The sequence below is a fragment of the Ammospiza caudacuta genome, chromosome 5 (genome assembly GCF_027887145.1).
Source record: "Ammospiza caudacuta isolate bAmmCau1 chromosome 5, bAmmCau1.pri, whole genome shotgun sequence".
Classification (NCBI taxonomy): domain Eukaryota; kingdom Metazoa; phylum Chordata; class Aves; order Passeriformes; family Passerellidae; genus Ammospiza; species Ammospiza caudacuta.
The window spans coordinates 52,836,016-52,908,104 of NC_080597.1; the positions used below are offsets into that span (position 1 = coordinate 52,836,016).

Sequence of the window (72,089 nt, forward strand, 5' to 3'; positions counted from 1 at the left end):
GCTGAAACTACCCTCAGCCAGGCCATGTGATGTGCTTTGCCCTAAGCAGGACAAAGCTTGAGCTGAATTCATCTTCATGCAACTCCTTGAACTTCATTGGAGTTACATCAGAAAAAAATTAATCTCGGTGAATCTTCTTTGCTTGACTTAATAATTCAATTTTAATGAAATCTTTACCACCTTTGTTAGACAATATTTTACAGAAACTATTTCTTATACTACTATATTTCTTATACTTAGTCTAAACAGAAAAACAAAATGGAGAAAAATACCTTGAGCTGTCAGAAATCATTAAACCTCATACTCCCTTTCTCCCCACTATAGAGTCCATCCCGTGGCAGAAAAACATCAAACTTGGATAAGGATTCTTTATCACAGGAAAACATCTTGCCCCCAGGTACAGCCTTACTGGAACAAGATGCTCCTCTAAAAGATAATGCATATCTTTATTTCAGTTCTGGTTACAGAAGGAGTTAAATCTGCATGTCTCTAGTTTCATTTCAGACATCGACTGTTTATTTGTTTCTGTTAGTGCTCTTTGGAGTAGATTTCCTTGGCCTAAAAGGGGGCAGTTGCCCTGCTAGGACCAGCTGGTGTCTAAGGCACCATCAATCCCACAGCACTTCATGCTTTATGAAGTACAAATCCTCATCTACAACACAGCTGCAACCAGCTTTGCCCTGGCACCTGACAATTTACATGGCTTTTTAAAGGATGCTTTGCAGAAGGGTAATACAAAAGCTAGGTCACGAACTCCAGGAACCAAAAGTACTCCAAAACAAGCACAATAGTGATCTTCAAGTTCTCTTTTACTGTCCTTTTATGCATATATTGTGGGTATTTCTGCTTTTAATATATATTTTAAAAAATACTTAAAAAAATTTATAAGCTTCAATTGTAATTATGTTATTTTACAATATAATTTGGTTTTAATTCCAAGTTTTTTTATTTAGCCCTTGTAAGTATAACTGTCTTTCCATTTCAGCACTGCTCCACTATAAAATATTTAGGACAGAGATCCTGCCATGATCCTAATACTGAAAAAACTGGTGAAGTTTAGAATAATACACACATGTTAAAATTACATATTACAATGTTGAAAATCATGTTCTCAGGCATAGCAGAAGAATAACTTGAACTCACAAGTACCGAGGTACAAGCAATCAATCACAAAAAGATTCAATAATATTATTGCCCATTATTCAGAACTATTTAAGGGTGTTAAAAGGGAAGCAAAATGTCTTCGGTTCCTCCTGACAGAAGGAAATGAGCATCAGTTAAAGAACAGCCTTGGGGAAGGAAAGGGTAGTGTTAGGATGGAGGGAAAATTTGAGTACCTAGACCTTCATTGATCCCTAAGTAATTGTTATTGACCACATTTTTTATCTGAAGAGTTATGTACAATTTTCCTACAGCATTTCTGAGATGGGCGTCTCTGCCACCCGCTACTTCCTCCAACACAAACTATTTAAAATCCAAAAACCCACAAACACTAAAAGTTTGCCTTGGAAAATTCAAACTCAAAATATAGCTTGAATTTTTAATAATGTGAGTAAACAACCTCTGCAGCTGTTTATTTTGGAATGTTGTGGGCTTACTTTAAATAAACAACTTGCATCTTTCTGGAACAATTTATTCTGTTCAGGGACAAGTCTATTTTGACTGCAGGTAATATCTTTTGTATGGATTGTGTTGGAGCTCAGTCTAGGAACAGTTGATTAACAATTTTGTTAACCATCCTGAAAACATGGGATTATATTGTACATTTAGTGCACTTTTAACAGAAGTGTATTTTAAAGAATCTTTATAATAGGGGAAGATACTTGGACTGTGTTTTCCATGGTGATGGTAGTGTGGGGGTTTTTTTTGCCAGGTGTGGTTTTGTGGTTTTTTTTTTTTTTTTTGTTTTTCTGGTGGTTTTTTTGTTTGTTTGTTTAGGTCAGGGTGTTTTTTTTGGTGGTTTTTTTTTTTCCTTTCATGAAATGTTAGCTTGCCTACAAACTATTTATTTTCTATTTACAAGGCTTTTGAATTTCTCTTTACATCAATCCTAAGATTTGCCATCAATTGTCTACAAGACCTGAATTTTATTGTTTAGTAATCAGACTATATCAGAATACATTTGTGCAACAGCCAGTAACTTGGTTGCTATAGTAAGATACAGTATACCTCAGATTTGTAGCCTGCTTGAAAGGCTGATGGTGTTAGGATCTGAACTGCCCACTTCCTGAGAATTGTCAACAATATTTTACAATGATATGTATTTTACAGGAAAGTAATCCAACAAATATTTGAGATTTGCTGTGCATTTGTTATAAGTACGCTGTACAGGAAGTACCAATGAGCTTTGCCTATCTGTGGTATCTCATTAACAGGAACCACATCTGGACCCATCTTCTTAAAATCACAGCCTTTGGTATGCAATGTGCTGCCTATTGCATAATATTTTTAATGTACAATTTCAGTGCATTGTGCTTTTTGTGTATTGAATTATCTTACCTTTTCTTAATCGGATTTTGTTTAAGACTGCCTCCGACTGCATCTGTTGTACTGTCTGCTGAAGATCCTGTAAATTCACTTAGTTAGAGCTTTAAACTCTACAACTGAACCTTGTCAGGGTGACCTCTACCCATCACCTTTTTAAAGAAGATAAACTGAACGTCATGGGAGTTTACCATGTGGGTTTCACAGATAAGGTTAAAAAAACCCACCGAAATACCAACCCTGGGTGGTATCAGCTCTCCATAGGCATTTATTATCCAATGAAATATTTTGGAAGCAGGGTGTGGTTGGCTAAATTATTGCTCGTCCCACAGCTCTCCTCTATGTTTCCAGTTTCAGAGAGAAAAACACAAGCTTGTATGTTGAGAGTGAGTCATAACCTTTCTTCTCCTACTGACTCTCTTGGGAGTTTGAGGTAAGTCATTCTACCTTATGTTTTGATCACTCTGCCCCCAGGACAGCAAGGAGGGGAATGTGGAAAGTTATGCAATGTTTGCATAGATGAAAAGTGTAGATATAGACACCAACATTATTATTACATAGTAAAATAATAGCTTTGTTGGCCCCAAATGAATTTTTTTCACACAGCTTCTTTTCTACATAAAACATCTTTTTTCTCCCCCATTCGTTATATAAATGTTTAAAGAAAAACTATGCTGCACCAAAAAAACACCTTAGGTTACTGAAATACTAAAAAATTATAGTATTTTTCAGAGGAAAGCATGTGCACCTTTCATCACACTTCTCTTCTGCACCAACAATGACAAAAATAAAGCTGTAGAGTGGTGCAAAATTACTGATGACTTCTGAAATAAGAGTTAGCTCTGAAGGGTGTGGAGTTCACATAGAACTGGCTCCTAGTCAGGTATTTACACTTCATCCCGGTTGTTTTGCAAGCATGTCAGGGAAAGGCTAAACTTTAAGAAGTTAACGTTTAAAAACTGAGCATATTGCTTAACATGTGTGATATCAAAATAAATATCTCTATCAGATATAGTCTCTCATGTTAGGATGCTGACAGTCTATAACTTGTATATTTTATATTCCTACTTTTGTTTCTTAAAAAATATATTTAGATATCTCACTGGCATGAGACATAACAGTAAACCTAGCATATTTACTAAACCATAATAAGATAATCTGCTTGTAAATTTTGAGGAAAATACATTTTAAACCTGGACACACTTGATTGAAAAAGGTGACATACTGTGTTCCCATAAGCAAGGCAAAGCATGTATAGACACCAGCACATGTGTGAGCAATAATCGCAGTACCCTAGGCTGTGGGCAAGAACAGGGCATAACACTGATGATCACATCACACTGTGGCATGGGAAAGAAGTGTTATTTCCCATATGGAGAAAATCCCGGTAATACTACTTGGCAGCCGGTAGCAGAGGAAGTAGTTTGCACTTAAGGGTTCTACTTTTGAAAACTGCTTGTTCTATTCCTCGTGTTGAGTATTTGTGTGTGCCCGCTGTGAAGCCCCTTCAATGGATATCTGTGCACGATGCCAGTCGGGGCAGGGGCAGAAGGGCGGTACGCGCAGCAGGGCCCGCCGGAGGCTGCGGGGCCCGCGGTGCCGCACGTGCCGCTCCGCGCTCCGAGGCGCAGCCGGTGGCGGGCGATCCGCGGCACGGCGGCCAGCCCGGGAACCAGCGCCGCTGCCAGCGCCGAGCTGCACGCCCTGCCCGGCCTCGAAAGCCTCCCTTTCACATTCTCCTGGGGCTTTTTTTCCCTTCTTGCCTACTTCTGTCTGACGGGTTACGGTCTCCTGGGGGAATTTCCATGGCTGGGGGCCCGGCCGGGGCCAGCGCGGCGCCCCGCGGCCGGCCGGCCCCGCTCAGCCCAGCCCAGCCCCCGGGCCCGTCGCTGGCGGCGGGCGGCGGGAGCTGCACAACCGCCGCCCCGAGCCGCAGCCGCCGCCAGCCGGAGCGGGCTGCTTCATTGTCCGGAAATGATGGAGAAGGAGTGACTGCGGCGGCGGTGGGACAGCGGGTGTGAGTGCCAGGCTGTGCGCGCCACTCACGGGGGAAGGCCCGCGGCCGCGGGGCGGGCGGCGCGGAGGAGGCGGCTGCCGGGCCGGGCCGGGCGGCGGCGGGGCGGGAGCGGCGCGGAGCTCCCGCGGCCGGGGCGCGGCGCAGGGCCGGGCGGAGCGGAGGAAATGCGGAGGTAGGCGCGCCGCGCTGCCGGCCGGCTCCGCCGCGGCCGCCGGGCCCCCCCCGGGCACCTTCAGGGCCGCTCCCGCCCCTGGCCCCGCGGGTGCTCGCTGCAGGGGGCGGGGGGCGCGCCCGCCGCCGCGCCGGAAAGTTCCCGCCGCTTCCCTACTGTCCCTCTTCGGTCCCTCGCCCCGAGCCGTGAGTTTTCTGCGTAAAATACATTAACGAGTCCTTTCATTTGCTTGTTCCTTCAGGGTCGCGTGTTAGTTTTGTTGGAGAGGGGTGCAGGCTCTCTGTTACTTGGCGAGAGAGCTGGCAGATGTCCCAAGTGAGAGAACCTCTTCCTCCGGGGCCTGGAGGGCCAGAGCAAGCTCCGACTGAAAACAGCTCTTTGATCTCTCTCCCTCGAGGTAAGTTGCTTTAAAGTTTCTCCGTAATTGTTGCGCGTTGTATTTGAATGATACATTTACTGATTTGACTAGTGGGTTTTAACCCCTCTTTTTTTGCCCCTCCCATATGTAGTGTATCTCTGGAGCACTTTCGCTTCACCATTTTAGTGTTTTAACCCAAAATTCCCAAGAAAAAATTAACCAAAAAAAAAAAAAAATTCCCATGAAAAAATTAACCAAAAAAAAAAAAAAAAGGAAAAAAATTGCTGCTCTCAGCCCTGATTTTCAGTACTTGAAAAACTGCAGTCATTCAGAGGCAGATATTGCTCCTTAAATATCGCTTTTGTTTTTCTCACCTTTGTGTTTGTGTTTAGAAATTCTTTCCCGTAAAGCTGGCCTTCCAGGTCTTGAAGTAAATTATGGAAGTTAGATCCAATAGTGAGAGCCTTGTTCAGGTTGGAAGTCACTTTGCTGTGTTTTTCTTAGATTACTCTGTGATGCTGCAGCTAAAATCAGTCTCTGAGAATATAACTTGTTTCATATCAGCTGTTCAAAAGGTTATTTAAAAGTATGTTCATCTTAAATTATTTATGTCTTATTTGCTTTTGAACAAATTACACTGATACTCTGATCATCTTGATGTAGAGAAGTTTGACAAAGTATATTTTAGGTTATCCTCAAAATTGGGAAGCATGCTTGCCTGTCAAGTCCTGGTCTGTGAAGATGAGACTTTTCTTTGTTTATTTATTTACAGCTACAATTTTCCAGAATTCTGACAGGAGTTTAAAAAGTCTCTGAAAAACAGACAAATAATCTTGTTCAAGAACTGTAACTTTATTCATAACTGGTTAACTGGAGCACAGCCTGGTAATACAGTTGTGCAACTGTGGATTAAAAGTGCAGTCTTTTTTTGTAACTAAGAAAATCAATAGCTATGTGTAATCAGAGCTGAAGACTTGTTTCAGAAACCAGAAAGTATCTGTAGCTAAGTGAAAAATGTTTTGCAAGGGGGCTTTGCAAGTTGGCTTATACTTATCTTATTGTTGGATGGGTTTTGGGTTTTTTTTTGTGCTAGAGAATGACTCATAACTTCTAAACAGTAAAAAATAATAATAAAAGAGATTAATTGTAGAAGATCAAGCATGCAGAACTGAACTTCTAGAATCACATTTTTGCCAGAAGCATCAGTACCTGTGATATATGTTTCTTTTCAATGTGTTGTTTTTATTTGCCATGTGGTCAACCAGCCACACTGGTCAAATTCTGCATGTAGGCCATACATCAAAGTTACTGAAGTGGTAAGTCAGTGAACTAACTAGCATGGAAGTGGTCTCATTCTCACAGTACCACTTCAAACATAGTGTTTACTGTGAAGTGAAAGTCCTATGTATGATTGTAAATACATGCTTTTTTAAATGAAAAGTAAGAGAACAAATACTGATCTGTCCCTGACAAGTAATGTGCAGAAAATCTAAATGACACAATTAAACCTCCCAGCTTTCTGAGGGATCAGTAAGGTACAAATAAGCATTATGATTATGGTTTGTTCACTGGCCACACCTATCGAGGCACATGCTCAATTTTAAAGCTTATGTAGAGTTCACATAAAGACAAAGCAGAATTCTGCATTCAAATACATTATTTTTATTCTAATGAACTTATATTTAAGGATAATATGGATTTTTAATGTGGATATTTGTTGCTTTTTTCTAGTCTAAGTTTGTTGGGGAAGTGGGGGTGGAAAGAGGAAAAGGTGAGTTCATAACATTTCCAGTCAATATTCCAGCATTTCTGTTGTCAGCTTTGTGGTGTGTGGTTACAGAGTAAGGTAATTCAGATATTCCAGGGCTGAAAAACTAAGATAGTATGTCTGGGACTTTCAACAGCCCCTGTCCTTCTATTCTGTCCCCAGGACATCCAAAATTACACTGACTTCTCTAGAATTTGGTGATAATTTTAAAAGCTTTGATTGAAATTCATATTATTGACCTATAAATTACTTCATATATTTACAGTGAGATATTTGAAATCTGGGTTGACTTAGAATTAAAGATTCCCTAATCAGGAAAAGATGGCTTATCTTGTATGTATAATAAAGTATTAAGTGCATTCTAATGAGAAGGAATTTCTCATTTGTAACAGCATACTTTAATGTGCTTTATATATGTTTAACTGATATAGACACCTTGTCCTGGGAACAAACTTTTCCTCTTGTGTAGTTCTGTGAGGTATCTTCAAGAAATCCAGATGTACAAAGGGTTCCTTTTGCTTGCTATCATATATACATTCAGATGGTGAAGAAAGGAAAAGAAACTTCAGTTGAATTTTGAATATTCAAAAATAGCTATCCCACAACATAATTAAGGACCAGGCAAACTTAATAAAGCTTAGGCAGTATGCAGGAATATTCATCAGTTGTGGACATGGTGAAAACTGGGTTGAGGTGCAATTTGGCCTACAGATGTGGTATGCTCTGGCTTTCACAATTTAAAAGAATTTTTCTGTGATAGTTTAACCATTATGCTCTCTCAACATATCCCCTGTCACTGTTCTTCCTTGTTAGTTCATTTTTCAATAAATGCATAAATATTGGTGAGACTCTGAATGCCACCCATCCACAATTAGTGGGCTGTGAGAGAGAGCAAATGAAATCATGGCATCTTCTTTTGTGGCAATGTCAAAATTCAACTTCAGTCCTTAAAACATTATCTATGTCAGTGTGGTCTGCTGCTCTAAGAGAGACTGTAGTGTGGAAGGTTTAATGTAATTTCTGCAAACATGTTAATTTCTGCCACATCCTTCCAAAAGTGTAGCTGTGCTTGTGCACCCTTGTTCAAGATCCTAGTGATGCCTTCTTTCTTCCCTTACTCATGGACCTTGGAACTAAATTATGATTGCATCTACTTGTGTGATGTAGTCAGTGAATAGTGCCATGTCTCTGATCAGACCACTTCAATTTGATTGTGATCAGGTATTTCTCAACTCATAGGTATCAAAATAATGTCCCTGAGGAAGGAATGTTGCAATTCATGACCATTGGACTCTATGTGTTAAGGAAAATGTTTCATATATTCAAAATTACGGTGTGATTATTGCCTGGACTATGGGTATGATTTTTTTTGTTTTTAATCCTCTGCATTTGAATAAACCATGAGAGAAATAAACAAGAGAGAAATTCAGGGCTATCATCTATAGATTATTTGGAATGCTTTTGTCTTTGCTTTTCGGTAACTATAAGCTAGAATAACGAAGGAATAATATTTAGCTTTCTCAATTAAAAAAGAAAATAAAACCAATAACTAACAACTTATTACAAACTTGAGACTGATAATTTCACTATAGTAAACCTTTAGATGATGGGAATTCACTAGAACTTTTTATTTTAATGGGGTGGGGAGGATGGAGAAATTGAGTAGAAATATCAAGAATTAGATTCTATAAGTGACTGTTCTCTCTGGTGCAAATCATCTCACTGTTGCTGGATGGAGATGCAGCTCTGATTTGGTATCTCAAGAAACCATATGCAGCAACTAATACTTCCATTTAGAATATGTACAAAGTACTCCTCTTCAAGAATGTGATTCTAATCTTCATGTTTTCAGTGCTTAACTGTTTTCATGATGAGGAACACGAAAGGAATCTGATGGCTACATGAGATTGGGTGACAAAAGACTTAATGCAGGGGATGTTTGGATGTTCTCGAGGCAACAGTGATTGCTATCACAACAATTATTCCACTTTACCAGCAATGCCTCAGTGTTATGAGTAATATATTTTTATTTTAACGGTTAACCAGTGTACTCAGATTGCTCAAACTTACCAACTATTTCCTCTATAATTTCACTCCCTCTTGCTATCTGACAAGAGCTGGGAGAATCTGTATTGATTTGTTTCATTGCTATGTGCCAGTACTGAGGCATTTATTTAATATTGCTGACTAAAATATCTAAAACTTTGGTAAATAGATGTCTGACTTTAGTTTGTCATGAAAGCATATGTCTGCTTTCAGTTTCACGTGCATACCGTTCCAGTCAAGTGATTCATGCCCTCATGGGTGTGATACACTTGTATTTCATAGAGTTGACTGTAAAGGCCTTGTATCAAGTTTGAAATATTTTTGTTCCATCTTACATCACAGGTTTATTTTATATCACAGTAATTCTCCTTAAATTCAGCTCTGGGCTCTCAGAAGTTAGATTTCTCTTTGCTTTAAACACTTCTTTGCTTTTCTTTTTTTTTTCTTTTTTTTTTTTTTCCCTAGTAAGTAACATTCAGCAATGAGTGTGTTATCCTACTTTTTTTTATTTGGATCAGCCATGCAGTTTTGAAGTAAATCTGTTCACCTCTACTTTGATTTGCATTGTGGAGTGATCCTAGGGAGTGACCTGGATGGGATTCCTTTTGCTCAAAATAATGTGAAAGCTGCAGGAATGTGCCTAATACACTCCAGCCACTAGTAAGCCTTGAATCTTTAAGATTATATCTGAGAACTAGTTCAAAGTAGAAAGCCCCTGGAACATGTATTACATGGAATATTCTTAAAGTTAACTCTTTCACTGTACAGGCCCAGTTTTATTGGCCATTGCTAGTACAGCCATAGCTGCCAAGTATTGCTTAGCACTTGCATGAAACTGGTTTTGTATACATGTGAAACTTCTTTGGATGAATGACACACGTGCATAACTGACTGTATAATTAGTATGATTATTTGTGAAAAGGCTTCACTTATATATCTGACCTTTTGAACACTTTAAAATAATGCAGAATACCTATTTGCACATTGCTGTCCATTTTTAATTTATCGTGACTCAAATTTGTTCATGGCTGTCAAACTTCTAGTGCTTTCATAGTTATTCCATAGTTTGCACCTGGAAAATCCTGTGTAAGAGTTTTCAAAAAAATTGCTCAGTTAAATTGCTCTAATTTTTGAGAAGCTATTTTTTTCTGTGGCACTTCTGGAGCCGTTGAAAGTTACAACGAGATACTTAAGTGAAAACCACTGAACTTAAATTAATGCGAATAAGTTTTTTCTTTTTAAGTTTTAAAACAAACATCTAATTGGAGGCTTCCAACTCCATAAGTCATGGATTATCAGTATTAGTTAGATGTCATTAATGAAATGAAATTGTTTCAGGTAAATGCTGGAATAGGTATTCTGTTACACCAACTATTGAATTTATTTGTTATATAAGATGCCTAAAAGTTTTAGGCATTTCATGAAGTAGATGGTAGATGTTACTGTTAATGATTACACTGTGAAATGTGATTTTATCAGGGTTTCTTTGTGCTATTGTTGTGAACAGTGGAACTTTCAGTAGGAAGTAGCATCCTTAGTGGTTCCTTGCCAGCAAGGTTATTAATGAACAAAGGAAGTGTTCAAAATGCAGTGTTTGCCACATGCTCTTCAATCCCTCCCAACAATTGTAGACAGAGAACTGATTGTTACATTTCCTTTTGGGAACATTCTTTGACTTTTTTTATTTCTCACAGATCTACTTATGTGTTTGTGTTTATGTTTTGTGGCAATTGATTTTCTTTTGTAATTGCTCTTTCCTTTGAAGGACAAAATTTCATTTGGGATAATTCGAACCTGGCACATTTATTTTTAAATCTGCATCTACTTGTTGTAGGAAACACTCAGGCCTTCTGATGGTTCATCCCAACAACTAGGTCAGCTTTAGGTGCCTAAGTAACTTTGTTAATAACTTTTAGGTGCCTAAGTAATTTTGCTTCCAAATCTTTCCTTCGCCCCCACAGAACAAAACTGTTGGACCACCATTTGTGATTGCATTTTTGGAGATCAGTGATCACTGGGCCAGTCCATTTTTCTTATTTCTCTCTCCTTGATGAGAATGATGCACTCAGGTTTCCAGAAACTTCTCCCAACAGTTGTTTTTTTCTTTACATGCTGTTTGGAGCAGTCCACCACCTTGCTGGTGAACAGAAAATGAATGTCATAGTGGCAAAGGCTTTGGTTGTTGCAGCAGTATTCATTAAATTCATTTTATATGCAAGCTCCTAAATTTTATAGACAAACTCTAAACCTGTTTCTCAAGTCCAGTTTGTCATTTTGCTGGTCATGCACTCTAATGATTCACATTCTTGGAAGAGATGGCTGAGTCAGTATATAAGGTTATGTGTCATCTAATGAACAGAAATCAGCTGCCAGTCAAACTCTGAGGACATGCACCTAATGGGGACACTTGTTTCCATTTTTGTTTTGTGTATGTTGTATGCTTCATGATACATGATAGCACATGTGTTAAATCACAGAGACCCATTTCTGAACAAGAAGATGTGATGTGGCTCTTGAGGGCAGCTGCTATGTGAATGTATCAATAGACAAACCCTTAAAAAAGAAAAGTTGGTTGTTTGCCAGACTTGAGCTTTTTGAGCTCTATCTTGCAAATACACATCCATTACCTATCTTTTTCTATCAGTTTTGTGTATTAATTTCATCTTCACTTAATATAATTTACAATGCAGAGCAAGATACACAAATGTAGCTCTGAAAAGAGAGATTATTCACTGGGATTGTCTAGGAATTTTTCAGGAATCAGTTTGACATATGTTCCAACAACTTTCCAAAGGCATAGGATGCAGAATTGGAAGGAATCCAGGGAGATTGCCCTATATACCTGTTTTGCCTAATATACATGGGTCTTTCTTGACAGCTGACTATTAATTAAGTTTACTTTTTGATGGGGGTGTTGTAATAGCAGTGTTGTTGCTAATCTAGACTACTGACATTATTCAGTTGGTGGAGTGTTGCAGAATGTATTTGTCATGTTGCAAAGGAGTGTGTGTAACCAGAGGCATTCTCCAAACTAGAACAAAAGTTAACAATCAATATTAAAGTAGTCTTAAAGGTGAAAACAGATTTCTATTCTATGGAATATGTGTATTTCTATGTAATTTAAAAAGAAATATAACAAAATTATGGTAAAATGAATGTATGTACTATAGAAATTATTTATATGTATTTAAGTAATTCCAGAGAGAAAAAGCAGTAATTCAGTTTATTCGCTTATTTAATGAGGCAGTAACTTTGAGATGTGATTAAAATTTTAATTTTTTTCATTAAGTGGCTTACCAGTTGTCTGTAACATAGGTATGATTTGGCTTTTAGCCATCTCAACTCTATACTTAGCGAGCATGTCATATCTCTTACTATTTAAATCTTCAACTTGCATTAGTCCCTGGGCAAGCAGAGTTTCTGCCCATGCTTACCTTCAGAATAAATCACAGGGTGTTCTGTGTGGGTGTCACTCTCTGGGGCTTTTGACTAGAAGCTTTTCAGCCCTGGCACTGCTGTTAGTTTAGGGGAAGTACAGAGCCACACAGGTTGCTGGTTTGGGGCTGAACTGTGGTAGGTAAGAAGTCTGTGTTGCTTTTGTGACATGACCTAGAGTAACTTACTGTGGTTTTGAAGAGAGATTGGATTTATACTTCAGCTCTGCCAGACTCAGAACATAATGAGTCTTTTCTTTCCATTTTTTGAACTGTTAAGAAGAGCATCTCTTTTTTTTCTTGGCTGTCAGTATTGGAGGTTAGCCACATGAGAGTGGAAGGGTGTGCTAAAGGAAGCAGAAACTAAAATACTAAGGAAGTCTTACAGAAAGAATTCTTAAGGGTAAACTTGATTGAAACAGAAAAGTGTTACAAACTTACTTGAAGATGCAGTGGAAAAAAAAGTCATGCTTTTCTATGACCAGATCCAGTCATTAGTATTTCTGTCAGAGTAAGGTCTTTGTGTTGATTCTTCATAAACTACTGTTGTGAAAATTCTTAGGTACCTAACATAAAAGTAATGGAATCGACAAAAGACAGGAATAGTCTTGAGGCTGTCTTCATGTGTGATTTGTTGTAGTTGGTATGTTGTAGTGGCACCTCTAATATTTAAAAAAAGAAAATATGATCCCATTTTCAACTGTTTGTTATAAGGGAATAAGTAATAAATTCCTTTGTACAAAAACTGAGACATGGTACATATTCAAGAAAAAGCAACTGAATCAAGACACCAGTGTGCGCCTGTTTTCAGTAGTGTGATTCACCAGAAGCGATTTATGAAAAAATGCTCAAATATCTAAAAGAGATCATAAGGTCTATTATTTCTAAAGCCCTATTGAACTAAGTCTGGGTGTGATGGGGTTAATTTTCTTCATAGTAACCCCTGTGGTGCTGTGTTTGGGATCAGTGACTCAAGCAAGGTTGATAGCACACCAGTGGGTTGGCTATTGCTGAGCATCAGTCAAGGTTTTCTCTTTTCCCACCTTTCTCTCCAGTGACTAGACTGCAGATAGGCCTGGGACTGGGAGGGGACACGATCCAGGCAGCTGGCCCAGATTGACAAGAGGGCTATTCAACTCCATAGAATGTCATGCTCAGCAATAAAAACAGGGGAGGAGGTTTTAGGGTAGGTAGCCATTGCTTAGAGACTAGTTTGGGCATTGGTCTACTTCTTGTGGGAGATGGTGAATGATTGCCTCTGCATCTCCTCTTTTACTTTTCCTTCCTCTTTTCTTCACTTATTAAACTGTATCTTGAGACACAAGTTTCTTCCCTTGGGTCTTTCTGTTCTCTCCCCTTGTCCTGCTGGGGGCTGGGCAAGGGAGGAGGGGCTGCATGGTCCTTAGCTGCTGCTGCCCAGGGTGAGCTGGGCACACCACAGAGCAGCATCTATCAGGATGAGCTGCTCCAGTGGGTAATTCTGGAGTGCCAAGTAAGATACCAAACAGCAGTAGGTTTCTGTTATGTGCATTTACAGGGAAGTCTTCATGTGAATTCAGTAGATCAAATTAATGTTAATTGTTTTGAACTTTCTAGCAAAATTGTTTGCTGCTCAATTGCAATATCGTTTCTGTTTAACTTTTTAATGGTGCTTCTTTTTTCTTGTTAACTTCTACTATTGTTTACATGGTCTTGACAGGCCATTTACTATATCCAGCTAGGACAATAAAAGTGCACATGAAAAATACACATACAGCCTAGACAATGAGAAAGAGAAAAGAGAAACAATAGTGAAAACAAGAAGAGGGATGAAAAATAAATTCATATGAATAATGATGACTGATTGTATTCTGCACTCCTTCAGATTTCTTAGATAAAAATGTAATCTATAGCACTAAGGGCCCCATAATATTAACATTATTGTTTCCTTATAGCCATTCATTGTTTACTACATGAAATAATAGGGTTCTGCAAAGTCATATCCTATATGAGAGCATTGTATACAGCTACTCTCTGGGTCTGTACTAGCACTGCTGGGTACATATTGTAATTTTGATGCCATCAATGTAGTCAAGTAATTTAAGAGCAAAATCTCATAAAATAGCTCATTTAAGCTTAGTATTTGTTGAAAGCAGAGTGCTTTTACACTAGCTCTGTCAAGACACTACTTATTTTTATTCAGTCTATTCCAGAACACTTTTCAAACACTTTTGAAACATATTTGCACATAATACTTAACTGCACAGGTTAAATCCTCATACAGCTAAATTTTCAATACAGTTATTTTGTATTTGATAGATACCAGGCAGAAATAATTTGTATCTGATGTCTGTCAAAGGGGTGGAAAAACTCCATTTTGTGTTGTTGTTTTGGTTTAGGGGTTTTGGTTGGTTGGTTGGTTTGGGTTTTTTGTTGTTGTTTCGGTTTTTTTTTTTTTTTGATTTTTAATGTTAATAGGATGAGTATCTAGGTAAGATTAAGTCATGAGGGAAAGGAGCAAAACTCATTGAAGTCAATATCTTCCCATTCATTTCAATAACTACACCAAGTAGTTCCTCTCAGGATGAGCTTGAGCAAATACTGACAAGTTGTTGGTGGGAGGGAGGACTGAGAGCAAAGTAGCACCGAGTTAGCTAGGTCAGACATTTCAGAGGTGGAAATTGATAGAAGGGGAGCAGCAGTGCTTGAAGGCATATGCTACTATACACACAAGATGGCATATATTATTTTGAGTGATGTCCAGTGCCTCAGTTTAATAGGGTGGATAACAAAGGCAGAAAGTTAGGATTTAAAATCAAAGAACTGTGGGTTACATAAGAAACTAACCTTTACTATGTCACAGTAGCAAAAAGTGATTTTTCTGTGTCTCAGGACTGGAATAATTGCTTTACTAGAGGATACAGTATATGAAAGTGTAATACAGGTTTTATAAATGTATTTTTTTGAAACAAATAAATAGAGTTAACAGACTTTTCAGTAGTTGCTCATCTAGGTTTATTGTAAATATTAAATGATGTAAATATACTGAAAAAAATACATATTATGAAAATATTTAGTGTTTTACATATCCCTTGACTGAGTAATATAAACTGATTATCTGTTGCTGTGAATAATGAACAAAGTAAATCCAGATTTAGAGATATTTCCTTGAATGCCAGTAGGAAAAACCTGGAACAATCAAGAACAGAAAGATTTGTCTGTGTGGATTTGATTATTAAAGCATTGACAGTGAAGATGAAAACTGTCACTTGCCTTGGTTTGAGGAAATTCTGGTCTCCTTGTGATAACTGGCAAGGTCATCAAAACAACATCTGTTACATTGTGAAATAAGCTGAAGAATCCTTCAAATAACCTTACTATGGAATTTTCCCTGCATCTTATAAATGCTTGGAGAGAAGAAATACCTTTTTTTAAATTTTTGGCTGAATGTTTACTTTTAATCAGCAGTGGCTTTTAAAAAGTATTTTTCTACAAAACATAGGTAATTGTGGTTTAATAATTTTCTGAATTTTTGTACTCGTCACTTTTGAAGTTTCAACTGCATTTGTCTTTGATTATGTGTTTAATTATAAAAAATAGATAACAAAATTTTGTGAAATTACCATAGATTTTACGTGCTAGACCCACATGTATGTGGGTAAAAAATAATGGGTTTTTGTGTGACAAAGATATTAAAATTTTTATATGAAAACTTTGTGGAAGGTAACTAAATAAGAAAACACCTCACCCCCCCCAAAAATTTAATTTTTTACAGAAACTGCTGAGTTGCTGAGTATTATTTTGCACAATTGGATACAATATGACTAAAAGTCTTTCTTAATGAGAAATTGTATTGATCTAGGCTAGAAAACAAATGGAAAATCAACTTTATTGGAAGTTAATTCTAAGGAAACAAAAGGCAATGCTAAGACAAGTTATAATGTATGCCATCTTACTTTTAATTTTCAAAATTAGTTTGGCTCACATAGAGAAAAAATACTGTAGAAAATAATATTTTGAAATTTCTTTTGACTTAGGAAAAACTGACCAAGAGACTGCTGTGGAAGAAGATAAAGACATAAGCCAGCCTTCCAGTAATCAGAGTATACAAGCAGAGACACAAGAGCAGTCCATCTGGGGAAATCGCACTGATGGTGACCTCATCAGAAGTAAGTATTTCCAGAACAAATTGCTGCCGCTGAGGCCTGCTTTCAAGTGTAATGGGATGCTGCCTGTTGACTCTGTTAAATGTGTGTCAAATGCAATTGTGTTGCAACTCTAATGCACATCTACTGAATTTATTTCCCAGATTGACTCCTGTCAGCATGAATAAGCAACAAGTATAAAGAAAGGTGTGATTTGAGTGGTACAGAATGGTATAGACCTCTGTAGCATCTAAGCCTTTAAAGCCTTAGTGTTACATTCTTCTCATTAATAGTACAATAGTTAGTACTGCATGTATGCAGCTGTGCTAGGTGTCATCACCCTCAATTTCCCAGGTAATGCATATATATAAGCAGCAGAGTAAACTATGCTTCCAGATGCACTGAGTACTGGTCAGGTGTAAGTTTTTTCAAGGGTTTTGAGTCCTGAAGTAGTAGACCCATGCTATGGAACTGTGGAGTTTTTAAATTAGTTTTTTCAGCTTCACATTTCTAGTGTATGTCCTGTATGCTTTAAAACATAAAAAGGTATGCAAGATCATTCCAATTTTCCTGTCTTGGACTGAAGATCATATGCTATCCATTGTACCCTCTTAAGGCAAAAATATTTCTGTCAATTGCCAGAGGTAATACTCTGTAATGCTCTAAAATTTTGTGAATGCTTGAATGTTAGTTGTTTAAGGGAGGGGCAGCATAAGGAACTATTCTCTAATTATTGGGTGTATTCAGAAACAAAATGGACTAAATGCAGAGTGGTGCTTCAGCTCTCTTGAGGTTGTCTGATCCCATATTTCAGTGTTAGTTTCTCTTTACAATGCACATTGTACTGCTGACAGTGCAGTAAATATTTCTAAACCTACTGTTATCAAAACTTGTGGTTTTTTGCTGCAATTATCTGTTTCTTTTTAGGTTGTTTTTTCAATTGTTTTGTTATTTTGCTTAGTTGGTTTTTAGTCTTATCTATACATTTATCTTCTCTGAAACTTTGTGTTAGTATTTTAAATTATTTTCAAATCTTAGTTAATCCTTTTTTTTTCTCCTAAATACTTAATCCCAGTATGTGCTTACACCTCGAATATATTGAATAGTTATCTCAATCCTTTACAGGAAACCTGAATTTACCATATCAGATATTTAAATCTGATGATTTAAAATAATTTTTAAAGGGCTATAAACAGGGAGAATTGTCCTGCACAGCTTGAGAGTTTACTTAAGATTTGCTTCATTCCAAAAGATTATTGTTTTAGATCTAACGGTCCCTTGCCAAGCAATTGTTTTGTGCTTATGTTGAGGATATGGAAGGGTGTATATGGCATCTTCTGCTTTTGGAATAGCCTCCTTCTCATCACCTCTTCCTAGAAGTTTCCTTATTCCCAAATCCTTGAGGACTGTAGGGTGATTCTGTGCATCCTCTAATCTGTTCACCACCAAGACATACTGCAGTGGCTGCACTGGGGAGTGTGAGGAAATGATACTTTTTTTTCAACATATGGTAGAATTTGCAGCAGATAGTGGAAACCTCTGGTGAAGTGACTTGATGATTATATGCAGTTATATCTATGTGATGGAAGGGTTAGTTGCTGCTGAATTTCAAAAAGAAAAAAAGGAAAAGGGGGAAGATAGGATAAAATGTATTTCAGTGTGCATGACTGTCCTCATCCTGGAGTCATGAGTAGCTTTACTCTGAGTCAGAGTAGTACTCTGACTTTGTGGAAAGCAAGTTTAGCTGAAAGCTGTAAGTTTCTAAAACACTTAATCTTAATAAGTGTGTAGTAGAGGCTTTATTATGAGTCATATTTGATTAGATGCTGTGATGCAAACCTCTCCTTGCTTCAGATAACCTTTAGTTTAAAGTTTTCTACATGGAAGAAACAAAAATGATGAAATCAAAGCAGTTTCTTTTTGCGTTTTTTGGGGGGGTGTGAGGCTTATGAGTAGGGAAGTTTGTTCTCCTTTTAAAAATTGAGGAACAGTGCTTGACCAGTTATACATTTTGTAGTTTGCAGAAGTTTTACAACTCAATATACCTAGTAGCCAAGTTTGAAAACTAGAACAAGTGAAATAAACATAAGCTTTCTTATCACAAACAGTTACTTGGGTATTCCATGTAAAAAATAAGTATTGTAGCTCAAAATGGTCTTGATTCAACCAGATCTATTACCCCACCAAACTAAAGTTCACAGACTGTTGTATATTGAAAGAAGTTTAAGGTTAGAAATAAACAGTGTTTCGATTATTACAGTATATTTTAAAACTCTTTCTAAAAATTGTTTTAGACAGCGCATACTTCACAACTGTTCCACACTATTCTAATGATTCAGTTTCTTTCTTTCCCATACAGATTGTTTTCCATCCCCGCAGTTGATGCATACTCCATTTGTCTTAGCATTAGCTTTTACTTTATAAATGTTTCCAGCATTTAATTTCCAAGGTTTTCCTTGTTTGCAGCTGTTTTATCCTGCTGTTATATGGAATTAGATTAATCAGTCAGATTTACTGGCACACTAACAACGAAGTCCAGTGTTAGAGCCCCTGTAATGACTTCATTATGTATGATTTCTCATTTGCACTTGTGAACTCAGTTTACCAGGCAACATTAATAAACTAAAACACTGCCCCCGTTTTCCACAGTAAGATGTTTTACATTCACCTTGCTTTGCCCTTTCACTCTTTTTTTCAAGCTCCCTTTTTGAGCCTCCAGAGATTTCCTCCAGATTAGCCTTTTCCCTGTCTCCTTTGGAGCATCCCTTCTCCTCATTAATGAAAATGTTCAGAATATCCTGGGTAAATGGTTAATCTTACGGGAAGCCTCAACTAAAGAATTTATTGTTTTTGAAGAGAGTTTGAGAATCAAAAGATTACTGTGTACTGACATATAAACAATGAAGGGCTGCATAAGAAGGAAGCAGTTGTGTTACCTTTCTGTGGTAATTGTTAATACACTTGCATAACTGTTACTGGAAGATTGTTCGGTTGGAGAAGGGTCAGGGGAGAACCACAAATATCTCAGGAATGACTGGAGTAGTTGAAAATGTGCCATGTTGTGGAAAACCTCCTGGAATTCAATCTGCTTGGTGTTAACAAAGGGAATAAAGAGGGACTTTGCCTAGTCCCTAAGAAGCATGCCACAACAAACAGAAATTTGTTAAGACAGTTCTTCAACTATAGCAAGACAAAGGGAGAACTAAATATAATGTCAGGAAGTTCAGTTAGACTAGGAATAGGGTGTACTTTTTTAACAGAGTATTTGAGAACAGGAAAAACTGCCAAATCCTTGGTGGCTTTATCTGTGTTAAATTGGCTTTAGTCATCATAAGGTGGCAACTGCTATCCATATCCTTGAATTTTAGGACCTGAGTAGAGTCTTTCCATAGTGGTTCCCCCAGCTGGGAAGACACATATTTTTCAGCACAGTTATTCTTCTGGAAAATGTTGATACCTGTTCCCTTCTCTTCACAGGCACATACATATTTTTTATATTATTTCTGACTGTAGGAGTTCTGCTTTACGAAAGAGCTTTAGAATAAGTCCATCTGCTATCTTTTTTGCCAGTGCATTTAAAATATCTGCAAACACCTTCTGCTTATTTTCATTGTATGGTCTGGTGGCCCATAATGAAGTGGTTCTGCTTCTGTTATCACTCACTCTTGGCAAGTGAGGAGGAGTGAATGTTAAACATGCAGCAGGGTAACCTGTGGCTATAGGAATGAAGCCATAGCAGTTTTTGCTGCTCTGTGTAACCACAATGCTCTTCTTTGTTCTCTGGAAGAGGTATGGGATTTTTTTCCCTCTTGGAGAAAAAAAGGCTATAAAGATGGATTTTAGACTACTTAGGCAGGATTTTTGCAGAGGCCACTAGGTTATCTTCAATGTGTGTTGCTATGCAGGGAAGGGAATGTTTAGGAGGGAATAAAATGCCAGTCTTGAACACTATTTGCTTGTGAGGATTTAATCTCCTTTCCATTTCTCCAGCAGAAGCTTAGCTATGTGATATTTAAGAAAACAAAAAACATCTACCATAGATTCAAATTGTCATGAATAATTGATTAATAATAATCCAATTCTGAAGATTAAATACCTAAAATATGCCCATGTTTTACAGATAGAAAGGTCATTGCTATCCATCATTTTCAAGCTTCAATTGTCTCTTTCTCCTCCATGGAATACCCTCCTGATAAGAGTGGTTCTTCAGAGAAAGGGATGCTTCTTTCAGCTCTGTGGGGATCAATTTTACGTGGTCTTCTGGCCACTATTTTATTTACTATATGCTTCTGAAGTAAAAACCTAAATATTTTTCTTTTTGTTTTCTGTATTCTATGTTGACATTTTCACTTTACATGATTATTTATTTAATTTTAAGCTTTGGACATTCCTTTCCTTTGTCTGGCTAAGTGAGTGATTGCTATAGTTTGTTATGCTGTTTGTGTTTGAGTCTGTTGGTTTGGTTTTTTTTTTTCCAACAAGAAGTAGCTAATCTGCTGTTAGAAGTCTGTTTTGTTTGATGTTAATCCAGATATCATTTCTTGGCTGTTCTATGATGCACAGTCATCTTACAATTACTGTGATTTCAAATGATCCTGTTTATTCTGTCTATAAAATAGTGCAAAGTGCTTGAGTTAACTTAAATGGTTTTTCTCAAAGCTAGAAAGTATGACAAATACAGTCTTCTTCCAGCATAACAGTGTGTGACTACAGAAATTGTGCAGAATAGATTAATGGAAATTATTCAAAATATATTACTGGGTTTGAAAGGTGTATTCTATTAGTTAAAGAAGTGATTTATGTACAATGTTCCAAATAGACCCAGGTATAAAAAATCTGTTAACCTATGAATGAACAAAGTTTAATCAGTTCAATATTTATACAGCAGCACAGTATTTGATATTTAGAACCTTCTTTAAAAAAAGGTTAATCTATGACAAATCTGGATAGTAGATGTAAAGAGGTCCTCCCTGAGAACTCCTCTCCTAGAGATTTTCTAATCCTCTCCCTGGCACAGAACTAGCCTGTGTTGCTTCTGTTTCTCCCTTGACCTGGCAGTTCTTTCACTACAGCTGCTCCAAAAGTCTTTGAAAACCTTCTCAGGCCTGTTGAGGGGCCTGGTGAGTTTTACAATCAAAGCCTTTCCCTGTGATCTTCACTTTACCCTCTCCTGGGTGGAGAGGGATTTTCACAGGTGGCTGTACTGTTATAGTTACACTCTTCAGAGTCTGACTGGGTCTTTGGTGTTAGCCTGGAAAAATGGAGGCTCAGGGGAGACCTTATCACTCTCTACACCTGCCTGAAAGGAGGTTGTGGCCAGGTGGGAGTTGGTCTCTTCTCCCAGGACAAGCAAACACAGTCTCAAGCTGCACCAGGGGAGGGTTAGGTTGGTCATCAGGAAGAATTTCTTCACAGTAAGGAAGATCAGATGTTGGAATGGACTGCCCAGGGAGGTAGTGAAGTTACCATCCCTGTGCATATTTAAGGAAAGACTGGACATGGCACTTAGTGCCATGATCTTGTTGCCATTGTGGTGTTCTGTCATAAGTTGGACTCAATGATCTCAGAAGTCCTTTCCAACCTAACTAATCCCGTGCGTTTCTGTGCTTACAGAATGACATGAGTGTTGCTGTAGTAGTCCCTTGTACTACACCAAGCTGCTGCCAGGTGTATTTGTTTTCTGTATATCCCCTTCAACTCTACATTGCCTGCTGAAAGGCAATGCAGCTAATGATGGTCTGAGATAGATGAGGAATTTGTATACTTTGTTGTCACTCCGTGTCAAGAAATAAACTTCTTGCTGTTGTGGATCCATTTACAGAACAGTAGTCAAACTTAAACTGTTCCAGATGACCATAAGATAGGTGTATGTATTCTGCATATCACTAATAGCTAGAATTACTTTGAGCCTTTTAGTTTCTGTTTTATTTTACTTGTGACTCTCAAAATGTTATCTGAATTTATGGTCTGAGGCTGAGGAAGTTTGGATGGCAATAATCACCAGTAACAGACAAAGGTGAAATTCTTTGAGTAGCGTGTGCTTGCTGTGTTTGGGCCTGAAGTAAATTGTATCTTTATTTCAGAATATTTTCCTGTGTTGTATTGGTACTGTCTCAGAATTAATCATGCTGTTATGCCTATATGGGAAAGAATAGTTATCTTCTTTTTCTGATTATTTCCTCTTATAGGGAAAAAAGTAGAATATGCTTGGTTCTTAAAGAGGAGGAATAAGAAAACTCTTGACTGCATTCTATGTGAAATATTATACTACCAAGCCAATGAGTCAGTGTGGTTTTACTCTTCTGTTTTCAGTACTAACAGTATTTACTTAGCCATATTTAGCAAAGAAAACACTAAATTACAAAGTGTAAGGAAGTGTCATTATCTAAGACATACTTTGAGGAACCTATCTGCTGGCAAAAATGTCATGAATTTAAACCATGGCAAAGTTCTTTTTTTCTTGTTTTAGATTTAATTTTGTATTTGCTGTCATTGGTGTGAAAAGCATGGTGTAGGTTTATAAAGCTCAAAGGCAGTATATTGTATATTGTGTTTACATCATAATAATGAAATAAATTCTTCAAAATTGAAGGGTCAAAATAGTTTTAAATATTTTTTATTTTTTTATTTACTGATAAAAAAGTGAAAGATGGGGAGAGGGACTCATGGTGACAGGATAAGCCTCAGCTAAGTAATCACAGTTAAACATTTTCTTCTTTATACAGCTACATGGAGGAAAGGGAGATCTGAATACTGCTTACTTCTTATGCATTCTGATAATATGAGACCTGTAGTGCAAAAGAACCCGCAAATACCTTTCTTTGAAGGTATTTTTATAAAAGACAAGGAGAAACAGGAGCCTATGACCTATTGGTGTCTTGTTGTGGTGTGGCTTTCTATTTTCCCTTAAAAATTTTTTCATAATCCAAACCCAAGGAACCTTTTGACAAACATTAAAATGTCAAACAGCTGTTCTCATTCCAGCTATTTCTAATACCAATTTTTAAAAATCATTTTACTGGCAAAGTAGGCTTCCACATATATTGAGACTTGATTTAAGAGAATGGTTGATTATTTGATACCTGAGCCTTAACTCTTTTTGAATAAACTGGAGTGTTCTGGTGTGTGAGAAAGGTTTTTGTGTGGATACTGCTCTTGAAGTTTGTGATTATAAAATGCAAACTCATACATTCTACCAGAAGAACTTTTCAAATTCTGAGTTTTGAATCATCGGACCCATGATTTTTAGAGGCTTAAATTTTACTTGTAAACTTTCTTCCCTCAAATTCAATGCAGTATCTCAATTATCATGTTTTCTCTTTGGACTATAAATATTATGACACTTGTTTGGAGAAAATTTAGCAATGCTAATGTTAATTACAGCAGAATTTCAGCTAAGAGACTTTTTCCTGTTGTGAAGGTTCCTCACATTTAAGTGAGTTTTATTGATTTATAACTCAAACTTAAGGTTGTATAATGTTTGCATAAAATGTCAAGAAGTTTACTTTTGAGACAAGTCAAGTAGAGCAAAGAGTTAGACAAACCTATTAAAAAATGGCCTATGAGTCACATTTGACCTTCAGGGCAAGTTTTTGCTACTGAGAGACAGCATAAGCTATTGCCATTCTTTGGCAGATCAGGGGCAAGCCTGTCTTCAGGTACAGGTAACTCGGAAGTACATCTTCAAAAATAAAACCTCTTAGCCAGTTAGAAGGCATCTACCTTTCCCAGTCTCCTTTCTTCAGTAGGACAGGTGCATATTTTGACTGTATTCCATAAATTGCAAGTTGAAGTAAAATTCACATTTTGACAGAAAAGCAATGAAGGATTATTGTGCTGACCAGAACTGGCTGTAAAAGCAGTGTCAAACCAGAATGGAGCATCCTTTAGGACTGTACAATTCAGGAATACAGGAGATCAGTGAACAGTACTCTTTTTGCTTGAATCTCAAAATGAAAGAAAATAAGTTTTGGTGAGATGATTTGGGATTAACCTGCCTGGAAAAACTTTTCTGAGGGATCAACCTCAGTTTTTCACAGAGGTGATGCAGAAAAATATTTAGATGGTGAGGCAGGATACAGAGTAACCTTGGATAGCGTACATGTAGTTTTCTTATAGGTGACTTTATCAAATTACACAATCTCATTTAGTATTTTGCAGCTCACTTTGTAAGTATGACTTTGTGAAGTATTTCCCTACTTATATATATATATATATATTCTTTTTACTGTGTGATGACTTTTTAGTGATGAGTCACTGTCATATTTTAAAATCAGTATTGGTAAATATTTGTATCCAGCAGTAGATAGAAGATTGGGTGGGACTGTACATAGCTAATCATGCTATGAAGTAACTGACAGAGTACATTAAGGCAGCTGGAGCAGCTGTAAGGTCTCCGTGCTCCCTGAGAGTCTTCTGCACAGTCCTTCTGAAGCTGTCCTGTGCTGGATCAAATCCTGGAAATTTGCAACTAGTGTGAGTTTTGTATTTACAACAAATAAGACAGTGTTTAACTTTGGAAATATGGAAAGGAAAAAAACAACTCAGAACACTTTCTAAAGGAGGAATTCTGGTAAAAGGTATCTGGTTTTTATCCACTCCTCTTCTTGTTCCACTCCTTTGACTGTTACTTGATATACTTGATATACTTCTTGGTCCACTTGATTTTCTGATTCCCATTTGTAGCATGGTGTTACGTCTGAGGAATCTTTTTCTTACAGTTTAGTTGACAGACTCAGTTTTAAGTAAATCACTATTTGGTTTTGACTGTTTGTGTTATTATAGAACATCTGCTACTCTAGCATTTTCAGAAGAACAGAGAGATCCCATTTGCTGGGCTATGCTCCCTCCTTGAACAAGAGAAAATAACTTGGCAAAAGCTTTTGTTTTTTATTAAATCAGCATCCACACCAGGAATTCTGCTGTGATAGCTGGAATAGGACAAGAAGTTCAGGTCTCATTATTTATATTTTGTTGAATTTTTTTGGAGCAGGTCCTTATGTAAAAGGAGAGAAGACTTGCTTGAAAGCACAGGGAAGGTTTCCATAGAAAATATATTTTACTTTCAAAACTTGGGGACAGAAGTGCATTTCATGATGGCTATAATGGAATGGCACTTCAAACTATTGATTTTTAAAAAACCTCCTTAGAATTTCGGGTAATTTTGGAAGAAAGTAAAGGGTGCGTATCAGTGATATGGTGGAATCAAAGTTGGAGGAATGCTGAAGGTTTGTTCCCATTTTTAATAAATTATTCTGTATCCTCTTTCCCTTATTTGCCTTTATAAAGTAAAAGAATAAAGAAAGGACTGGCCCATCCCTCTAATAATTCTGATGCCAAGCCATTTTTCTCTTTTCTGTTTGCATAATTTTCTCTAGTACCCCTTTTTCCTATTTTTGTTTGTTTGTCTATTTGGTTGCTTGAACAGTCCTTTGTTTCACCACTTCTTTCTCAAATACAATGGCAAACCTGTAAGCAATGACAGTGAGGTTGTGCTTATAGGTTGACTGAAAGTATTTTAAAGTGCTTCAGTACAAAAGCCTGTTTCAGCTTCTATGTGTTAACAGCAACATTTAAGCTGGTTTTTAAGCAGCAATGACCTTTTTTGTATTAGCATGAGTAATCTGACTATTGGAGAGCTAACAGTGAATTTTGTCAAGATACTGTGCAATTCATGCAAAGCCCCCAGCTGTTAAACTTTACAACACACTACGAAACTCAGCTTCTAGAGCCATCTGATAATATGAGATTTAATTTTTCATAAAATAAAAAAAAAAATTAACCTGGTCTTAGTTTGTAGTTACTGACAAAAGCAGAAAGTTAAAGACTGAAAACTGGGGAAGCCAATAAAAAGCATGTATTAAAAAAATAAAACATTGGTAATTTTTGAGTAGGTTGGCTTCTCTCTTTGTACTGCACTGTAGAGAAACAGGGAATTTTGGCTGAATCGTCATAATGCTAATTAAATAAAAGGTAGTAGGGAAATATTCCATAATGATTTGTTAGTTCTAGCAGCCTCAGAAAATGTTATGGCACAGTAAAATGTAGCCAGTTATACTCAAGGACATGAAAGAAAAGGGTGCTGGAATGAATTCCAAATGGCAGATAGAATGGCAGATTGCCTGGACTCTCCAGAAGAGTGGCTATGGTGGTGTTAAGAACAGTGTAGTTCTGCCCCCGTAGCAGTTGTTGGAGTGGTTCCCTAAGTGTTTTTGTTTGGGGCCAAGAAGTGCAAGTGAGGCTGCAGTGTTTGCCAGGCAGGGAAAAGCTGCACAGCACAGGGGCAGTTTGGCTCACCTCTCACCAGCCTGAGCAGGTGCTGCTGCTGCTGCTGGGAATGCTTTTGTGGCTGAAGCCTTGTGTCAGCAGCAAGGGAAGGTGGGTTGTGTTTGATGTGGTTGCTGTGCTGTGCGTTGGATCTTTGTGGGTAAGACAAGCTTGCTGTCTCAGCTGTGACTTTTTCAAAGCTCTTAAACTGTAAAGGACAAAAAAAAGTAGCTAAATTCTAATGCTTTCACTTAAAATGATGTTTCTTTTCTGGAAATCCTTCAGTTTACTGTAAAAACTTGTAATAAAATATTTTTAAAATGCATAAATGGACATTTTTCAGTATTGCAAATAATACTGACCCAGCATGGATTTCATTTCTGTATCTGCACTCCATTAAAAAAAAGTAATTGTGATTAGTGCAGAAGGATTTTTTTTTCTGTGAATAAAGAGATGTACGTCTTCTAAGACAAAACAAAAGGTTTTAAAACCAAATAAAACAACTGTGTTGCAAAAAGCACCAATTCCAAGCATGGAGCTAATTCAAATTTAAATGCTACTTAAAAATGTTTTAAACCCAACAATGAACTAAATAAACTTCAGTGGGTCAAATTGCATAGTTTTGTAAGTTGAAAGAACTGTTTTTAATAGAGAATGAAAATAATTCCATAGGTACTGTTGAATGCTTTTAAACATGCTGGAATGAGAATAATCCCTGTCTGCATGTTAGAGATAAAAACTAGTATTTTGCTGTTAATATCGTTTGGGCGCAACAATTTCATAGGGAATTATATCTTGTTTCATGAACAGAGTGGAGAATCAGAATTTTAGCTCAGTGGTGGAATGAAAGAAAAATGTTTTACAGGTAATTACATCCCATTAAAACAATTTTTCAATTTTTTCAACTAATCTGATGCTGTCCTATTGAGGTAATGCATTTGTTTCTCTGAATTTTTGCACTTGTTGCTGTTGGTCGCTGATGTGACACTGTATTTTTCTAACAGGACAGATTTGTAACTGTGTGGCTGAGATATCAGAGCTTTCTTATGTATTGTTTGAGCAGCTTATGTTTTGCTTCCTTTCAGGAAACCAAGTGCATCATTTTTACAGGAAGTTTGGTTTACAGCAGGCATGGTCAGCAGTCTGACTTTTGCTCTGCTCTAAGGGATGGACCCGTGAGCAGCTGGCAAAAGCTCATTTGTTTTTTGTTTTTATTGCTATACTGAATTCATGTAATCGAGGTCATTATGAAAACTTGGCCAGGATTTGTGGGTTTTTCCAGCCAAGTCAGAAAGAGGTCTTGCTAGATCATTTTGGTAGAAAGTGATAAATAAGCAGTTAAGTAAAAAATATTTTTCCTTAGTATTGGTGACGATGATTGATATTCAGTTCATTCAGTGTTGACTTTGACACACGAAGCTCTCAGTGGGAAAAGGTTTATGTTCAGAAAGACTCTGTTGCCTTTTCCCTTGGCATATGAAACAACTGTTTTTGAGTCAAAGTTAAACTGCCTGTCGGGTGGGGTGGGGTGGGGAAGGGAAAAGACAGCTCTTATACAGAGATTCAGCCTTTTAGTCCATGGTTGCTTGTAGATTTGAATCTAGGGAAGAAAAAAAGAGAATATAGGTTTTTCAAGGACTCTAAAAAGAGCACTTTTCAAAGTATATTCTCAAGAATCTTACATGTAGAGCTTTCACAAAAATATTTTGGGTTAGATGGTGCCTTGTGACTTCAAGGTACACCAAAGAGTTAGTTCAAAGGTGGAAAAAGAACTCTCATTTCTGGGTCATCCTGATGCCAAGCTGGTGCATTAGTGGCATACAGCCGCCCTTGAGACAGCCTTGGTGACAGGAGCTGTGCCTGGACTTTGTGTGTGATTCAAAATCCTTTGTTGACCTGGGGTCCCTGGAGTGCTTTGGGATGGGGAAGCCCCACTCATCCAGACCATGGACTTAGAAACCTGGTGATTTGGTGAGGGGTATCCTGTACCCATCTGATGGACCCTGCTTGCCATAAGGGAATTCTTGCAGCTGAAGAACATCCATAAATGAGACTAAAGCTCCTCAGTGTGTTGTCTGTGCAGATAGATGCTGCTTCTCTTTCTCCTCACACTTGGCTTTTTCAGGATCAGGAAACAGACGGACGTTTGCTGCTGTCTCAACCATTTTTCCACATCTTTTTTCTCCTACTGGCAATCACTCTGTTAACTATGAAGTCTGCTGTTATGAAAAGATGGGTCATGAAGAGTTATTGTTGTGGACCTCAAGTCCTCACCCTGCTTTCTGACACAGAATTTCCATTTTCCATTGTGCTGCTAGTGCTGAGTGTGGCTGATTTTTGGCCTGGGCTCCAGGATCCTCTCTGACCTTGAGCAGAAGGGAGCTATTGCTTCAGCACCTGATCTCTGTATAAGTATGAAATGTTCATCTTTGTTATATTTCACTGCTTATCAACTAATGAGTTATCATTTAATTCTTTTCTTACTTGCAAAATCTGTAGCAAATGCTTCAGATTCGCTGGGATTTTACTTTTGGATTTTTTTTTTGTTTCTTCTTCCATACTCTTTTCTGCTCTCACAGAAGTAAAGTGGCTCAGCTCACTATGTATTATTTCTCTTTGTCTCCTTCCCTTCCAGAGTTCTCTTCTTCTGGGTAGTTCCTATAGGCTCTTTTTTCTTTTGATTATTTTGCTCTACTATTGTTTTAATAATGTAAAATTCCAAGTTTTGGCTGTTATTTGGCATTATTGTCCATTTTCGTCCCTTGTTACATTTTTCTTGCAGCTGTGATATTTTTCTTTCTTTCTTTCTTTCTTTGGTTTTCTGGTACTTTGTATCAGCCAATGCCAAACTTAGCATCAGCTATGTATTGCAAGAAAGAATAGCATAGCGAAAATAAATGGAGCAATGGAATCAAAAACTCAGTTATCAATTTATATATTACTATATTTGTACTCATGTTCTGTGTTTTCCTGCCATCTTTTCATATAATCCTCTCTGTTGCTGTTACTATGTTTTCACTCCTTTTTGATTTCTGCAATTAGTTTTGTTAATAGTAGCAGTGGGTACTAAAATTACAGAGATTACAAAAGATGGTGCACTGAGAGCAAGTGATCACACCTGAGGTGGAACACTTTCTAGAATCTTCTGAAATTCTGTCACTTACGTGAGCTGAGGATTAGAAATCAAAGGAGCAGTGAACATTAAGGGAATTGCTCATTCCAAGCATTTCCTTTTGGGTTCTTTTTAAAACCAAGTACAGCCAGTTTATATGCATTTTTTTGTATGAGTTTAGCTGACCACTGCAATCTTGACATGTGCACACTTGATATATACAGTCAGTCGAAAATAAACCTGACCTCAGAATATCTTTGTACTCAGAGGTGAATGCTGTACGGGCTTGTCTGAGAAGCTGCTGCCTCACCATCCCACATTTTTTCCTGTGGTAAAACAGAGTCTAGTTTGTCAGTGGTTGCAGGGGTTTTGAGGAAGGGAGCAGGAGGTGCTGGAGGCAAGAGGACCTGTTTGTGCACTTGCTCAGGTTATGGCTGTTAATGACACTGAGGTTATCTCTCCTGACTGGTGCATCCTGCTGTGCCGCTTATGAGGCAAAACCCAGCAAGCCATATCCTGTTGTTTGTAGCTTCTCTTTGATGTTTTTTACTTTATTTGGGAGCAAGTAACACAATGGTGAGGGGCATCAAAACTATTTCAAATATTTGAGACCTAATGTGTCAAATTCCATGGGACATCAGTGTGTCTTTATGCAGTGGTACTATTGTTATGTTGTAGCAGATACAAATAGCATAACTGCTGTAATGGCATGCCACCAGCTTGGATTACCTTTAGTGGTTGATAAACTTTCTTTTAAAGTTAGAGCTCCAGAAACAAAGCATTCTGTTCCTCAGTGAGATGGATTGTATTGCACTCCTAGTGCCCTTTGTCATTTCAGGGCCCATCTTCACATTTAGGAAATTGCTGATTATTTGTGTTGAAGAAATAGATCTATTTTATTACATTAAGAATTAGCAAAAAGCTAATTCTCCGATTCTTAGTGCACTGATTATTCACTTCTGAGATCCAGTGTTTTACAAGCCACTGTGTTTTATGAAGGAAAATGTAACAACAACCAATCAAACAAAAAAAAAACCCCAAGTAGATGAAGATGCCTCTTAATAAATTACCTCTGTGGAAAACACAGGATGAAATAACTAAAGATCTCACCTTAAATAAGAAAAAAATCTTAAATTATAAAAAACCCCCAAACTAACCCACAAACTAGCTGCAACAGCAAACAACCGAACAAGAAACTAGCTGCAGTAGTAACTAATGAATCTATTAAACTCCATAAATATGCCCTAGGAGTGTTGGATTGGTGACCAGGAGTAAACCTGCTATTCCACATGTCTGTGCAACTGTTACCACTGCAGTACATATTTGTAACGCTATGAAACATAAGAGCAAATACAGTACAATTCTTTTCCAGTCCTAGCAGAATGCTTGAGAAGAAAAATGGATACAGAAATGTTGCAAGTGGAAAGTTTGTGGTAAAATTTCCCACTCTTGAATGAAACATTATGTAGGGATTTATTCCCCAGGTGTATGGGTGTCTGTTACCTATAATGCCCTGCTTTGTGTTTGGCTCTTGGTATTTTGTGGTGAGTTCCTGTTGTTTGTTCTCAAGAAACAACAAACTATGCTACAGTAAGAACTGTATTCAACTTTATGTAGGTGTAGTTTAACAATCAGTGCAGTATATGAATTCTCTTTATTTCTAATTATATTGCGATCTACCAAAAATTTCCAGATCATCTGCAAAGTTTATCATAGATGACAATATTTCCAGTCTCAGAAAAAACATTGCTAATGATGGCAAGATGTGTTTGATAAAGAAGAATAATTTACTGACAATCTAATGGTAATTAGAAGCCAAAGGGTATTTTGATTCTGAGATAATTGTTACAAGATAGGTAACTAAAAATGTTAGGGGTTTTACTCAGTTTAGCAAATATTTAAAATTTGCTGTTGCAGTCATTAAAGAAAATCAGTGGGCATTTGTTCATTTTGCAGAATCACATCAGGAAGGATGTAGGATTTGTAAATAGAGAAAGTCACCCCATATTGCCAGTTGGACTGCTTTTCAACTTTGTAAACCCTGGCTACGAGCCCTTTTCATGCTTCCCTGTGCTAACCGCATCTCTCTGGGAATGTCAAAGACATCTTTATACAATTCCTGCAACCCTTCAAACAGTGTGTAAAGTCCTGCCAGAGGAAGGCACTGCAGGTGTCTTTGCACAGATATAAGAGTACTTTGGGCACTGTCTTGTGCACTTGTGTTGCTTCTCAACCCATAGACACACATGCACACGTTTGCCATTCTTGTCCACCTTTCACCAAGTGAAAGCTGACAGGATAAAATGTCTTTTCCCTTTGTCCCCTGCCAGCCTTGTTTCTGTTATATCAGGTGTTCCCTGGATGTGCTCTCAGATGTATTCTAACAAAGTGCTCTCAGTGTGGGTCCTGTAAAACTCGTACCAGCAATTTTACTACAGTATTTTCATTACAAAGGACATCCTGTTTCATAATAATATATTGTATTCATTTTGAAGATGTCCTCACGTCTTACAAGAAGGAATTCTAAAAAGGTGGTTGATGCTGTTAGTTGATACTTTGTTTTCCTTGTAAAGTCAGCATGGTATAAAAAATTCAGTGTAAAAAAATGATTTTAAAAGATAGATGGTGCCTTGATGGTACCTTGTTATTTAGTTAATGTATGCCTTCTGTGATATGGTAGCTGCAGTATATGCTATTTATGTCCCAGAAAATATTCAAAAATAATTGCTGACAAAAGCCACTTCACAGGTTGACTCAGAGGTACGTCTTGTAATCTGAATGTTAATATTCTGGATAGCTAGACAGAGAAAGCTATTGATGTAGTTTGAAGATCATATTAGAGACTAGTCAGGATTTAGTTAGAAAGTGGGGATGGAGAAGGATTGAGATACTTGAGTTCTCCCAGTTTCAGTAACATTTTATGCTTATTGAGCCTATAACACATACAATATATAATTTTCTTGAAAAGTTAAGATTTTTTTGCTAGTCTCTGGGAAATGTTGCCTTTTATATCTAAAGAATTTATGTTTTCTCCACTTTCTCCAGAAGTAATTTAGAATCACCTTAATTTTACTCTAGAATTCAGGCAGCCCCTGGTTTTACTGTGCAATTCTTGACTGTCATCTGCTTTATTTTCCCCCTTATGCTTAAATCAGTGATGCAAAGAAGCACTGATAAAAACCAGAGGCCTGATTCTTACCTCCCTTACATATGGTCTGTTCCATGTGATCCATGCAGAGGGAGTAGGAGCAGTGTCCACTGAGATCAAACAGTTCCTCCAGCTCAAGTTAATTGTAGATCTTGACTTTCAGTGTTAGTGGAACCAATCAGGACCTCTGTATTTCCAAAAAAACTCATCTTCCTATTGTAGTTGCAACCTTTTGGGGAAGAGAGAAAGGTTAAGAATACAGTGAAACAATATGATGTATTTTCTCAATGTTTGAAAATACAATTACAGTTTTACAACCAGGAGCTGTGCATTTTATTCTTCCCACATCCACCTGCAAAAATACTGTTACTGTGGCCTGATTTGTCATCATAAACTGTTGTGTCATACATAAGGAAAAAAATTGTTCTTCCCTCTCTGGGTGTGTAGTCAGATAACTCAGGCTGTAAACTGGAAAGTTTTTTTTCCATCACTTTCATTGGCCAGACTAGCAAAACTCCACAGATGTCTGTATCAGCTGCTTTGGAATGGCTTTTGATGTGATTAGGCTACTAATTAACTGTCTCAGTTCTTCTCTCCCGCCTGATGTTTTGTTTTGATTCACTTTGACTCAGAGGAGTCTGCATTCAGTGTATGTTTGTTTTTGTGTTTTGTATAAAATCCCTAATGATAGCTTAGACTGTCTTCTTTTGGTCCTCTTTCGGTTGAGAGTTTCCCTCTGTTGACATACATTTTCCTCTTAAATGCATGCATCAGAATTTTTCTTTCAAGAACAGCTGGGACTTTGTAAGGTGTAAATCAGTGTGCAGTCAAGGTGTGCATATCTTTGTGAATATTCATTTAAAGTGTGCTAAGAGTTTTACAGTCTGAAGGAGAATGTGCATAGTTACTTCAAAACCATCAAAAACCATAATAAATGTTTACTACTTGAATTCACCAGATAATAACCTTACAATTAAATTATTGTGCAAAGTCAGTTAAATAACAGCAGAAGTCACTGTATTAAGGCCCACTTTGCAAGGAAACCAACGAAAAGAAGGTGTGAAACACGCTAATAGATTATATGCTATAGCAATATAGGGCCTTTTTATTGCTTTTCCAAGGCAGCAGATTCATGTGCAGTTATTACTACCTGTATTATCTGCTAGTTTTCTATCAAAAAAGATTCAGTCTATTGAATCATTAATCTAATATTTATCATTCTTATTGAAAATCCACTAGTGTTAGCACTGTATAAAATATTGACTTAAATCTACTGGTTTTGCTAAAGATTAAAAACATATTAACCTGAAAAGCATGGTATTTCTTAGGACATTTTGAAACTACTCATTGTAGATGTTTGAAATGACAATTTTTCTGTGTTGTCTGAGGAATGATTTTTTTCTTAAATCTTTAACATATAGTAAGTGACCAGTACCGTCCTGATTTGATGATGCTGAATGTTCATCCAACACACATTTGGAATTTTGATGTGTGTTGCATTAGTTAGTGAATATCAAGAATAACATTTTTGCTCATACATAGAGTGTAAAATGGGATCTTTTGTAGCAGCACACGGCCTGTTTAGAATGATATAACAGGCGCTGAATGTTCACATATCAAACAAAATGCCATCTTTCTGTAGAAAAGAGGTGTCAAAAAGTTTCTTTGTACCTTTAACGCATGTGATTATGTAGTACAAAATGCAGAGTTTGTAAAATTTCTTGAATATACAGGCAAAAAATGAATAATTCAAAACAACTCATAAGTTCTACATTCTATTGTATCTTTTATAACGCAGGCAGAAGATAGCATTGTGTTCCCAGTAGAGCTGAATTTGCACAAGTTACACCTCGGAAAATGCCAGATGGTCTATGGTCTACTTTTGAGAGCTGTCACATATGTAAAGATTTGAAAAAAGAAAGACAGCTGAATGAGAGCAGTGGATCATTAAAGAGAGAGTGAGAGTCCCTGGGTATCACTGTGTTTTAAGAAGCATTGTGTCGTTCTCCATATTACACCTTTTTTTTTTTTTTTTTTTTAAGATGTACACAACCTTTAAAAAATAAGGTAAAAATATTTCTGTTCTAAACTGAGTAGTTGTGGTTTAATCTTGGAACTGTCAATTGCTTTTGTTCTTTATGCTAGAATGCGGTCATGTGGTTCCTAATTGGTTTCAAGTGTGTTTTAACCATAAGATTCAAGTGTCCCTAGTGCAAAATTATCAATAAAGTTAAAATAAATTTAAATTGAGATAACTAATCCATTTGGGGTTTTATTCCATTTTGATTTGACCTGCGTATCACACGTGAATACTGTAAAGCCAGTCAGCTAAAAAGTTGTATGTTAATGCTAAAAGATGCAAGTAAGGGTACTTTGGGAACAATATTACTTAATAAAAAATTAAAATAATAAAAAACCATAGAAAAGTCCCTAAACCATTAGTAAAAATAATAATCAAATAAAAACCTGTAACTGTTCTGATTTCCAAGTCTTTCCATTTATCCACAGTTTGACAGAAACACACCTAATTTTAAAGAATGAATTTTGGATATTTTGTCAAGTTCCCATATTGTAGCAAAGCCCCCAAAATATATAAACAATTTGTAAGCTGCCACCACCAATTTAAGTGGCTTAGATAAAGGTCATAGATGTCAGTTTTATAAACTGACATTCAGACATAGAGAATTTTTAGAAAAGTCTATTGCTTGTGTTTATTGAGGAAGGTTAACTGCTCTCCAGCAATTCTAGTTCATTGGTACAACTGCACTACTCCACAGCAGGGAATCATAAGCAATGCAGGGTAAGGACACATTACATGAAATGTGAAAAACACTGTTCCTTAATTACAAAATTTGCATTTAAGTTGGATAATGAAGATAAAACTATGGGGTGCTGTAGATGTAAACACTGAATTTTAGAGAGTAAATTTTCATTTCTGGTATTGGCAAAGATTTATGACTATTTTGCACATATATGGAAAGAGAATCTACACAAAGGGTTCCTGGTAGTATACTTTTAATAATATTTATTCAAATAGGAGAAAATTCCACAAAAATTTGGTTTGGGATGTTTATGAGAGTTTGGAAATGTTAACCAAATATATAGTGATGCATAAATTTTAGCTTTCATATTTTTCAGATTCTGTACTGCATTAGTGTATAACTGTGAACCTCATATAAAGTGTCAGCAAGTTCTCTTCACAGTCTAGTCAGACAAAACAATCCTTTTCCAGCCTGAGAACCAAAGACGCCATTGCAGCTTCAGGTCCAAAAAGTGTAAACAACAGGGAATTGAGGAGCAATCTGGGAGGATGGAACTGCATAATGTGAAGCTGTAATTGGACAATTAAGCCCAATATGTAAATGGAGCAAAACCTCTAAAAGTGTGAAAAACTGTGACCCAGGGTCCATCTTGGGTGTAGTCTCAGCCAGGCTCTGGTACTGCCCAAAGTGTATCCTTTGAAGGCCTTTTAATAAACACCTACTTTACTCCTTTAACACTGTCTAGTCTCTGTTCTAGGTAGCCTCTCAAGGCATCCGTAGCCCAAATTGAATTCCAAAGGGAAGAAAGTGCCTTTCTTATGCTTCTGTTCATAGATTTTACAAACACTAATGCAAAATTGAAGAAGCAGTTTCAGAGTTGTCAATAAAAAAGCCTTTGGGTACCAGTTACTTCTTCAGGTCTCAGATAGTGTGCTCCTGTTTTGTTGGCTTGGAGGTTTCTGAGCAGTTACTACTGGTAATGGAAAGGGATGATCTTTGATCTTTATTCCCTGTAAAATCTTCGGGGAGTCTAAAACATGAATGTTTCCCCCAGCCCTCTCTTTCTTTCCTGCAACAGAAAATTATCACTTTGGTCAAGTAGGTTCAAGAAGGGTTACTCTGACCTAGATAAATGTGGGCAGTCAGGGCTATCTTCTGAAAACGTTAGTGGCATTGACTAAAATATCAAGTGGCAAGAAAAGCATGAACCAGTTAATATTTAAACTATTATGAAAAAGAATCCTCTGTTACCTGTGAGCGTGACCAGAACATAAAGTTTAAGATTTGTGTGAAGTTTAATCTGGAAAAGTTGATGATTGTGGAGAAAGCAATATGAGAGCAGTGTTAGTGTTCTGGATAAAAGGAAAGCATTGGGGGTTTGTTAGGCAAATTTAGAAATGAGTCCTTTTAGAGACCATCTTGGTCTGTTTGTCCCAGTAGTATTTATTGGAAAATTAGTTAACTTGTACCTGAAGTGATTGGTGGAGTAGTTTCTTTAAGAACAAGCTACCTATAATTATCTATATATATTTTTACCTTGATACTGTGAAATCATCAGAAAATGGATATGAATCATCTGAAAAGAGAATGAACTGAAGCACTGTTTTTCCTTACTGCTGGCACTAATTCTTCGTCCCTTGGGTATCTAATAGAATCTGGACTTCTTCTTTGACATAACATTTTTAAATAGGTGAAGATTGGACTGTCTGGAAACCTCTTTATTTCCAAGCATGATGCAGTGTTTTGATTAGGAGAGATGATTGGGCTGATACTTTTTGATTGTGAAATCTTGTTGTGTTACTGTGTTTACAGTTTAATTAGTTTTCCCCCATGAAACCTGTATGATTTTTTCTAAATAAGAATTGTTACATTGAAACCATTTTTCTTTATTACTAAGCTTTACATTAAAAAGTTATGCATATTTTCTTTAGTTACAGACTAAAGAATACATAGGAAATCCCTTTCCATGTTACAAATATTCTCCTTTTTGATACATTAGCTCAACACAAAATGGCTGAGTTTCATACTTACTCATTAGGATAAGTTTATAGCGTGTACTCTTGGAGACTTAGCCAGGTCACTGCAGATTCTTGCCTTGGCAGGGTTTTTCTTTTTATTCCTTTGACCATTTAAATGTTTTCACTAAATTCCAAACTGGCCCATTACAGCCATTTCTTAACTTGTGATTCTGAGTTGAAAAATGCAGAGGCGGGGGAGACTCTGGCTTGCCACAGCTCTGTGGTGTTTGAAAGCATGTTCTTTCTGGTTACCTCTTCCACAGAACCAGATCTTGGTTGGTTTTGTACCTCTCTGTAATCCATGAGCTCTATGATTTAAGCTCAAACTTGTTAGTTACCTGGATATTCCTGTTCTTCTATAATATGCTGGGTGGCTGAGTGTTAGGGGACCCCTACCATGTCACTCAGGTTGTTTTCTGAATGCTGGCAGCCTGCATCTTAGCCCATTACTGGGGTCTGTATCTTTACTCTTACACTTTTTCTCTCATTTGGGTGTATTTCACACGCTATTAATTTGATTACATCAATACAAATTTATATCAGTTTTGCTACATTCCTTCCCAATCTTGACTTTTTCCCTTTCTTCATGTTACTTGCATTATTCTCTGTGTGTAGTTCATAGAGCTTTGCAAGCCTTTCCTTGGATTGTCAAATGGATAATCAAGGTCTCATGAAGATGTGACATGCTTTTTGAATAACTAATAATTATTTTTAATCTAGAGATATTTTTTGCTTTATTGTCTTGATGGGGAATGTTAACTTGTCAGTCTGTTTTTAGATCAATAACAGCAATGAAAGTTGCATTTCCAGTCTAGCCTAAAGTGGTCAGTTATCAATTTGCAATTTAAATGAACCCTTTCTTTCTTGTTCTTTAAGCACAACCTCAACGTTTGCCTCAGCCAAATGCTTCAGCACTGGAAAGGAGTGAGGAAGAAAGTGGCAAAATCCAAAATGGCCATGTGGGTCTGAGTAATGGAAGTGGAATTCACAACGGGGTCAAGCATATGCCTGCAGACAACAGAAAGCTTTCGTCTCCTGTTTCAGAAAAAATGCACAGAAAAATTCAGTCCACCTTGTCTGTCAACAGCAACAGCAGTAAGAAGAGTAAAATAAGCTCTGTGTTTTCTCAAAAGCCAGGTACCTCACCAGAAGGTAAGCTGATATTCTTACTAAAAAAACCAAACTGAATAAAGACCAACCAAACCTCAGTAAAAATTATACAATCAACTGAAAATAATTGAAGAGTGTGACTCATGCTCCAGAAGCAAACAGAACTTATTGAGATAAAAGACATGCTTCTTTCCCAAAGGAAAATATTAAGTATTTGAAGGAAAGGGAAGGAATGGGAGAGTTCTTGCTTTTGACATTTGGTCAACATGATCTGATAATGTTTTAGTCTCTGTACTTAGTATCCTGAACTGATAGAAATTCCTGTCAACATTGTCACACGTACATCAGAAAAAAACCCATTAAAGTACTACTAATTCAAGTCATAGTAAATATTTAAATCCAGTAATGGCAGGCTCTGCAAGGGTAGACTTTGCTTTTGAAATGTTCTGTTAGCTGATATCCTGACTAGCTGTGAGGTCTAAACACTAGATAATAAAACAGTGACCTGTGCTTCAGTGTTCAGTATGCCTTATGCTATATTTGGGATGTAGATAATGCACACAAAAAAGCTTCATACTCCTGAATAACTTAAATAAGCAAAAGTAAATAATTTCTCTCATGTTTTAGCTGTGTCTCTATGCTCTCACTTCTTGAATTTACACTTAAGGTTCCAGAGTTCCTGAGCTTCTCAATCCACTGCCTTCCCATTAGTACTAATATACTCAATGGACTTTGCGACTGCCCTTAACAAGAGCTAGAAATTTTTTTGGTTTGAGGCAGGCACAGATGTGACTGGTTAAGAAAAAACAACTCTAGAGGGAGGGGACAGACACAGATCCATAGAGAAATAGGAGATGGTACTGTTCAGTGAAGTGGGGAAGATTCTCAGCCTAGATGAAAGGATGAGGCATCAGAAGGACCACACGTAGTGCCCTGAATGAAGCCTGACATCAGTGGAGTGACTCCTTTTGGCTTCAACTACTTTAGTCAAACTTAGTGGATCTGTGTAGTAATATCAACAACAGCTTCAGTCAGACCCTTCCATGGGCTGGTCCCCCTAGCTATTGTTTATTTTCATGTCTGTTTTCAAGAATCTATTGTTACTTTTCTGTTGCACTTTTAGTCCTCTAACATTTCTTTCCAAAATCACAACTTCATACTTCCTCTGTATCCTTCTCTGTTACGTGAAATATCCTTTTATCATTCTCCTTAGTGCACTTTGAAAAGACTGTATCTTAAGAATCCTAGATAGATAGACTCTGTCATTCATCTGTTCATGTGACTGAAACAAAGTGCAGGCCTCTGAATTTAAGAAATCCAATCTCCAAAGAAAAAAAAGCCAAACTGTTGTTTCAGAGGCAGTGCCTGTCCTGTTCATTCCCCTATACAAATAATTATGGCAAACATTTCCTTTATTCTTCTAAAATTATCCTGTAACAAATACAGTTGTTGGGGTTTTTTTCTGTTTAATAACTGAATATCATTATGTCAAATTAAAAAGTGTTTGAGGAGAAAATTATTAATGTCTTAGATTTAACTTTAAATTCTAATGTCTGATTTTAATATCCAACACAATTGTGTTAGTTGCCATCACACAATATTTTTATATGCAGTAGAAATTTTGTTATCCTTAAAGGCATATCTGATTAAAATACAGATCATTAAATAGTGTTGTCACATTGTATAACTTGCATTCTTTCAAAGCAGAGAAATACAGGATAGTCCTTATTGTCACATGCAATTTCACAAGTCACCTAAGAGCTAAAGTTAAATAAAGTCAACACTGTACATCTGGCATTGTAATGTCCTTTTGAATGTAAGAACTTGGATATATGCTCTGAGTAGCTTGTCCCATTCTGCAAATGTCTGCAGCTCTAAATTTTCTGTTACTCAGTCTGACCAAAGCCCGGGTTTTATCGTGCAGTGATTAATGTCTGGTGTATTGGAATATGCCCATAAGGGAATATTTGTTTTTAAAAGGGATTTTCTGGTTTTGAAATTTATTTTGCTTTACAGTTCTCTGGCAGGTGTGTTTTATATTTGTGTAAACACATCTGCATGCACACATATACAAGCTTTCTGACAGCTTCTTCAGTTTTTCAGTAAGGTACCCTATGGGGCTACATGACAGAACGATAAATTGTAAGTAGTATTCTTATCAAGCTGTTACCTCTCAGGAAGTATTAATATATACTTCATTTGTTCTATCATCCCAATTTTTTAGAAGATGCACAATCAGAAAGTCTGGCAACAGTCAATTGAAATATTTAGATTAACACAAAGAAGAGTTGACTATTTAAAGGAAAAATGATTTATTGATAGCTTAAAAATAATTGTGTTATTACTACATGTCATGTTAACCCCTTATGACTACTTCATTACAAAAACCTGATATAATTAGCCCAGTTACTTGTTTAAAGGACTGTAATTGCATTTAAATCAGGAATATATGTATATATATATGGATATGCTTGATAAATAAATCTAATCATACTAAGACAGAAGATTATATTATTAATTTCAGTGACTGAGGATTACATGGACATTCTTTCAAAATGGTATACACAGTTTAATTTGAACCCAACTTCTGCAGCTTCTTTGTATAATTTTTGGGCAAAGAGGCATTTTTCTGAGCAGTTGCCTCTTCTGATTCACTGAATTTCTCTAGAGGCTATTGACACAGCTTCCAGGAAGATAGAAAAGATACAAAGCTATTGAAAACTATTTGTGACATTGCTGAACTACTTGGCCTTGCTTTAATTTGTACCATGTTAACCTCATACGCCACTGGTTACTGCTGAAGAGTTGCTGGGTTTGAATTTACTTGAAGGTGTGTGTTTGTATTCAGGCACATATAGTGTATAGTGCACTAATATAACTTCTAGGTAGTTTTTTAAATGGTCTTATGGAGAAAGAGACAAACTATATTTCTTTTGTACTGTGAGTAATAAATCACCTAAATTAACTCACCTGCTTAGTGCTATTCCTTATGTAGTACCTTGGATTTTATTCTTTAATTGCTAGCCTTGTTTGGTTTTTTAAACCCGAAAATACACACCCTGTATTTTTACTTCATCTGCCTTGTCTTCCTCCTTGAGTGTTATGATCTGTTGTCAGTCAGGAGACTAATGAAATTAAATGAAGGAAGGTGGCCAGAGAAAAGGAATAGATAATGTCCTCAGAAGGAAGAGAAGCAAAAATTTTGTCTGTCAAGCTGAGTTTAAACTATAGGAAAGACAAAATATTTTTCATTTTTATCCTTCTCAAAAGCTGCATTCTTCTTGATTCTTCTTAAAAGACAAGAAGTGAATATTTCCGGAGCACCATACTTGGTTGTAATGCAAAGTTTGCCCTGATCTAGTACTTTATTCTAGAATATTGTATCTGTTGACAGAACAGAAAGCCTGGAAGGGCTTCAAGCAGGATAAAATCAAGAAACCTGATGGGCTTGCCCCCCATCCTGCACCGGAGCATATTTGGGCTCGTGCTCATTAGAAATGTAGCATGCTGCTTCACTGCAGGTTTCAGTATATATACCAGAAAGCTAAATGAAGTTCAGTATTACTTTACCCTAGCTAGCACATCTGCCTGTGAAGGTTGGTGCTGCTCCTGTTGGTCTCCAAAGTACTAGGCATTCCTAACACAAGCTATGAAACCTCCCAGCCTGCCACCCCTCAAAAATTCACCCACCACAGTTAAGAACTCTTTTATTAATTGTTCCAGCTGAAAACTCCACTTGTGCTGTGGGTCATATCTTGTGAGCTTTTAGAGCTGAGTGTAGGGAATGCTTAAAATGTAACAGATATTTTTGTAGCAGTAGTATAAAAGCTTTAAAAACTTCTTTTTAAATGAGTCTGTAGTGTATGTGGCCATGTCAGCATTCCAGAATATGCTGGTTAGAAACACTTTCACATCCAGTGAGACTTAGGAGGTTGTGAGTGCAGTCACCAGTTGTGCTTTTCCTCCACATCTATTATTAATCCATATTGTCCCTGAAGAAATCTTACTCAGCTCCATAACTTACACTACAAAAAACCAAAGGAATTATGAAATAGTTGGAGTGTCACTCCTAAAAAGCAGTTTTTAAACACTGTTTCAGTTCTAAAGATTTTTCAAAGGGACTGGATAGGTTTCAGTGAATATTGGGAATAAAAAAATTTTTAGCTCAAAGAAATTTTAATAATATTTTGAATTATTGATGTCAGAGGTGTCACAGTACTTCCAAAATTCTGGTTGGTAGGCCATTAGCAAAGAGAATTGTAACTATTTTGCACCTGTTTATTATGAACAGTGGAGAAAAACACCTTGGAAACATAAAAAAGCTATTGTAAAGGAGTAAAAAGGAAGACAGTCTAGTTGCTGTGTTCAGATGCAGAGTATCCAGAGCCCTGATGCAGATCCAGATGCAGACCTTTCCAGAGAAACTTATAGAAGAGAGGAGGTCTAAAGGAGGCAGCAGTGAGGCAGGAGAACAGTAGATCTAGATGTCAGGAAATGAGGACAGATGAGTAACTGAACACACACATATGTGTATCAGAGTGGTGGAAGGGAAGTAATAATGGCATGCAGTTGGAGGAGGAAAGGAAAGTTGGGCAGGGGAAGAAAGGAAGAGGAATCTAATTAAGGGAGTGAGGGGCCAAAGTAGGTGCTTATTATTTTCTAAAACCCAAACCAAGTTTTCCTACCAAGTCCTTATGAAGCTTGATGTTATACATTTTTGAATCAGAGCAATAATTTATGAAAAGTTAAGGATAGAGAGAGGGAATACAGATTTTTATTTGTTTTTGACTGAAGCTCTCACTTCTGGTCAAGTTGTTGTGACCTCAGAAGTTACTGTGTTTGGCAGAGAAATTCTCACAACTCCAATGACTCCATGATTGAGTTTAATGTGGTACTTCACTCAAAAGGCTTTGAGCATACACAATTGCTGTATTCATTTGGAAACAGTAGATTGTTAAACTATGCTGAATGAACAGATCATGAGCCTGCCTCCTGTATGGACAGTGAGATCTCCGTTCTTTCCTTCCCAGGCTCTTTAAACCAGAAAGGCAATAGAATGCATCTTCTTTGCAATTGGTCTCTTTCAGGAGAGGTCTTTAGGAAGTGTAATAAGGCTAGATGCAGAAGTGAGCTAGATAAGGAAAGCCTGCAGCATGGGGGTGAGACTCTGGGGAAGGACAGCCAGTGCAGACTTGCCACCACACTGAAGTTACCATTAATGCTTTCCCAGAAGCAGAGCCTGAAGGAACCTTCCTCAACTTAATAGACTGTATTTCTTGTGCTGCTGAGCTTAGAGATGTGATGAACTATTTCACTGAAAGAAAGTGTGGATTTTTTTTTAAATCCAGTGTTTAAAATTCAACATTTCAGGGAACATTTGAACGAGACATCTGTCTCCTCCTCCCCCTTCTTTTTAGTATAATGCAACTTCATCTGTTCTAGATTTTGAATCAAAGCATGGGGTTGGGGACACTATTTAACTCATGCTGCTGACCACATTAATTTATTATAATATCCCAAGTGGTACTGATGGCTTAACTGAGGGTGAAGCAAATCCAACAAACAGCCTTTGTGTTAAGCCAGGGTCTTAAGAGCCAGTAGGTGCATATACATGGAAAGTAATGTATAGTTGTCTTAGCATGCTAGCAGACTTCTGTTTGAAGTAGGAGTGTTTTACTTTGGTTTCTATAACTTTATATAGGAAAAATGGTTTCCAGGAAATTTTCCTTTAGTGAGCATGATTTGCAATAGGATTGTGTTGAGTTTTTTTCTTCTTGAGGGACACCACAGCAGCACTAAGTTTTCTTTTATATACTGTTCAGTCATTTGATTGGTATTATTTACTGAAATCCAGTAAAAGTGTGCATCAATAGCCTAACATTGCAGAAGTATCTATTGGCCATCTCTCAAGCTGGCTTTTTTTTAAACATACATACACTTCTGAAAGCCATCCCACAGCATTAAGTGGTATTTAGGCAGCTACTTGTTAGTATCCTGCAATTTCTCTACTTCAGCTGAAATTTTGTTACGTTTTAGAAATTGGTTCAAAGTGGATTTGTGTGTGAGCATGAAGTGCTAAACAGGGGTCTTTGTTAAACAAGGTTGTAAGGTTGTATCAGAACACTGCCCCACAGACAGTGGGCAAATAACATTATCATATGGTCAAATGTGTGCTTTTTAAGAATGCATTTTGAAGAGTGATGTATTTTAAGTAAGGTTTACATCATTTTTTTGCACAGAAGTCTTGAAAGGTAATTTACCTGTTTTTTAACAGGATTGAGTGGAGAACAGGGCCTGTAACAGAAAGAGGGTCTTTCAACAGCATCTATTTTATAAGGACATAGTCTAGCTAGCATCTAAGGACATAGTCTAGCTAGACCTAACTTGTCTCAGTATTTGCAATGGTGAGCAGTGGCAATGAAGGCTTCATATTCTAAGGAATTAGGTATTGGAAATGAGCGGATTTCTTAGTATATCTGTATGTTTGAAATTACTCCTGAGGTTGTATCTGTATTGAGGGCTTAGAATATAAGCTTTGATGAAAGTTTCCATGTGTTCAGTGTGTTTTGCCTGCTCAGGCAACATTTGAATTTTCTTGTTCAATAGAGATAATAGGTTTTTATTTTAAATGGTGAAATGTCACGTATACTAGGCTTTTTAAGTATGTTTTTCCCTGTCTTAATAAATGTCAGTCTTTCATCTAGAAGTAACCATACTCCATACAACATGTCAGTTTGTTCTTTCAACCTTTGCTTGTTTTCCTGTGGACATTTTCCTGGGTGCAGTGATTTTTCTCTGAAGATAGACAGTGGGTTGCAAAGGCTGCCAATGAGCCCCATTGCAGGAGTGGTGGGAGGTGTGACAGCGCGTGTGCCGCTGCTCAGGAACTCTGCAACCCTCCCTGCCTCTGCAGGGCTTTAGGAGCCGTGTGCGGGGTGGTTCCTGGCTGGGGCTGTGCGCTCATCCCGCGCTGTGCGCTCATCCCGCGCTGCCGGACTGCGGGGCGCCTGTAGCGCCTGCTGGGGCTTCTGTTCAGGGCTCTGCGGGGGCCCTCTGCAGCAAACCCCTGCTGAAGACCTCAGCTGTCACTTTGATTGTGGGTTTGCCCTTTTTGATTCTCTCTGTGAGACAGCAGAGTGCCTGGAGATTTGTTTTGAGTGGTCTGAACTCGGTGAATATAGTTAGTAAGAAGCTGACCAAGGTCGCCATCCTGTAAGTGAGCTTATTTATCACTGTAGACATGAAAAACTTTTATCGTATGTGACCTGCCTGCTTGGTATGAAAGCTTTTTGAGTCAGTTTGTGATAATTTAGTGTCAAACATTACAAAAGCAGCACATAGCAGCCTGCACATGCATTTCTCTGTGCATTTTTCAGTTCATCTTCTGCATTTCCTGAACGGTTTTGATGGTTGATAGTTCTCTTCAAAATCTGTTTTTTAAGTACAGCTGCACCTTTTCATAGAAATGAAAAGGAGGTTATACAAGGAAAATTTAAATAAAATAAATGTATGTTTCAGTATTTGAAAGAAATTGGATACCATAGTAATATCTGTATGCAGAACTTTTAGAAGGAAAAAGTGGTGTGAGCGTGCCAGTGTTTAAAGACATAGACAAACATTAAAACAGTTTTATTTTTATATTGTTTCTTTTCCTTAAATGAGTGTAGCTGTTATAACTGGGGTAATGCAGACTTCTGGGCTTTTATAACAGTGTGTAAACAGTTTGAAGGGATCTTAGGCCTATTTCTTGTCTGGATTTTGTCTGTGGTAATATTTAAAACCCAGTTAAAGTAGATGTTACATGTACTGTATCCACTTTATGGTTAAATCAGCATATGGTTGGATGTGTGTGTGTATGATATAAAGCAGCAAAAACTTAAACATGCTGGTTGGGTTCTGTTTGCCTTGGCATTGTTTAACAGTTTTGATGAAGTTCCCTAAGAAATTTGTGCCTTTTGGGGATGTGCCAAAGGATTAAGGGAACACCTTCACTTGCATTGGTTTTAAAAAGTGTCAGATGAGATGCCCCTTTTAGCTTCAGGTCTAATTTTCATTCCATACAAAATGAAAGAATAATTTAAGATAAGCTTCAGTATCTGAAAGCTCACCTTTCTTCCCCAAACATGAGTTGGTCTAATAAAATGTACTAGCACTGCCTACAGATCAAGACTGTTGTAAGTTATGCCATTTAGAATAGTTTATGGGAGCTTGGATCTAGTCAACAAATGTGATAGAGTGTTTTAATGAAATCAGAAGCAATTGGTAAAAGAACTAGGGTAGATATAGTGGTTTGGAATTTTTTTTTTTTAAGGTATGCCTCTAGACAGTGTTCACACCCCACATCCTCACTGTTATGTAGTGACAGTCTCTAGTGCAGCATTTCTCAATTAAAGAAAAGTGTAATATAAGAATTAAAAAACAATGGAAATTTGAGACTGGTGTGGGTATAGTGTGGAAGTCCTAAGAAAAAGTTTATCTTCATTAATGATTTGCCTGTGTGATGTGATGAAACTTAAATGCTTCCACAGAAAGGGAAATCGCTTTAATGAAAGCTTAAACCTCAGAAATTTCAGAGTTAACTTACTATCAACAGCAGTGCATCATGAATGTCAAGACTAATGGAGTTCTGTCCACAATAAAGATGTGCCCCTAACTCTTGATTGTGTTACTATATCTAATGGGAAAAGAAGATTCTAATTCTCAAACAAACAAATAAACAAAAAAGAGCTTAAAGAAATTTTAAGCTGGCACCAGTATCATAACTGGTATTGCTGTATAATTTCCTTTTTAGAAAAGACTAGAATATACTCAAAGTTTCCAGAAAACACATTATCGGGCATTAAAATTGTGGGATCTCAGCACCTCAGGACGGAGGTGCAGAGAGGCCGAGACCACCCTTGGGGGGCTCGGGAGTCCTGGAATGTTGCCAGAAGTGTCTGGTGGCAGGATTTTGATCCTACACAGGAGACGACACCTGTATGAGGACTGGGAGGAATTCACTGGGTGAATGGTGAAGGGATAAGTTAATTAGAGTGTAAAACACAGGGTTTAGGATTTTGGTACAGGGGGGTCTAGAGAAGTAAGATGGAGGAATTGGGGCGTGTCCTGTCCTTCTTCTTCTTCTTCTTGGCCTCCATCTTCTGTGGTGGTGGTGGCACTTTGGGATTGGTTATTACTAAAAGTGCACTGGTTAATAAGGGTAGAAGGTATTGGGGAAAAATGATAAATATTGTACACGTAACTTCGGGTATAAAGATAAGTGACCGCCCAGGGGCTTGCGGAGTGTGCCCATGGCTGACTTGCTGTGCAGACCTCTGTCGGGCTGAAAGAAAATCTTTTAGATAAACAATTAATAAACACCGAGACCGAGACAAGATCAGAAGTCTCTCCTCGTCCTTTCAAGCGCCGGGCTCTTCAAGGCCATCCCTGGGCCTTTCCAGGCCACCTAGACAGCACAGAAAACTAACATAAAATCACCAAGTTTACAAATACATAAAATATATTTAGTTCTAGTTGGATTAAAGTGATCCACTCCTCAGTCACCTGAAAAAAAAAGTCAGATTTTGATGGGGTGAGGTTAAAGAGTGGAAGTTAAGAATAGTCTTTATTCTTAATGTTAATCTTAACATCTAATTAATATTAATCTAATGTTATTCTTAATTCTTAGTAAATTTTAAGGTTTAGACTAATATGTAATTTTCAATAGTCTCATTGGTCTTATAAGCAGGAAAAAAATACTGGAGTGTCTTGTGCAAGCAATGAAATATATTGTAGTTGTCTCCAGCATGGTAATGAAAAACCTGTGGTCATCTCTTTTGAAGTGAGCTTTGTATAGCACCTTCATGGCTGTATTCCACTGATCACACCAGCAGTCAGTTTTAGCTGTGTAATGTTTTCTGTGGAACTGTCAGGTTGCTGTAGGAATGTTGATACTAGAGAAGGATGAGTTTTATGTGGCGTGGTGGTTTGTTATTACTACAAAAATACAGTGTATCTTTTTCCTATAATTGTATCTGTACATTAGAAGCCAAGAAATAGGGGTCAAACATGGAAGAAATTATTCTTCCACCCATTTTATCCAACTGTATTACAGCCCTTTAGAGTCATGATTCTGAATTCACCAAGTTAGGTAGGACTAGGTAGCAGCATGCTTTGTCATGTGTTAAATAATTGCTACCTGGATAGCTATTAAAAGTCAATAACATGAAGAACATAAAAGCATGATTATTTCAGGTTTGTCCTTGAAATGTGGATCAAAGTTTATGTTCATTGTGCAAATGAGTCATTGCAAGAATGAAGAGAGCACTAAAGGGGATCTCTGCTTTCTCTCAATTGTTTGTGCAGGTTAAGTAAAATTGTTATATAAAGATTATTTGAATCAAATATTAGGTTTGCCATCTGGGGAGAAGGAAATAAAAATAAAGAGTAGGTAAATAAATCCTTTTAGTGTTTCAGTCATTGAAGAAGAGACGGAAATAAAGACCCTCTGTAGAGTTTCCGTAGTAATACTAATGTCCAAAATTCTTTACTATGTCTTGGACCATTTTTCATAGCTTTTACCTTTGAAATATGTACATTTAAATCAATGTGGCCTCTTCTTGTAAGTCTTGATTTGGTGGATATTTTAGCCTTGGAGGGAAAAGTTCTTTTGTGGGTCCGGAAAATGCTTTCTGAGTAGAATCTCTGTTTTATAACCTTGAACTCTGTTCCTTGCCCATCACTAGTATTATAATGTCTGTAAATGTGTATTCCTCTCCCTGCAATTTTACATATCCTTGCATGAAGCAGGCAAGATTTTTTTGAACATCTTATTTACAATATGTATACACACAAAGTTTCATTATGGTGTACTAAAAAAAAATTTCTAGAATGACATTTGTTGTTGTATTAGCTTCTTCAAGCTGTATTTTAAAGATGTGATATACTAAAACCTTAGTTCCTCAAATATAAAGGTTTCTTAGATAGAACTCTTGGCTTCTTTATCTTTTTCCTTCATATTAAAAGAAAATCTGAAAGGAGATTCTACCTGAGCATATTTAACACCATCTCCATGACAACCAGCTAATTAATCGCTATCAGTCTGGCTTTGGTCCTTTTCAGTGAACTGATACTCTCCAGCTTTTTTTCACATATCTTCTGTGTTTTCTATGAAGGTCATTTATTTAGTGACATTATGTCTTTGGGAATAAAAGCTTTTTAATACAAGAAACAATTTTCTTTAAAGCACGTTAAATGTACCTGTGGTTTCCTCTCAGTTTTGTTTCCTGCGCAGTAGTGGGGAGATTTTAAGGTTAGAGTTTTGGGGATTTTTCTGAAATTTCAATCTTGCTTCCATCTTGCTTTATCTGAAATTTCCATCCTTTTCCTTTCGGGCATAAGGCTTTAGCAGTACATTATGACTGTGGCCACATTGCAGCACAGAATTGTCCAAGCTAAGTTTGCATCTAAGTAGTGTAGTAAGTAGGAATGGGCTGAGGGTTCAAGTAGTTCCTGTGCTTTTTGGGACAGATTTGGGTGGTCTGAGCCTCTGTTGCTGCATTGCTGTAGGTATTCATGCTTGCTCGTGTAAGTCATCACTGCAGTATCATGCAGTCAGAGTTTCTGCAATGTTAGAGGTATTTGGAATCAATCAACATACCTGTCATGGCTACTGCACAATTTTTAACATTTATAAATTTGGTTAGAAGGCCTGATAATAGTATTGCTGTTGCAAGTAATTGCAAATTTTCCCCTATGACAGCAGTCTTCAGCCTGCGAACTGTGAGAACTTAACCTCTATAGAATGGAATGTCTGTAGGTGCTTAGAAAAACTGTCCATATAGCTCAATATCCTGCTCTTCCTAACAGACTCTCATAGGGGATACTTGTAGGGACTTGTAGGACTTGACTGTCCTACAAGAGGCAAGAGATAGGGTGAGGTTCTGCAGGATATTTCCCCCAGAACATTTTTCCAGTCTTACCTGGCTGTGGCTAAAGACTTCAAAGTTTGCAGGCAGTAAAAAGAACAAAAGCTGAGGCTAGGAAGGAAATGTATTTCTCCATCCTGAAACACATCTTGTATTTTCAATGTTTTGTTTCTGAATGACTATTCACTGCCTCTGATAAATTAAATATGTTTATACATATGAATTTATACACATCATGTAAATAGAGTATATCCCACTATCCTGCAGTCTCCTTTTCACTGGCACATGTTTAGTTCCAGTCCTTGTTTTCCTGTCATGTCTCATGGATGTATTATTGTTTGAAGTTATTCCATATATTTACTCTTTGGGTGCCATATTTTTTGCAGATAGTTTGTGGGACACTTTAATTATCTATGTAATTTAGTAGTACTTCTAAAAGCTGGTTATTGATGTTCAGGTATAGTTAAGAACTCTTGAAGATTGAATTAGCAATTCTTTTAATGTACTAAGTAGATTAATCTAAAATTAAAGGAAGAGAAGAATCTGTGTTTTGACTGAATATTTTATATATTGTTGAATGTAAGAAATGCATATAGCATGCAGTTAAGCTGTATGCAAAGAACAGTAAAAAAATCAACAATGTTTAGGCAATTCCTTTATTTTCCTTCACATGTATTGAGCAAACAAAATAGTTTCAGAAAGGTGAGATGAACTGGGAAGGGCTGGAAATTATTTTAGGTAGTTTCCCTCATTAGTTGCTTTTAAAATTATTTTTATCAGTTTGTGTAAGAATGTATAAATGAAGATAATAGATATGGATATTTTACATAATAAATGACTAAGGAGATTGATCTGAGCAGCTCTGAGCAGTTTAGTACTTGGGATTTGTATGAAGTGAAGTGGTGACAGGAAACTCACACAGAGTTGGAGATGAGTTGAGCTGCAGAAGTGACCATGAAGATGGGAAGAGGGTTTTTTAGATTATGTCTACTCCAAACCATTTTCATTCAGCTGCTTACTTGACATTGTGATGTATCTGGATTTAGAATGACATATTAATGATTTTCTCTTTTCTTCTTTGCCTTTTTTTTTTTATTGTTTTGTTTGCTCCTGACATGCTACTGAACTATTACATATGAAGATTGCTGTGTTCACTGTATCCTGGCTTGCTTGTTCTGTGAATTTCTCACGCTCTGCAACATTGTTCTGGGACAAGCGTCCTGTGGCATCTGCTCGTCGGAAGCGTGCTGCTGTTGCTGCGGGGACGAGGTGGGGGACGACTGCAACTGCCCCTGTGACATGGACTGTGGCATCATGGACGCCTGTTGTGAATCTTCCGATTGCTTGGAGATCTGCATGGAATGCTGTGGGATCTGCTTCCCATCGTGAAATATTTATCCCTTTCTATTTTATTCTCTATAAAACTGGAGAGCTTCTCTTTAATAAATTTGAGGAAAGACAAGGTAAGATTTTCACACTTGCACTGTTAATTCCCTTTATATAAATATTTTTTTAAAAAGCGATCCTCAAATCTGTATTCTAACACGAATTGTATAGTTTTGTATGTGAAACTAAAGCTACATTCCAGCTTCCTTTTGGCTTTGCAAATGGAAGAGTTTATTGAAAGTGAATTATAGGCCTGATATTGCAGGCCATACGAAGGCAAAATTCCCATTTGAATCGAGTGATAGGTTTTGGTCAGAGAAGAGACTGCAAGGCAAACCTTAAGTATTTGCCTTTACCTACTTTAATGTTTAAACACTCAAATGCGTCCATGCATAACATGCCTTTACAGGCATTCTGAAAATCAAGATATCTCTATTTCTCTTTGGGTTGAAAGCAACTTTGCTCTGTTTAAACTTAATTCAAAAGCCAGCATCAGAAATCTTCCACTGGTTTTGCTACAATGATCATGTCGGCAATATGTCTTTTGTTTTGAATATCTCATTGATTAGAGAGCAGTTCCTGGTATTTTCCATTGCTGAGATTACCTGACAATCTAAAGTCAAATATAAGTTTTGCCCTGGGCTAGAAGAGTACCAGGATTTCTTTGTCGTCAATCACGACAGAATAGACACCTTATCATTTTAGTTCAGTACTATTATTACTTGAAATGCTTTCTGTTAAAAGAGACTTTGGAAATCTGTGTAGACATGAAGCACATCCTCAGAGTAACCAACTAATAGACTAATGATACTTCAAAAATTGGCTAAAAGAGGAAAATTATTAGAAGAAAAAGAATCAAGTATCTAAACCAGTGCATAAAGTGGCCTGGTCATGGCTGTTTGTGGCTTTGGAGCCAGTGTTACATAACTTACTATGTATTTCTTTATGGTGTAAGAAAGATCTACAGAGGGTAGTAGAACTTAAGGCATAAAAACAAATTTAAATTGACTTTATGAAGGAATTCTTTCATATTCTTACATGCAAAAGCAAGTGAAAAATGTTTATTCTCAGAAACATTTTAAATGTTATTTTTAAATAACTGTGTAAAAAAAGATCACTTAAAAATATATTATATGCTTTAAAAATAAAGGGACTGGTATTTAAAGTATTTGAAAAATGCAGTTAGGGTCTGTTGGACCTAACTGTATATTCACTGTTGCGCAATTAAGGTTTTCCAAGAAATATCTCTCTTTTGTATTTGTAATTGTGGAACATAAAGAGGTTTGTGGCATTCCCAGATTTAGGGAATTAGTCTACCCATTTTCTTTACCATCTTCTAATTTCTACCCTCCATGTCTGTAGCTCACAAACTGTTCTTTGTAAACCACCCACACATCTTGATCTCACAATCTTTCCTGTTTACACACCAAGTATTCCATTTGTAGAGCATAGATTTGTAGATCTCCTAAATTCAGTTCTTGTTACAGGAGTCATCAATAGCCAGTAGCATGTGTGTTGAGGGAATTGGCCAAAAAAGTCTCTTTCTACTATGGTGAATTCAGTTTATGCAAATGTGACAAGCTAAAGATCACAGGAGTGTGAAGCTAAGTCGACAAAAGGTCTGATATTAACCAAAGCTTCTTCTTGTGAACACTGACTAGTAGTGCCTACTACTGCGAGTTATCACTGAAGCTAAATCCTTAACTCTGCTAGGGAGCTGGGAAGTGTTACATTTTGCCTTAGCATATGCAATATTGTGGTGTATTCTGATGCAATGCAGATTCACCCTCAGAGGGTTTCCTAATCTGTTTTTTTGATAGTTACTACAAGTATTATTCTTATTATGGGTTTTTTTATTTCATATAATGGGCCAGATTCTGATCTGTATTCCATAAACTAAGTGCATTTCCATTCATGTCAGAATTTTTTGTTGGTTAAATTCCAGTTAGAGAGCACAAAAATATTATGGTAATAGGCAGGCTAATAAGGAATAATATAGTTAAATTGATAAATTCCCAGTGCTCAGAATCAGGCTCATGGGGCTCAATTATGACTCCTAAAAGGCTGAACCACATTGGGAAGGGGAAAGAGGTGCCTTGGTTGAGTGGCATTGCCTGGAGGCATTTTGTCTTTGTAAGGCATAATGCCTCTGGGGAAATTGGGGGCATCACAGTGAGCATTGGGACTCAATGCACCTTGGAAAAAGTCTAGACAGTACTTTGTCCATTGCAGGTGTGTGGTTGACACCGTGGTTGTGGGAACATGTTCTCTGGGGCTAGACAGCTCCATGAACTGTTTTTCCTCATGTCCTTCTGGTCACAGAGGTGAATTAGGGCTGTTTCTTGTCTGATGGTGCTTTTGGGACAGAGAAGAGGACTCCCCATCTCTTGTCCTGCCCCAATATCCATGCCCTGCTGGAACAGGTTCAGTTCTCTGCTTGGAAAATGCACATTTGTGTATCATGCTTTTAGTGGATGCTAGATCTTACTAAAAATTACTTTTACCACAGGTTGATATGGTTAAAAAAAAATTAAAAATACTAGTGTAGGAAGTTATTTTCCTGTGTAAAAGTTATCTACAGAGTTTGTCCTGCACAAGGCCTTGTATCTACTTACTGGAACTTAGTGGGTTTTTGATTTATTGAAATTATAAAAGCAATAATTATGAGAACTTTGTTCATGCATATGTGTATGTACTTTTTCTCACACTCTTGGACATACACACACAGATATGTCTTTTCCCACCTTTTTTGTGAAATACAAGGAAGTGAAAATAGTGTTATTAAACCTCATAATGATTAGAAGTATCAAAGTATTAAAGACAATTGAGAAAATAAAAAATTATGTATTTTGTTTGACATTTAAATGTAGTCTGCTACTGTGTGTCATAGAGATATTAGCACTTTTGAAAAATATATCTTTGTAGCAGAGAAAATTAGCATGTAGTTTAAGGAATTCCTCTCTGTATTTACATCCTTAAATTCTATTTTGTAATTTTCACTCTATAATCAGTCTTGTAAGCACCTTGTGTAATAAAAAAAGCAGAATCAGAAGTCAAATGTGAAAATAGAGTTTAAATAAAATGAAAACATTAGAATTTAATTGTCTATTTTATAATAGTTCTTGTGAACTTGTACAGTGTTTCAGTTTATAGTTCTGCAAACTGGCCCATTTGAAAGACATGCTGTTTGTACTTTATATCAATTGGATGTGCTACTTGCAAACACTATTTTGAAATAAAGATCTTTATTTTGAAACTTTTGGATATCACTTTTTTCTAGTCTTGCCTTGTTACTCCTCTGCAGAATAATTTAATGTATTTTTGTGTTTTTTCTTCTACTTTAACCCTTGGGTGACTTGCACAGAGGGTGAACCGGTGTTCAAGTTGTCTTACAGGTGGAGCTGAGCCAACTCAGGCACTAGAAGCTGTGCTAGCATGAACCTCCAGCAGTAAAAAAGTTTGTCATTAAGAGGGAAAATTCATTCCTTGGTGAAATTGGATTAATTAGGTGAAATTACAGTAATGATTAAATTTTATCAAAATGAAAGTTATTTTAATACATCCATTGCAAGTCTTCACTTTACTAAAAACAAGCTGAATTAAGAGTGCAATCGGCTCTTAGTATTCATATTATTTTTTTCTCATGTCAGCTTAAGCTAAGTGTGAGAATCCTTATAATACCTTAAAACTGCAGTAACTGCATGTCTGCAGTCTTTTGCCTAATTTTTCTACATCTATACCACCACAGAGGGTCAAAAAAACTTGCTTCTCTGGCCATTACAGAGAAAAGATGATAAAACTGGCAGAAATTGTGTTTGAGTGTGTATCATGAAGTCTTGCATTGAGACTGTGCACCAAAATAATTGTTTTAGTAAAAGAACTTACAAATGCATAGAAAAAATAGCATCCTTTGACACCTATTTTAGTTGGTCTAGCCAGTATCCATAATACATAAGATTTGTAGAAAAAGATGGCTCCTGTGAAGAAGGATCAGGAACATTCAGGCGCTTTTGGATTGAATAATGGCTCTATTTCAGTCATAGTTCTCATGTTAAGAATTGTATGTTGACTTAGATGAATCACTGATTTTATAATATTCTAAAAGAGAAAATTTTCTGATCTTCACACATTTATGCTCTTTTCACATTAACTTAATGGTTGCAATATTTGATGTATATTCTTGGAGAGCAGTGCCAATTGTATTGATGTATCTCCATGTTAATGCTTTTATTGTCTTCAGTCTTGTAACTTTCTAAAAGGAAACAGAACATAGAATGAATGATGTATCTGAAATCTTACTTTTGGCACCAAAATTAAGTTAAACATTAGAGAAGTATCTCCCTAGTGTATTGTCTTAGTCTTTGAGTGCATACACCACGTACTGGAAAACTCCACATTGTGTTGATGGTAACAGTAGTAGCTCTAGAAACCTACAGACATTATTCTTGCATTTTCCCCTACCTTCCGAATCTTTTGCCAGCTCTTAGCACTTCAAAAGAGAGCAGGGAGACCTTAACTCAATTTTAACCATGAAAGAAGTTCAGTAAAAATAATATGCTGCACTCACTTCCAAGATGCACTTGTAGACTGTGCTCAATGCACTTGAACGTGAAGTTGATTGCTTGTACTAATTTTAGCCTACTCTTAAACACTTGCTTATGCTATTTACCAATGATTTGGTGCTAGTGTCATAAAAGGATGGGTTTTCTCACCTTTAGAAATCTTTAATATGATCGACTATTTCTAGTATAGTTGGAGAGAGAACATTCTCTGAATTATCATTCTGTAAAACAAGCAGATGTTTAATTAGATTAGATGTTCTTAATGTCTTTGTGGTTTTTAATCATAGGTTCATAGAATGGCTTGAGCTGGGAGGGACCTTAAGCGTCATATAATTCCAACCTGCTTGCCATGGGCAGGGATGTCTTCAACTGGATCAGGTTGCTCAGAGCTCCATCCAGCCAGGCTTTGAACACTTACAGGGGTGGGGCATCCACAACTTCTCTGGATAACCTGTTTTCATGCCTCATCACCCTCACATTGTGAATTGCTTCCCAATATCTAATCTAAACCTCCCCTCTTTCAGCCTTAAGCCCATTCTCCCTCATCTTATGACTACATGACCTTGTAAATAGTCTCTCTCCATTTGCCTTTTAGGCTCCCTTCAGGTAACTGGAAGACTGCAGTTAGGCCACCCAAAAGCTCCTTTTTCCAGTCTGAACAATTCCAATTCTCCTATCAGTTCAGCACACTTCATAAAACACTGTGTACAATCCTGTTTTCTTATTTTATGCATGCATATTATAGCAATTGTTAGTACATTACCATTCAGTACTCATAAAAATGGAATGTAAGATGAAAGACTGTATAATACCTTTTATACATTTTATAGTGCCCTACTGATTTTTATTCTGGTATGCATTATGCTATTTTAACTGACAAAGTACTCCACTGTAATTGGGGCTCTTTATATCATCTCAGTAGGGTATGTAATTGGTGCCCAAGCACTACACAATTCCTCTTCAATCAGTGATGTAGGATTCAGAAATTTGTCTCATCTCCAAGTTGCGCAAAGTGACCACACTGTGAATATGCTGTACTCCAATATATTTCATGTTACAATCCTACTTTTTGAGGCACGAGATTCGCAGTGCCTACCTTTGTTTCCTTAGGATTTTTGCAATGTAATATGTTTGGTTTTGTTTTCCTTTAAATTTTGGTTCAAAGAGAATTGAAAGGGTCTTCATTGTGCAAGTCTGGGACAATATCAAGATACATGTTGCATTGTAAGTCGTTTCTTCATATTTTCTATGTTCTCTGCTATATGCAACTTCTAGTCAAAGAGACTTGTAAAACTGATGTCTTTGGAACTTTGGACTTGGCATCTAAATAACTGAAGCTCAATAGTGTTGAAATATTTGAAAATGAAAATTAATTGATTAGGTCTTGCTCAAATAAAGTGCCAGAAGTTCTATCAAGATGGATTCTGCAAATTTTTTCAAACTGAAAATCTTTAAAATAGTTCTGCTTACAAGAATAAACTAGCATGTTAGTTTCAAACTATCACATTTGAGAGTGGAAATATATGTATATATATATATCTCTGTGTGTGTATATGTGTATATATATATATATATATATATATATGCTCTAGTTTTTTGATTCAGAGCTACCTTCAGTTACTGAGGACTAATTAAGAACAAGCTACAAAGAATAAATGTATTAAACAACACAGTATTTCTTTCCTCCCTAGGAATTGCAACTCCATTTGTCTGTTTCTTCATGTGAGGAGGAGACACCTTGATTACATATTTAATGTAGACTAACAGCAGTGGTTTAGCATCCACAATAACTTCAAGGTCATTAGAAGTAGCGTGTGAAGGATAAAAGGAAATGTGTTACAAGGATCCCACTACTCTTGACAACTGCTGTCTCTGCCTCAGTAATCTGCTTTGCAACTACCAAGCTTTCATGGGGTTAAGTGTAAGAAAATTAGGATATCCATGACTGAAATTTTATATTCACTCTTGTTTCTTCAGAAGGAGTAATTAGACATATTTACACAATTACATTTTAGTAAACTATTATGTCAGTTTAACTGTAACACATATTCTGGTTAAAGTACATTAAACAGCAATCCAGAAGCAATTTAGCTGCAGAAGGCATTATTTTCTATCTAATTATTTGCAAATTAATGAATAAAATTAAATTCCAATCACTGAAAAAATGAAGTAATGGTGAGAATCAGAACTACATATTAGTTAAAGCTATGCAATGCATAACAGAATTAAAGCCGCCTTTTATTCAAATTCAATGCTTAAAAAAGAACAAATCCATCATCTTGAAATTTGACTTGTAGCTTGACATTAAAAATAATATGAGTAGAATTTTCAGTGGGGTAAGCACAAAACTAGTTCAAGTAGTGTCACTCTCAATTAATGTACTCAGGTGCTGTGCCCATTAAAATTCCCACTTGTGGGTTCAGCTCTCTATGCAAATGGGGTCATTACCTGGAGAATTTAATTGGGTATGACACTGGGAGTAGGAATTTTCCTTTCAAAATAAACCTTCTTGCACACATTTTCACTAGAAATTTGATTGTTACATATACTTCATATTGTTTGGCTCTATAAATATTTACCAAAATTGAGAATGTCCTCACTTACTTGTTCTTTTACAGGCAATTCATCATGCATCAAAATGATTTTTAAATTGTTCCATGTATTGCATATGCAAGTCTTGTTACAAAATCTGTGGTGAAAATCTCTTTTTTTTTTTTTTTTGTGTTAAAATGGTATTTTTGCATGTATCACATCCTTTTAAAGCTGATATTAATTTCTATAATGTCTGAAAGCAGAACCATAGTGTTTTTGTAGTACATGTAAATGAAAAAAAAGGTTATTTCATACTGAACTCCTACCTTACACATTGTTTGGAAGGGACAAAAATTTATTGTATTTCTTAGTAATATTAATTCCAACTTTTCTGGGCATTACTTTGCATAATCACTTGCATAGGGCTAAAACTGAAAGATATTAATCTCAAAATGTACATACAAATCTTGCAGAAACACAGAATTACATGATTGGGTGAAACTTCTACAGAACTTCTAGTTCAGCAGTCTAAGCTGTAACAGTGTCTAAAAATGTTTCTTGGAAGCCTCTGATGAAGGGAGTTTTAGTCACTAGAGGTAGTTCTCACTTGTGCTACAGTAAAAGGAAGCTTTTTTCCTTCAATCCCATTTAATCTTATTTTCATTTCTGCAAATAAAACTGATGCATCCATGTTCTATTCCCAGTGGATGTGTAGAACAATCACCATTCTCATGTCATAACCTTTCATATAGTTTGTATACTCCTGCCTAGTTTCTCTTGCCTAATCCAAAATAATATAGTCCCAACCTGTTGTTTTTCAGTGCAACATTCATTTCAGGCATTATAAAACTGTATGAGCTGTGCTTCTCATTTCTCTTTACTCATCTCATTACTCTTGCCCAAAGTACGGCAAGACTGAAGGGGCAACCCATGAAGGAATTCTTTGTCCTGCTAATAAGAATGTTGGGTAGTGTATTGAGGTAAGAGATACATTCATGTCAATAATGTGCATGGATTTCTGTGGCATGAAAGTGACAGTATTTCATTTGCAGCTTAACTTCTGTAAAGGAAACAGTCCAAAGAATCAGCATTATGATCATCTATATAATCCCTTGAAAGATTTTTGTGGGATTTGCAGAACACTTTAAAAAATTTCCAGGATGGAGACCTGCAAGTGTTGTATTAGCAAACAAACTGAGAAAATGAATCAACCATATCATTAAAGCTTATCTACATTTGTTACTTCTGTATTTTCACTCCATCTCAGCTTTCAGCTTCTTGCCACTCTTTTGGGCACTTGGTTTACTAATCCAGCATCCTCTGTGCTCTCACTGAAACTTCTTGTCCAGTTCTGTTGGGTCTCATTGCTTCTTTGATGCTTAATACATATTTATGAAAGGATAAAATCTACTTGAAGAGTGATGTTTTTTCTTACTGAACTTACCTGTAACCTTGTAGTAGTCTTGCAATATGGTTTTTAGATCAAAAGTGAGAATGAATTTTAACATAAATAAACTTTGTTTCAAAAGGTTAGTGCTCCCTTAGTACTCTTCATGTTCAAAAATGGTAATTAGAATAATTTTATTCACGGAGAAGATCTAATGTATTTCAGTGTAGTTTAATAATACTTCTCAATTCTTATTCACTAATAAGAATAAAAGCTTTATAATAATAATTTTATAGCCATAAAATACCTGAGCTCTTAACACTTTTGATTTAGGACTGATATGACATCCTGACTTGCAATATTATTCTTTAATATGTACAGGTGATGTAGACTGGAACCAAGTAACTGATAGCTCTCAGAACCATAGTTGTCAAATGAAAACATGTTAAAAGGGTGATTTTAGAGAGGTTCTGAGGAAATTGGTACTGTGCCTGCAACTCTTCAACATTTTAATCAATGATCTGGAAACATTTCTAGCAGAATTTGTAGATTAATTAATAGTTGATGGAACAGTAAATTGAATACGTATCATTACAAGGTGCTTATTTAGACCAATCTGAACCTCATAGGATGGATCTCTTCTCAGAAAATGCTTTTCCATGCTATGAAACAGAAAGGAAATATTCAGAATTTACTTCATATAAAAAAGAATAATTTCAAACACTTTGAAAGGACTTGAGGATCATGGTGAAAAAGGTACTGAACAATGAGTTTCAGCTGAAATCCTGCAGCCTTTCGTGGTGACCTTTCAATATTTCAATGGATAGTGAGTGGAAGCATGGAAGAGTGAGTGTGCTAAGGAAAAACACACTTTCAGGCCTTCATGTTTTGAAAAACAGAAAAGTCAAAACAGAACATCAGAAGTTAGAGATATAGAATCACTTTTAGCAAGAGAGAATTTCAGAGCTTATTCTACTCAAGTTTATCCAGCAGAAGACTGAGCTGTGCCTCCATCACACTGTACTGGTATCTTCACAGGCACAAATTACAGTGCTTTGGAGCTTTTCATACTCAGACAGAGAGATACAGAAAGAACTAAGCTCTATAGCCAAACAAAAATGGATGTCCAGTTTCTTACCCAAATGTACCTCTGAAGATAGTAATAAGCTGAACAAACCATCAAACCCAGCATTTGATTACTCACCTCTTGGCAGTCTTGGTCCACAACTGATGCTTTTCTCAGAGTTACACTTACCTTTATATATATATATATATATATATATATATATATACAGCACATACAGAGCAAAAACGTGTGCAAGAAATAAGAAATGCTGAGCTGGACAGAATTTTATTTCTTTTCATCTTAGAGAACTTAGATGAGATGGTACAGTACTACCTCATGGATTCATCTGGTGGCAGGAAGAGATTACCCTGTGTGAATGGGTTTGTCAAATTCTTACTTTTGTCAAACATTAAAATAAAAGAAATATGTTTTTTGTCACTGCAGGATCTCCACAACACAAATATATATGTTCTTTATCACAGTAGTTGTCCAGGATAATATATGGTCACAGATGATTGCCATACCAACATTCAAATATGGTGCATGTTGGTTATAGTTCTGGACTAATAATTCAAATAAAGATTAATTTCTATTTCAAAAATGTAAAACACATTAGATGTTAATTTCAAGGGCAAAATGAAATTGAAGTCCCTAAGAAAATACCTTAAATTGGATGAATTACCTGTAAAACAAACATCATAGATAAAAAGTGAATTTACTTGATATAAAAAAGTTGATAAAATGGGCTGTGAAAGGAAGATAAGCAGGAGTGTTAAGATAAATAGTTCACTCATAGTGAAATAAAGCATGAAAGTTCATCTATGATACAGAAGTTTATGGAAAATTCACAAGACAAAATGCTTTCCAGTGTATTAAACAAAGGACCAATGGGATTTGCGTGTTGTGAGCTGCCAGCAGGCCCATCATAACTGTTACAGATCTACTCTGAAATGTTAAAAAAGCAAAAATACAGAGCTAGAAGGTCCAATTCCTCTGGGCTGAGAAAAGGAAGTGGATACTGACTGTTCTTTGTACACTATCCCTCCACACCTTGCAAAGCAGGAAATTATAGAGCAGGTGGAGAGGTCAGACGTGCGTGGAGACTTTCCTGCATATTTCACTTCCCTGCTCCTTAGTTAGAGGTTAATAAAATGCTGTGTTACATTGATTCAGCTGTAATTTTGCATTCCCCTACTCCAGGAGAAATTTAGCTCACAAACTATACCATTAGGTTTATTTATTTATTTATTTCCCTTAGGCTATCTTGGTCCTGTGTAATTCTTACGGGAGTCAAATGATAAACTGAAAATTGACCCCTATGGAAATCATTAGTAGTTTGTAAGACTGCATTATGTGACATGGGGATTTCTCCAATGACCAAATGAATTTTGCCCTTTTCTTTTCCTGGTTTCCAGAGAGAAAAGGGTTTAATAATCCACTGTGATGTATATGCTTGCATGTGTGCTTATCCATTTTCTTACTCCCTCCTACTCCATTTTCTTAGTCCCTGCTAAGGATTTCTAAGCTTTATGGTCTCCTCTAAATGAAATGAAAAGTGAGAGCAATTTAAAAAAGCCAAAGAAAATCAAAAGGAAACTGATCTTATTCTTACCCCAGTGAGAGGACACTGGCAGAATTTGGGCAGCTCCTGTAAGCTGTCAGGGAATCCACAGAAGGGAGACTTACCAAAAATATTTAATAGTTGCAAAACCTGCTGTTTTGAAATTATTTTCAAAACAAATCCTCCTTATTTGTCTCCTGTTTTGTGCCATTTACTTTTGGAAATGTTGTGGTACTCCCCTTTAATGATTCAAGGTTTCCCCCTCTCTCCCCCAAAACAGCTTTCAAAATCCATTGTTCCAAGGAAGTCTTGAGGAAGAAAAGTAGAAATTACTTAATTAAAAGTAGAAAAAATAATTTTCTAGTAGCCAAAAAAGAAAAGACTGAAGGATTGAAAAAGGAGCTCTGTTGATATTAAAAGATTTGCTTATTCCCTTTTAATCAATAATACTTTTTGGCTCAAGAGTAAATTTAAAAATATTTATCCATATAACAACCTAAAGCAAGTTTCTGAAATAAATATTCCCTACTTAAAACAATAAATTATATACCGCATAATGTGCTCCAAGTTAGCATTAATAAAGTATTATATGTGTAATTTTTACAACTAGAAGTATCTCTGTGGCTGTCACATCTTACTGTACACACAGCTTGATTGGTGCAGAGTAGACATCTGCCAGAAACATTTCAGTTTAGCATGATGAATTTACTGTAACCCTGTCAAAAATTACATAGCAATGCCAAAGTATCGCTTTGAATATAGGTTGAAAAACAGAAATAAGTGTGTTGAGGAAGGTTTTCAAATTCTCTCAGAATCCAGTCATTACTGCTGTTACGGCTGGGCACATAGGAATGCTGCTGCTCCATGGGGGATTCCTGGAAGTGAACATTACTTCCTTAATCAGGGTAGTGAAAGGCAAAGTCATGTTGACTGTAGGTGCCCTGCGTAGGTTATCAGCATCCCAGCGAGGACACTGCTGCAAAAAGGGCAGCCAATTTGCACAAAAGTGTAAAGGCTTTCTGAGGCTATTTGTTAAAACTAAAATGGGAAGGCCACACTTATTTGTGACATCCTCTGTGGTGACTGTATTTCATATGCTTGATTTTTTAATTATGTATGAAACACTCTATCCAGCACTGCTTGGGTTAATATGCTTGTTGAAATCTTGTGTATGAATGATTTGGGCCAAATTTGAGCTCAGATAAACAACAGAAGAGGCAATAAGGAAAAGTACATGCTCTCTGGAGGCTTAATGGTAATTCTCTAGCATCCTGACATTTCAAGCAATAGTCTATTAGGAAGGGTAAGTATTCCTAGATCTCTGATAAAAGATTCTTCAGTGTCTTATATGGTTTAAATAATTGTAGGATATCTCACTGTTTTCTCAGGTTAGATCTTTTTGTATTTTCAATAGAGGCCAAAGGTATTCTAGCATATTTCAAATAGGAGCTAAGATAGGATCCTGGGATATTCTCAATCACCATATTTGTATATTTTATAAAACTATTTTTTATGAAAGGGAATTATAAATCTGCATCTGCATAGGCCTACTGTCTGCCTACATGTATGAATATTACTATAACCTTCAGGTAAATCCTGGAATCGAGGGTATCACATAGTCTTCTTTAATGGGCCTTTAAATCCTAGACAGCAGAGCTGATTGTTCATATGTAGATACAATTAGTATAAATTATTATTTCCTGAGATTAATATACTAAACAGACATGCATTGTTTGCTCTGTTATAATTTTCTGTTGTTACATGATTTCAAGCACCGTGTATAAAGGTCTGGCAGAAGTGTAGCAAGGGGTCCTTCTGTCTTTGCTAATATAGATGGAAAAAACTTCACCATTGAAACCCATATTAAATGGAGGAACCTGCATTTCCCTCTTACCTTTCGCTTCTCAGAATTGTTCTTCAGAGTTCTGGGACAGGTGAAGCCAAGTTCCTAGACAGCCAAAGGGAGAATTTCTTTGTTCCTTTGATGAGCTTTGGTGAGCTATGTGGGAAAGGACCTGTCTGTGAGCTTTCCTTTCAATAGCTACCATCACTGTATTCTATAAATGTATTGCTATGTGACTATATATGTTAATATTTGTTCATGCACATGAGTTCCTCTCTAACTAAATATTCTTGCTTGGATTGCTTATGGCTCACATCCTACCCTGCCTTGCTCCTGTGAATTACCAGCCCAATATGCTGACGGACTGACAAGACATCCTCTTCTGCTACAGCTGAATTAAGGCCGATGCACATTACCCACAGTGCTGCCTGACAAATTGAATCATCTGCTCTAAGTGATTTTGCCTGTTTCAGAGTACTGGGAAACTCAAAGGGCATCAAGTCAAATTACACATTGATTGCTGTTTGCCCTGTAGCTTTTGCACACAGAAGGAATCACACACAACACTTAGAAGATTAGTGGAGACTGCATCAAGGGAATATCACATGCAAGCATGTGCAAGTTGGACTTCTCTGGTTGGTAGTAGCATCACAAGTCTAGCCATCCAGGAAAGAGCAAAATTTATGTTAATGTGTGCTTCCCAGTTGACACAGATGTGGACTGCATCATCCTTCCTGTAGAACTTCTAATTCCCAACTTAGCCGCACTGTAATTCATATTTGATTTGGGGTTATTTTTCCTTCATCAAATAAACAAAATGTCAGAATATCACCCTTAGAATTATTTCTAGATTATTTTATGTGGAAAAACAAATCTATATATATTAATGTTTATGAGCTACTCTATATTAGAATATCTTTAACAATAGAGATCACTGACTGTATGATCTCTGTATAATCTGTGTCTGTATGATCTACAACTATCCAGATTTGGGGTGACAGATAAGTAGCTGGATGCCTGAGAACACAGCTTCTATTTTCAATCTTTGGAATCCAGAGATTTATACTTCCTTAAAAAGCTGTAGCAAAAATAATTTTAAAGAAAAATCAAGAAAACAAAGATTCTCATGTGAAGGGAGGTTGTCTCCATGTGGGAATTGGCCTTTTCTGCCAGACAACAAGCAATAAGACAAGAGGACTTGGTCTTAAGCTCTGCCAGGGGACGTTTAAGTTGGACACTAGAAAGAAATCCTTCACAGAAATGGTGATTGAGCATTGGAATGGGCTGCCCACCATCCCTAGAGGTGTTTAGGGAAAGATGGGATATCATGCTCAGTGCCATGGTCTAGTTGACATGGTGTTCAGTTATAGGTTGGACCTGATGATCTCAAAGTCTTTTTCAATCTAAGATAAGTCTGTGATTCTGTGAACTGCTTATTGCAATAGCTGACATTCAAAAGACAATGCAAGATACTATACAAATTGCAGCGTTATACCAGGCATCAGCACAAAGGTTTATCTTTATTTAATTAGCAATGTTTGCACTAGCTGAGGCCTCTTCTCTCTCCTTCTTGTGCTGACAAGCAAACTTTCCTCAAACTCATACGAATTGTCAAGGCTGAAAGAGACCTCTGAGATCATCCAGTCTAACCATCCACCCCTAAACCACTGATCAGCATCACCAGTGCCAGATCCAGATGCATCTTGAACATGATAAACTCACAGCATGCTTCTCAGAGAAGCGTTGTAAATATTGTGAATTAATAAGCCTCTGTGTATCTTAGTTTATTGATCTATAATTCATGTAGAGTAGGATAAAGTTCAGCATGGATCTCCGTGAGTCATCTTTTCTGAAAGGTCTTCAAAGTGATTTAGTCCACTAAATCATCATGAAGATTTCTAATTTCTGTCTGTTTCTTTGAAAATTTTATTCCAATTTTATTCCAAAAATTTTCTTACAGTCAGCTATTTAAAGCACTATTTCTCTAAAATTTTGTTTCTATTTCTAAGAAACCAGTCACTTGCTTTCTATTCTTGGTGTTCTCTCCTACAGTCACAGACATAGCTATGATATGTAAACATATCACAAAAATATGCTCTCTAACTACTTATATGGATTGAGGTTGCCAGTCAATGAGAGGTGACAGCAAATGAAATAGGGCTAATATTGTTGTGTATGTACAAATTTCAGGGTTATTTCCTGTCACGTTCTATGTTTTGAACAGATCCTTTAGTTCTTTCACCCACAGCATACTCCTCTGTCATGATCAGCATATTGGGAAGGATAAGCCGCTCAGAACTCTTCCTAACACAATTTCTGTTTGTTTGCTTGGGCTGAATGTGTTTTTGTTGGTTTGTTGTTTCAGTGAATTCCTTCCAAAGAAGCAAAGAAAACTTTCATTTTTAGTAGCTTTCTTCACCAGATATGTAAGTGGTTGGGATTTATGGACAGATAGTCTTTTGACTTGACTTAAAATCTCTGTATCTGTTATTTAAGGTCAAATGTCTCAGTAAAACCTTCCACAAAAGTGACTTCTTAACTTGCACTTTTATCAGGTCCCTCCTGCAATTTTTTCCCTCCAGCTTTCTTGATTTCAGAAGTGACAATGATGGTATTTGAGATTTGTGAGAATTTCTGCATTGTGATGAAAATTGTGAGCAGAGGAGTTTTTCCTAATTCTGCTTCTGGGCTGCCTCTGATCTCTGTAATGTACAGTGCAGTGCTGTCTTCCCTAGGCAGCTCTCTTATCATTTTCTTAACTTGCTCTGCTGTTCCTTGTATGGGAGCAGCTTGTGGAACTATGTAAAGGAATCGTTCACAATAGTAGCTAAGCTGCAGAAAAACATTCCTAAGGATTCAACAGAAATGAAGAATTATTAACATTTGTCTTTTTTTTAAGCTCAAAATGAGGAAAAGGTCCCACAAGCATCCAAAAAGCCCTCCACCTTCACCTGTCAAGGCAACAAATCTTGTACCCCTTCTAAATGCAGGATTCTCCTAGTTCTGTAGAAACTACTTTGTTTAGGACTGTATTAAGGTCAGATTGAGTAAACAAAAAGACTTGAACCAAAGCCACGTACTTGTTCATAAGCATGTATTTTAAAAACTAGAACACCTTTTCTGTCCCCCTCCCTGCACACACTGGCAAATCACCACTCTTAGTAGAAAGCAATACATAGCAGGAGTAAATTGCCGTTGTCTGTGGAAAAAAAAGAGATTTATTTTTTGAATAAGCATCCAGTTGTGGGGGCTTTAATCTGTTTTTCAGTCATTGGTACTATGAATTGTTGATTTTTTTCCTCTTGATTTAAGCGCTTTAGAGTTTACTCCCTGCCTCAAATCACAGTCGTGGCCACTGGAGCTCCTGTGGGCCAGACAGCCTGGCTCCTCATGGGGCCAGCAGCATGCCTCCTACCACCTGGCACTGAGGGAAAGTCTACTGCTTCTTATCTTCCTCCCAGTTTGGCTTCCCTGCTATGCAAGCTTGCAAATATTTATTTTTTATGTTGCTTTGATTTCTTGTTGCAGCTACTTTGGGCTTGAACCAGTGTTCACTAGAAAAGAAAGAGATATTCAAAGAGGTTATCACAATATTTCATATTGAAAAGTAACCAATGCTCATCCTGAAGTGTTTGAATCCACAAAAGTGCTTGAAGCCATACAAGACCTTGCAGAACCTCCTACATATGTGTGCAGATCTCTCCCTATAAGCTTGATCACAAATTGTTTGCTTTGTTTTCTGGTAAATAGCAAGTGTTTCTGGTAAATAGCAAGTGTTTCTTAATTATCATGAAATTATTAGAATTTTAATCTGAATCTGCAACTTCTTTTTGCTGTTTCTTTTTCTATGGTGTTATGTTTATATATTAGACTGTCCCAATTGGGTAGGACCAAACTGACTGCTACTTCAAGAAGTATTTTTATCCTGCTGCCTGGTGTTTTGTTATGCCTCAAGATGAAGATTTATGTTATGGAATAACTGTAAGAGGCAGCCAAACTAAGAATCCATCAAAAACTGTCAAATTGTCCCAATTATCCTTTTATTGTACTGGTGATTTTTACAGAAATATTTATGCTATTTTGAAAGCAGACATTTATAACAATTGTACTTAGGGCAGCCCAAGTACTCCTATCCCCATAATTTGAAATGCATGTTTTCCCATGGATGATACAGCAGTAGTTTAGGGTTTGCTTTTTCCAGTGTAACTTGGCTGTGCCTTTTATCTGAATGTCTTTATTTATTTATTGTTCTTTCACCTTTATTGCACTGTGTTTAGGCCTGTCTTTTTCATGGCTGCTCATGACAGTCTCTTGTCTTTGTACAGATCTTCTGTCCTTATTCTTTTCATCACAGCATGGCGAGTCAGGCAGTATTTTGGAGTGAAGCTAACTGGAACTTGGGTACTTTTACAATTGAAGGACAAACCTGTTCTTCTGGCAACCCATATTTCAACAATGAGTAAAGCGAAGTATTGTAGTCAACAGTAAATAAAAACACATGATTTCCTGCAGCTAGTCTTGCATGAGGCTTCCCACAGTCAGAGTGCAAGCGGCAGCCCTTAAATACTGGTGGTACTTCAGCCCATGCAACTGCAAAACTCTCCTTTTGGCTAAATTAAAGTTTGTGGCTGTCATCACAAAAGTACCAAAAGACAATGCTATTTAGCTGCATTTCCTTTTGGAATTCTTGCTAGGAAATCAGTGAAGGCCAGTCTGGTTATTTTATAGGAGATACAGTTTCTGTACTGAAGGCTGAAAACCACTAGACTTTATTTAGCAGCATTGCTCTCCATTTAACTAAACTGTCCATCCCCCTGTCCTGGGATATCTTCCTTTCTGAAATTAGCAGAGTTCTCTAATAGTGGAGTTATACAGCTTGTAAAAAATGTGCTAATCTTTGTTGTTTTAACAGCTGTATGTGTTAGTGTTCACTTTCTGTGTTGCTCTTGCAGAAAGTGCCATAGTCTTAAACCCTCATCTGAAAACGTTATGAGCCTGTCATTCTTTTTTCCTCTTGATTCACATTTCAAAGAGATTTGCTTCTTTTTATCATCCTGTCTGCATTCCCATTACAATTTTACATTATGATATTGAAGCAGTCTTTGATCGTTTTGTAGTTTGCGTAGGTCCTTGTGTAATATGTTCACTTGCTTGTCTGGTAGCATGTTCACTTGGCTGTCTGGAAGGCTGCATGTCAGTGACACAACCTGCACAAATCTAATCTCATCTGCCTCGCTTTTCTGAATGGCTGCTCTCTTGTATGATGTCCTATATAAATTGTCAGAGTGTTTGGCTGAGCCCCTTTCGATAATTAATATATTATTTACTGGAGATTTTTATAAATAAATTTCCTTCACCTTTCCCTTCTTTTTCTGAATAATAGCAATTGGATATTCACAGAGTACTGTCACTACATCTTCCCATTCCCCCCCCCCACCACACTGACATGATTTTGCTACAATGATAGAAAAATTGTGTTTGTTATGCTGCTGATAGTTAGCATATGATAATGAAAATTACTGCTTTCCATAATATTCACCCTCTTTAAGCACTTGCATTTCAGTTTCAGCATCCCTGTACAGGGACTGTTATCTTAGAGATCACATGAAACAGAAAGCATATTTGTTACATTGGTAGAGGTCAATTACACATAAGTTTGACTGAAGAAGGCTAATGAGTGAGGAACTAGTGTGTGTGTGAGTGAATGACAGAATCATTTTCACCGTTTATGGGCAAGTACCACACACTGTCTCCCCATTACACTCATTAGACTGATTTTTGGAGGTTGTTGACTTGTAAAGTTTATTTCTGATAACACAAAGTGATCATTTTGTGACTATTTTTTAATGCGAAATATGTGTGCAGTGAATTTATGTGTATTTGCATATGTAATCAGAAGGAATTTAGGAGTGACATAAATCAGCATTGCAAACTTCCAGGCAAATTTTATTTTACCTATAATATTTTTATTTTCATTTTGTTTTTGCTTCGGTTTGGTTTGGTTTTGGTTTTGTTTTATGGTAGTGCATAAAACCTTATAGAAAAAGGGTGGGATTTCTGCTTGCTATGTTGTACTGGGGACTAGTGATGGGAAACAGGGAGCAGCCAGAAAAGTTCCTGTAGGGAGAGGAAGGGGAAGGAAAGGGACCTAAACTTTCATTTTGGCTGCATTCTGCATAGCCTGAAAGCCTCAGGGAAACTTTCAAGTGTTATGGTAGGTAGGCTACAAAGTACTGATCCAGTCTGAAGATAACCAAAGCACAGCTGAGGCTGGGGAGTCTTGAAACTGATTAAAAGTAATCACAGCCCTGTGGCCTGAGGCATGCAGAAAACAGAACCATTAATGCTATCTGGGAATCCATATAATGTCCTACATAGCAATTGCCAGTAAAGGGGAAAAAAATTTCTCCAACACTACTTCTTGAAGCCAGGGAAATTTCTTCTTTCTGCCTGTATGCTGAGTGAGAGAATTATCCTGAAGTGGCTCAAGCTTCAGCCCTGATGCTGCTGGGGAGGGCTCTGTTTCAGAGTGAGCATTCTAAATCCAAGGGGTGCCTTGACTTCTTTGAGTTTCTTAATTGACAATCCAACTCATCTTCATTTATAACCCAATAGAAGCTATACTGGCAGATACCCACATCTTATTTTGTTCTCAATATATTGTAATATATAGAATAACAGTGGGAGGAAATTGCTGAAAAATAATTGCAATAAGATATTTCAATAATGACTTGTACAAAACCCGCTGTGAGTATCCATATACTGTTGACTTCAGTAAGAATATCGACTGTAATAAACACAATAGAGCTCTATTTTCAGTTTAATAAAAAGATTTGTGTAAAAAAAAAAAAGAAAAAAGAGATGAATTGCACGACTCAGTTGTCTCTCTTGAATTATCTTAACCATATGTGGCTGCTCTTAGAATTAACCAATTTATTATATTCTAAAGAGCAGCTGGGGAACTGTTTAATATATAAAACTGAAAGGAATGTAATTACAAACAGAGGGGCAGAAGTAATATCGTGTA

The 72,089-nt window shown here is 36.8% G+C and overlaps 1 protein-coding gene across 3 annotated transcripts; it reads left to right on the top strand.

Annotated features, from left to right (window-relative positions):
• The first annotated feature begins 2,820 nt into the window (after nucleotides 1-2,820).
• On the top strand, nucleotides 2,821-55,380 carry MDFIC (MyoD family inhibitor domain containing). 3 transcript variants are annotated; one of them, XM_058804636.1, is made up of 5 exons: nucleotides 2,821-2,917; nucleotides 4,915-5,070; nucleotides 16,296-16,427; nucleotides 38,586-38,861; nucleotides 51,867-55,380. In XM_058804636.1, the coding sequence occupies exons 2-5, from the start codon at nucleotides 4,980-4,982 to the stop codon at nucleotides 52,112-52,114; spliced, it is 747 nt and encodes a 248-aa protein (XP_058660619.1). In that variant the 5' UTR covers nucleotides 2,821-2,917; nucleotides 4,915-4,979; the 3' UTR covers nucleotides 52,115-55,380. The 3 variants fall into 3 exon arrangements, with proteins under 3 accessions (XP_058660619.1, XP_058660621.1, XP_058660622.1); XM_058804638.1 differs by lacking the exon at nucleotides 2,821-2,917 and adding an exon at nucleotides 4,427-4,501; XM_058804639.1 differs by lacking the exon at nucleotides 2,821-2,917 and adding an exon at nucleotides 4,639-4,673.
• Nucleotides 55,381-72,089: the final 16,709 nt, after the last annotated feature.

What these genes read in the sequence shown, in the direction of transcription:
- MDFIC (XM_058804636.1), top strand. Translation starts at nt 4,980, where the DNA reads ATGTCCCAAGTGAGAGAACCTCTTCCTCCGGGGCCTGGAGGGCCAGAG. An exon ending in TGATGGTGACCTCATCAGAA is followed by an intron (nt 16,428 to 38,585) that starts GTAAGTATTTCC and finishes TTGTTCTTTAAG; the next exon opens with CACAACCTCAACGTTTGCCT. An exon ending in GCCAGGTACCTCACCAGAAG is followed by an intron (nt 38,862 to 51,866) that starts GTAAGCTGATAT and finishes TTACATATGAAG; the next exon opens with ATTGCTGTGTTCACTGTATC.